The sequence below is a fragment of the Nelumbo nucifera genome, chromosome 1 (assembly GCF_055504915.1).
Source record: "Nelumbo nucifera cultivar China Antique chromosome 1, China Antique-T2T, whole genome shotgun sequence".
Classification (NCBI taxonomy): domain Eukaryota; kingdom Viridiplantae; phylum Streptophyta; class Magnoliopsida; order Proteales; family Nelumbonaceae; genus Nelumbo; species Nelumbo nucifera.
The window spans coordinates 81,862,560-81,934,648 of record NC_142649.1 but is presented as its reverse complement, the minus strand read 5'-3'; the positions used below and the strand labels follow the sequence as shown (position 1 = coordinate 81,934,648).

Here is a 72,089-nt window from a genome sequence, read left to right as displayed (position 1 = left end):
TAGATCTATTGATTTTTATAAGAAATATGAAAAAATAAAAATAAAGAAAAAAATAAAAAAAAATATTTATTTTTTTATTTGAATGTAAGCACTTAATATGTTAGAAACCTATGGGTGATCTGCCATATCCATGTAAGATTTGAAATTTTCTATGTAATATTTTTTTATAATTTTTAGAAATAAAAAATAAATATTAATTAATTATTTTTTATCATGATTTGTCCGTAATGACTGAATGTATTGTAGATCTATGGTTGATCTATCATATCCATAGATCATTTGACATTTTGGCATTTATTCTTTAAATATATGATTTTTTTATTTCTTTATAATTTTTAGAAATAAAAATAAATATTAATTAATTATTTTTTAATATGATTTGTCCGCAAACACTGAATATATTCTTAATATATGAACGATCGATCATATCCATAGATAATTTGACATTTATCATTCACATATGATTTTTTAATTGTTTTTATAATTTTTAGAATTAGAAATAAATAATATTTAATTATATTCTATTATGGTATAGCCCTGAAGACTGAATATATTCTTAATATATGGCTGATCTATCATATCCATAGATTATTTGACATTTATCATTGAAATATGATTTTTTTTATAATTTGTATAATTAAAGATAAATGATATTTATTATATTTTGTTATGATGTAGCCCTAAGGACTGAATATATTCTTAATATATGGTTGATCTATCATATCCATTGATCATTTGACATTTATCATTCAAATATGATTTTTTTGAATTTTCTTTTATAATTTTCAAAATTAAAAATAAATAATATTTATTTATATTTTGTTATGATATAGCCCTATGGACAGAATATATTCTTAATATATGGCCTATCTATCATATCCCTAGATTATTTGACATTTATCATTCAAATATATTTTTTTTGAATTTTTTTTGTAATTTTTAGAACTAAAAATAAATAATATTTAATTATATTTTGTTATGATATAGCCCTAAGGACTGAATATATTCTTAATATATGGCTGATCTATTAGTTTTAAAATTAAAAATGAATATTAGTTAATTTATCTTTTATTGTAATTTTTTCATAAACACTGAATATATTCTTAATATATGGCTAATTTATCATTTCCATAGATCATTTGGTTTTTTTATTTAAATTTGAATAATAATTTGAAAATGTGAATCATCAATAAATATAACATTTATATTGAAGAAATATGAATTTGAGTATGAAGTGTTTTCTAATTTATTTTTATGGTTTACGTGAATTATGAAGTGCTTTGTACCGAGTATTTAATATGGCACCTAAAAGGGAAGAATACGCAAATATTTGATGGAGATATGGTAGTAGAGAAAATAATAATACACTCCATACCAAATGTAATTTTTGTGGGCAGATTATGAAAGGCAATGGTGTAACCCGTTTTAAACATCACTTGGCCTAGAGAGTATTAAACGTTTCTGGTTGTTTAAAGTGCCCAATGGAAATTTCCAAAGCAATGAAAGAACATCTCAAAGAGCAGGAGATGTTGAAGAAAAACAAAAACAAAGATAGAAGAAAAAAATGATAGAAATAACATTGAAGCCTAAAAGGGATGATGAGGATGGGGAAAAAGATAATGATGATGATGAAAGGTTTGAATATGTTAATATTAATGATGATGATGTAGAGCAAAGGGCATTTAGTATGGATAGACATGCATCATGAACTTATCAATGTGAACAAGAACAATTAGAAAGATTCCATAGCATTAGGCCCCAACTTAGAGAATCACAACACCAAAAGGGGGTTCTTCACAATCACAATTATCTAAAAGCAAAAGTGCTATTTTTCGAGCAAATAGTTGAAAAAAGCATTTAACATATTTAAGCCCTCTAAGTCCAAAAAAATCCTCAAGAAGTGGCACTCCTAATATAGAAAAGAGTTGTTTCAAAGTTTTTTCTATACAATCATATCCCTGCAGAAAAAGGTGTACGGGGGCCTACACCTTATGAAATTATGGGGATGTTCTTAGATGAGGAAGTTGAAGAGTTTAAAACCATTTCAAAACATTCTTCAAAAAATCTTAAACATATGAACTCACTATTATGTGTGATGATTGGACATGACCAATTAGTGATTGACATAATGCACATTATTTGTTTAATTTGATGAATGCAGTGGTTGATGAAATTTGTGCAGAAAATGTTGTACAAGTTGTGACTGATAATGGAAGTGTTTATAAAGCAACTGGCATAATGTTAAAAAAATAAAAAAAAAAAAGCACTTGTATTGGACACCATGTGTAGCTGATTGCCTTGATTTAATGTTAGAAGACATTGCTAAAGTTTCTATGGTGTCCAAAGTGATTGAAGGGGAAAAACGATTACCAATTTCATTTATAATCACTCAATTATTCTCAACTTGATGAGGAGTTTCACAAATTATAGAGAGTAAATACATCAAAGGCCAACTCGCTTTGCCACTCATTATATTGCTTTTGAAGGTCTAAATTCTCAAAATATAGCATCGAGAGGCATAATTGACTCAAATGAATGGAAATCATTACCACAAACAAGAACAAAAAGGGGAGAAAAAGTTGAAAAAATTATCAATGACAACAACTTTTGAAAATTAGTTCAACAATGTGTTTTAATAACTGAGCCCTTTGTAAAAATGCTTCAAATTGTTGATGGTGAAAAAAGACCAAGAATGAGAATTGTACATGAGGCAATGCATAGAGTGAAGAAGATGATTGAAGATAAGTTTTCCAATTTAAATAAATACATCCTGGACATTATAAATAAGAGATTAAATGCACAATTCATTCACCATTTGCATAAATCATGTATTTTTTGATCTATTTAATTATATCATTAATTTCCAATATTTTATATTTGATGATTGGGTCAGAGAATAAACAAGCAATAGTGGGACTGGTAATGGTAATGAGTCTACTAATGATGATGGTGGTAATGGTGATGGTGATGGTGATGGTTATGAATATGATAGAGGTGGCAATAATAGAACAGGTGGTCACAATAAAAGTGATGTTACTAATAGTTTTGTCAAATATATACTACCTATAGATGATTCAATGCCACAGCCAAGAGCAATACCGTCCAAGTCGTAGAGACATGCATTTAACGGATAGTTCCAGTTATGATTCTTATGGTTATGGAAGATCAGATGAATGGAACCAACATTATGGAAGATTCATTGAAAGTAATGAGATGATGTCTGGATTAAGTAGGATAAGTTTGATTTCAACTTCTAATTATGGCTACAACTCTTCTTAGTATGATTATGAGTCATATAACACGGGTCATACAGCTACATTCCCTATAACTATAATGAGTTATTGGCTTTTCGGTGGTTTTGCTGAAGCATGTGGATCAAATTATTAGATTCAAACATTGTTATCAACAATGTTGTATTAGGGAGCAATTTGATAATTTCAGACAGATATATCATATTCTAATAAAATGAGTTGGGGCGAATATTGCGCTTTGGTTAAAGATCAACACAATGTAGATATAAGCAACTATGAGCCTGCAAGAAACTCCCTATGGTACTGAATTATTGGTTGTCATCACATGATTTTAGGTATGTAAGTAAATAATTTATCAAATAATTAATTTTATTATGATTTTGATATTTATTTATTAATTATATGTTATATAGGTTATTAATGGACATCATCATTCATGAAGGTATGTTTTACACTTCTATTACTAAATGTTTTTTCTTTAATTTTGACAATATTTTGTGTTGAATATTGTTATATGTGTTGAATTGAATTATCAAATATTGATGTGATTATAAATTTAATAAACATTGTTTAGATGTTCACATATGTTGAGTACTTGAGTATGATGCAGTTCTTTATAAATTCTATTAAAATGTATTAATTTAATGTAAATATCTTTTTAAAGTCTTATATTTAGTGTTATTGGTGTATTTTTATATTATATTGAAGTTTTTATAGTGTTTCTAAGCGTATCTTTGCGTATTTATGTGTATCTTAATTTTTCTTTGATACGCATGCGTATCTAAAGCGTATCTCGATACGTATCTTAAAATTGCCTTTCCGATACGCTAAGCGTATCCGATACTTTGAACCTTGAAGTGAAGATGTTTTTACCGCAAAAAAAAAGGAAAAAGAAGTCTATATCCGACTTCCGCATAACCAACTCCAGAGGTCTCTTCGACGAATCCCGAATCTCTCGAGATCACGATGAGCTAACAGATCCCGACTTTTTTGAGATTACGATGAGGACTCATCCTGACTCCGCCAGAGTCGGAATTGGGACGATAAGCCTTACCTACACACAGCTCCTTCGGAAGCGGAACGAACTCTATCTCCACAACCCGGAAATCCCGGAACTGATACGCAAAACCCGCGAGTGCTCAACTATATAAAGGCTTCAACCCCAATTTCACAAGGTACATGTGATTATTCTACTCCCTAGTTCTCTAGCTCTCTAGCTCTCAAAGCTTTTCAGCTCGCATCACAATTTATTGACTTAAGCATCGGAGCGACCTCGCCGGGTTAGCCACCCTGGGTTCTCTGATCTGCTATCTTGCAAATTCATGTAGCTCGCCGCTCAACTGCAAAACAGATTATCCTCCAGCAGGGAGTAGTCAGATCGTGCTACATCTATTGGCGTCGTCTATGGGAACTTGACCGAAAAGCCTTCTTTACATTCATCAACCTTCTGAATCAATGGCATCTTCCATTCACGCCGGACAAAGCAACGAGATGAACATCACCGGGGGACAACCCCAACTCCCTTCAGTGTGCATCGGCTAGTTCACCATCCCGCTTACCGCGGCTGGGGTTCCAATGCTGACCATGCCACCAAACACCACACAAGTGAACGCCCCACTTCCCCCAGTGGTAGGCACAACCTTTTATGAGCCCTCTGTGGTTCCCCCCCAGAGTTGGACTATCCCAGTTTGACGACCAGGTGCAGTGTGTGCGGGCCATCTAGGTCCAAATGCAGTAGGTTCAGCAATTCCAGCAGTACCAGCAGTAGTTCCCCCCACTGCCGCAAAGCCAGCAACCAATCCCACCTTGGCACCGAGGGGCCCAACAGAATCAGAACAGACCTCATGTGAACTAGAACATTTGATCTCCCCACTGAGGCGAAGAGACTTCCCAAGTCCCAGTTCCTCCCAAGAGTCATGTCTCACCCCGTGGGAGGGGAGACGATCAGGTTACTCCACCTGCTTCGCAAAGGAACCTCGGAAACAGGTCCGGGGATACTTATCCTAACAGGGCCAATCTTCCTCGGCATTCGCAACAAGGGGGGTCGCTTGTAGGTAACCAATTCGGGGTTCGGGGCGCGAACTCAAGGCAGGGCCACTCCATCCATGATAGCCAGCCCCAGAATCCACATGGAACCAGGAGCTACCTCTTTACAGAATGGTACCAGAGCATACCGAAATCAGCAGCACAAATGTCGAGCCGATAAAGAAGCAACAATGGAGGCGTCGCAAGGCACGCCGTACTTCAGCTCAGAACAACCAGCCAGTGAGACCGAACCAACAAGAAGGACAGGCTAAAGGTAAGGAGGAGGCGAGCTCGGTAGCTACAAAGGCCGCTCCTCCCCTACTTTCCGGGTCGTCTCCCTTGTCGCCTGAGCTCTTGGCAACCCCGATGCCCAAAGATTTCAAGATGCCTCCCCTGGACAAGTATGACAGGTCTTTTGATCCTAATGATCATCTGGACTCCTTGCAGTCCTAGATGCACCTTGCTGGGGCTGACGAGTCTTGCATGTGTGTGGCTTTCTCCACCACTTTTATGGGGGTAGTTCGGACCTGGTACAGGAACCTCGCGCCGGGATCGATCAAGAGTGGGGCGCAATTCGTAGAGTTGTTTACCTCGCACTTCATCACCAGCAAGAAGTGCCCAAGGTCGCAGGAAAGCCTTCTCAACGTGGTTCATAGAGAAGGAGAGTCGATTAGAAAATACATCAAGCGCTTCAACGACACCTGCCTGTAGATCCCCGACTTGGACCTGGCGGTAAGACTCACGGCAGCCAAGAAAGTAATAACTCACAGAGAGTTCAAATGGCATGTGGTGGCCAATAATCCAAAAGACATCACATAATTCCTCAAGTTAGATGACCAGTTCATCCGAACCGAAGAGGAAATGAACCAAAAGACTGACAACCCGACAGAAAAAAAATAAGAGACAGTGACAACACAAGTAATGAAGGACACAAAAAAAGAAAGAGCAAGTCCCCGAGCAAGGGAGGAAACAAGTCTGGAAGTCGAACTCCTTCGCGATTTTGCAAGTCAGGTCGGCGCTCCAGGACCCCACCTGTTGAAAGGACGAACTGCACACCTTTCAACACTAAGCAAGGAGAAATTGTAATGGCCATCAAGGACTCCTCCTTTGTCAAGTGGTCTCCTAGGTTGAGGGGAGATTCTGCAACAAGAAACTGGAATCTTCCACAGAGACCACGGGCACAATACGGAGAACTGCAAGAACCTCCGCGACGAGATCGAGGAGCTCATCCGCGCAGGTACTTGAAAAATTTTGTACAGCAAGAAGAAAGACGCCAGGAAGATCAGCAAGCAGACCGACAGGGGACCAGAGAAGGAAAGCCCCCGAGTCTAGCAGCAGGCAGAACGAGCAGCCGCCACAGCAGTCGCCCGAGGATAGATCGATCCACGGGGTAATCGATATGATTACTGGCGGGTCTCAGTACTTCAGGGTGTACTTCAGCAGTCGCCTAATACACCAGCCACATGGGTTCGGCCCAGCCTTTATTACAAGGCCCAGCCGAATTCACTGAAAATATCAATGAACCCCTGAGCCCATCACATGGACCCTATGGGCCCAACACTTACATTAAGAGGTCCCTGGGCCAAACCATCTTATAAAAACCCAGGGACTGTGGGCAGGTGCAAGATTATCCCATCAGGTATTATCCTAAATGGTCTTACACTTAACCTCTCAGCCCTTAATGATCTAGCACTGCCCGACAAGAGAGGACCTCTCCCTCGGCTGCAAGGAACTATGCCGCACTCTCTACTCACATGGATCCCGGGAATTAAAACCATTTGCAAACATTTTGAAACCATACATATATATATTTCATATATAAATTTTGCAAAACAAAATTCCAACGATTGAAATCAAATGCCGGCAGTTTGGTTTCCATCAGAGAGAGTGCATTCCCGATCATTACCTTTGTCCGACAAAGGGGCTGATCCTGTCACTATGATCACCCACTCAGATGAATTATCAGACTGTCCCAACATACCCAGGTTTTGATCCCCACCAAGGATCTCATTGATTGGCATATCAAAGACATCCTGATCCGACACCTAGTGAAGTATCATAATCGAGTCTAGGGGTCAGGTGTAACTTTCCAGTTTTGCCCATCTGTCTCCAAGGTCTAGGGCAATACTGGAAATTTGGTTCGGTTCAAAGATTCGAGTAATCCCATACTGCATGTGCCTTGGGTCTTACCCTGGTGGCCGAGACAGGCCATCCCAATATTGGCTGGCACACCGGTATCAGCCTTGGTAGGATAAATCTCCCCAAACTTATCCAATGGCTGTGAAAATTTAAAACTAACACGAGTCTCTATAAGTGTCCAATTTTAGGGTTTTACACAGAATTAAACCAAACATCATGAATCAAACATGCACTTTATTAATTTATACTAAATGTCAAAAGTACATCAAATCGGATTGAAGCTAAGGGCATACACAATTGTCTATCAAATACGACAAAGGGAATACAACAAACAATGACCTACCAGGACTTAGACCGGCCTGCATGGGCTTCTCCTCGGTCATGAATTCTACGAACTTCAACCCGAGCTCCGCCCGAGATCAGAGCGCCTCCCTCATCTTCAAGTCCAACCCGACACCGAGGTCCTGGCTGGCTGCCCTCCAATGGGTCGGGAAATGCCACCCCTCAGTGTTGCATACCACAAAATAGCGCATCTTCCTGGTCGGGACATTGTTCGGGTGGTCGTACAAGAGTTTGACGCCAGGACGGGGTGACAGGTGATAAGTTCGTCTGTGCTCGGGCAGAGCACAGGACGAGTTCGTTTTGATGGAAAGAATAGAAGAAAAGATATTGAGGTCGAGAGGAGGTTGTAATCGTGGAAAAGAGAAATGGTTCCAACTATGTTAAGTATGGAGTTCGGGTGCAACTGGTCTATGGTGATGTTGAATAATTTTATGACTTCGACTATCAAAGGGTGAAGTGGAAGACGAAGACCAGCTACGAGCTGTTCCTCGAAGATCATGATCTCGTCTTGACCATGCTCCCAAGGGAAATTACCTAAGGGGATACTGTAGACGAGGTCGTTTGGAAGTTTGTACTGGGCTACTAGGTATAGAAGCCTATCCGCCATCATTGTTGACGGGCCAGAGTTATCTGGCAGCCGACCTCGGTGTGTGGTGGAAGCTAGGTCACCAAAGGCCTCTCGCTCCCCGAAGTGAGTCCACCTCGGGGGGGACCGCGGACCGCATCGTGACCCGAAGTAACCTCCTCGGTAGGACGAAGATCTTTGGCCTGAGCTGAGGTACCCACCTCGGCTCCAGCGGATTCACCGCTCCCATCTAAAAGGCTATCGAAACTAAAGCTAGACATAATGGAAAGACGCGGAATCAAAAAAGAGAGCTAGGGAAGACTCACCAAAAGAAAAACCGGTGAAAGGAAGATGATCTCGGAAAGACATCGAATTGAAGGACTCGAGCGCATCCTCAGATTGTAGATTATCGGACTTGTGGCGAAGAAAATGAGTCCCTTGCCCCCTATTTATAGCCGGTGTGTCCGGAGATCAACGGTCGAGATCGTCACGACCCAACGGCTCCTAGGAAAACCGGTTGCACGGACCCCGAGGTTGAAATCGGTTTAGGGTGCGTTTTAACGTCAGCGGAGTTTATAAAACGGCGTGACGTCCGCGCGTACATCAGACGCGTCCTTGGTTATTCCTGGTTGAGTCAGGTGGCTGAACAGGTCCCACCAATGATTCGCCCGTCAAACCGCCTAGACCTCGTGCCAAATCCACCTGGACTCGTCATGAACTCCCTGCACCGGATCGAGATCCCTGGCTCGGGGAGTGGGGGGGCAATTTATGAAGGATGATTTGGTCCGACCTAGCGAATAGGAGACACATGGACACGACCTGACGTAGAGATTATAGCTCAGCCTAGCAAGCCTAGTTCGCAAGAATTGAGCTTGGGTATTCAATCACCTCGGCACAGGGTCACCTCGGCAGTCAATCCAGTTCGATACTAAAGAACCGAAGTACCAGCCCGAGACTAACAACCCAAATCGCCACGCAACCGACTCCCGCATAACCAACTCCAATGGTCTCTCCGATGAATCTCGAATCTCTCGAGATCACGATGAGCTAACAGATCCCGACTTTTTTGAGATTACGATGAGGACTCATCCCAACTAAGCCGGAGTCAGAATTGGGACGATAAGCCTTACCTACACACTGCTCATTCGGAAGCAGAACGAACTCTATCTCCACACCCCGGAGATCCCGGAACCGATCCACAAAACAACGAGGGCTCAACTATATAAAGGCATCAACCCCAATGACACAAGGTACGCGTGATTTTTCTACTCTCTATTTCTCTAGCTCTCTTGCTCTCAAAGCTTTTCAGCTCGCACTACAGTTTACTGACATTAGCATCGGAGCGACCTCGTCGGGTTAGCCACCCCGGGTTCTCTGATCCACTATCTTGCAGATTCATCTAGCTCGCTACTCGATTGGAAGGCAGATCATCCTCCAGCAGGGAGTAGTCAGATCGCGCTACATCATGAAGGTTTCTAAAAGGCCCTTGTACTGGCCATTGGAGGCAGCCATTATTCATCATTGGAAGTGAGGTTTTACCAGATGTTGGAAGAAATATCTCCCATCTACTTCTTTTGTCTCATTCTCCCCCTGTTTTTGAACATTGGAAGGATTCTCAGAGGCCCTCTTTGTTCATTGGTTGAAGGTTTTCCAATTTATCGACCATCATGCCCCTCCCCCACATCCAATTCCAATCATTTGTGGCACGTTGGAGATCGAAAACTCTTTTTGTTAGACATTCGGTATATTATAGTGGGATTTGCTCCTCCAATACCCTGTTCCATTGCTCTGAGTGTGGTAAGGAACTAGTTCTGAGTGAATTTTTTATGCATTAATGTGGGAGTTTTACTTTGCATTTGCCATTACCCATTGTGTTGTATCTCGAATTGGAGTTGGAATAGCTCCATTCGGTTAGGAATTCAAGCAATAGGCATCATGTTGCACTATTGTTTCTCTAATTCCTAACAAGAAATGTCAGGTGCCAAACTTGGGATAAGGTACTCCACTAAACATTTTAGGGAGATGATGAATAGTTTGTTTCTAAGTTTGGAGCACAAGCGAAGGCTCCAACAGACTCCCTTTGGACACTTCTTGGATTTGCCACACGTGCCTGCGGAGACAACCCTCCTAAGTTATCTACTAAAATTGTGGGACTCGAATAGCCATTGCTTTACACTTGGTGGAAGGATTATGAAATTCTGTGAGGCCGATGTTGCATTGGTAACAAGGCTCGATCTGTCAAGTAGTACAGTTGCCTTATCGAAGGCCATCCTAATAGGAGATTGTTCATGCATTCGTTTGGTTTTGATGAAAATCACTCCGCCTTTGTAGAGTTGGATCTAGTGTGGCATAGGCTGAAAAAAGATTGTTCTGTTGGATGGTGATGAGCACATTGAGGAGGTGGTGAATTTGTTATAGGTTCTTAAGATTTTGAACCCTACTAGTGAGGAATTGGACTCGATGGAAGTTCGGTCGGAGGGCTATGCAATTTGAATTAATAAGATTATTTTTATTTTCTATTAAGTCTTTTATATGGCTCAAGTACATATAAGTTGATGTATATAGAGTAATTAATATTTGGTGTTCATATGTAGTTTGTGGATTCAAAGGGCCATAGGTATTATTAGCGTAGCATACATGTTTTGAGTTATATATATAGGGATTCTCATAGTGGTGAGATTTGTTAATTAACTCCTAACTTGATTTTATAGGGATTTTGTAAATCCTGTGTTGAATCTATGGAATATCAAATTTTGTGTACAATGGTCAACTAGTAGGCCTCGAAAGAGAAAGCAGGACGAAGCACATCGTGATGAAGTTAAAAGGCTCCATGCAATGTTGACAAATAATGGTTTGGATTCGGATGTTATACCGTTGAGTGAAGGGCTAAGAGACTTGGCAACCTACGTGCCAGAAGATGATGATTATGGTGTAGACATGCCTATTGGAGTCACAAGCGGAGCCATGGGGGTAAAGCAATCTCCTAAAAGAACTAGCATTGTAGCCCCATCTTGTGAGATCGTTAATGTGTCTCCCTCCATTGCCTATACCTACAAACGTAGGTTTTTTTGGCCAAAGAAAGAGCGAAAGCAAAGCAGCACAGTGGTGTCGCCTTACCTACCTCTTGGGTAGCAAGGGCGAGTAGCAAAAGATTTTGCCATCGCTACAGGGTCCAAAAGAGCAATGAAGGGGAAGGTTAAGTGGTAACTATTGGTGTTGTCTATTGGGTTGAGTTGCTTAATATTTTAGTGACTAATGGAGTATTTGTTGCAATCTATAGATGCACGGTCTTTGTGAATTTCTTTTAAGATGAAAAACTTGCTCTCAATGGAAAACTTGACAGTTGTGAAATGATTATTGAAAAACTCCAATATAAGGCAAGTGCACATGATTGTATACTGGAATATGTCCATTTAATTGTTTTTTTTAACTCGATTTTGTCTATACCATTTTTTTCTTGTATAAAGAGGTTGATGAATGATTATTCTCAAGATAGTGAACAATTAGTATGGAGCGATGGTGTGGTGTTTTTTACCCCAGATTGCCTACTGCCCCTTTTCAACCTGGAAGCACGGGTCTACGATGAGGTATTGGTTTGGTTTAGGGGGTATTGCGTGCCGTAAAAAGTTAATTGTTAATCCAGTTTATGAGATGGGCTTGCCCATAAAAATCCCATAACTTTACTTGTTCTGATTTGACGTGATTGGTTGTGTAGGTCATAGATGCATATGGGTTCTTACTGATGGAAAGGCCCGCCAACACCATCAAGATATGTTACGTGTCTTCAATGACACCAGTAAGGGTTGTTGCTTGCAATGTGGATAAAATCCACACAATATGGAGATGCATTTTGGGATATAATCTCAATGTTGTGTGTTTGTAATGCAGTTGTATTTCTCGGATGCCCACCACGATGTTCTATATCAATGGCTGAAACCCAAAGAAATATTGATGTGCGATAAGGTTTTCATACCATTGTCAGATGGCTCACATTTGTAGTTGCTAGTGGTGGATATGTTGCACCAAAAAAATCAAAACTTATAGTTCCATAAACAGCAATTACCAACAAGCTTATGCAAGAACCATGGTATGTATCATCAAGTTGATTTTTACACCACTAATTGGGTATAAGATAATGTCGATTTGCTGATGTGTTTGTTTGATTTCACATTATCTGGCAGGAAGCAAGTTTGAGTGAGAAATTAGCACCTTTTGTTGTTGGTAACACCGGTTGGCTGTTTGAATTTGTGGGGTCAGTTCCTAAACAAGTTGGGTACGTGTTATATGGTGAACACTTAGGTGTTGGGTACTTGTATGATGGTTATTACGAATGAGAAAAAAAGTTATTTATGTTTTGTGCAGTGCTATTGAGTGTGGTGTGTTTGTGATGAAGTACATGGAATGCATGCCCGGAATGCAAATTTTGATATCGATCCAGTGAATACATATGAATTATGTATGTTAACACACACATAAGTGTATCCCGTTACTACAAAAGTATTGTTTCCCATTGCCAGGCTTCCCTGTTAGTTTGGGGCATCTCCACCTCTTACGGGGACGTCCAGGGGACCTCACCCCATTCCAACTCTGTTGCATGGCTGAGAGCAAGAAGCAACTTATTGCACATAAGAAAACATGGCCAATGAATGACCCTAATGTTCCACAACTTTGGTGTTAGTTCCAAGAGCTCCATTTCGTGATCACTAATAATGTCTTATTCCTTGAAAGTTTTAATTATTTCGTTCCACAATAGGGCAAACTTCTTCCCTTCCACTTGGTTCAATTCAATCTTCACAAATGACCGGCCCAGCCCACACTGCAGTTTCAATAGGTGAATGGCATCTTGCAACCTGCCCAGCCCACACTGCAGTTTCAATAGGTGAATGGCATCTTGCAACCTGCCCAGCAATGTCCCCCTTGCATTCAGAAGTTGCTCCTTTGGCATGAGATTAAACTATATTGCACTTGCAAAGAATTGGAACCTCAGCCTCAATTGCTCCATGTTCTGAATCTCACCCAGGTGGGAGAATAACCCAACTGTTGCCCCAACAATGTAGGTAAAAATTGAGTACCAGATCTGATCTACAAATCCATAAGGTAAATCAAAACCACTGGAATCCATAAAAAGAATATTGCTAACCAAAGAATTCATGCCAACTGTAAGATACATTCTTGAAATTTAAAACAGCTCTCGTGGAAGCAACCGTGGGCTTTATCTGGAGGAAATAAGTGAAGGTGAACTTGGAAGCAAGCACAGCAACCCAAAACAAAGTATACCTTATATTCTCCACGAGACCTTCCCTAAGGCCACGGCCTACGAAGGTCCTACTATGAAAAAGTTTGTTAACACAAAAACGAATAGGGGGAGTCTTTTAACACAATCGTAAAACAACTAAACCAATGTAATGACCACTTATGACAAATTATTTCCACAAAACCGGCGTGAGGAGAATAATAACAAAATGAAAAAAAAACAAGTCATCCAATTGTAGCCATCCCTTTAATAACTAGCTAATGGGCTAATTTCAAGGATTCGATCTACCTTGGGCAAACATTGAATGCTCTCTCCACATTTGCAAGGTGTTCCATAACATCGCCATGACTATTTGTCGACGTTACCTCATCCAACCAACATCGAGGAATTGCCCAACTCAAAAAATTTTCAACCGTCCTGCTCTTGCAAGTGCAACACATGTCAATCGCAATGTACACATGCCTTACATCAATACTAACAAATAATATCTTTCGTTGCACTGAAAATATTACCTCAGATTTTAATCGACTATTATAAAACAACTTATACGGGTTATTCTGAGTTGGTGAAATTCGAAGTATGCATTTCCGTTTGCACTAACAATACTTAGTGTCATACTGCAAACTACTTGGGGATTGATTCCTGACACTCCATTGGCTACTCGTACCTCAAATGTTTAATAACCCACGGTAAAGATATCAATATCTTAATCAGCATTATTAAACAATTAATTAGCGCTCAACTAAATAACATTAAACAATTCATTTATAGAGGTCCTTACCGAACTTAACCAAGCAAACAAACAATGAAACATAGTAAGTAAAATTCCTGTGATTGAGCAGCGTCAACAAACAGGGATTTCAATCTCCTGTACGCCATAGATTATTGAGATTGGATGAGAGGGTTGAATGGTCGATCATCGATATTGACTAAGAACAACGCGTAAGAGTGCAGTGAGCTGGAGAAGGCTTCGCACGGGTGGTGAACGGAATGCTATAGCATTGGGAAGGCTTCTGTGAACCGAAGTTGGGGACAAAACTTGCAGAGCCTCTGATAATCCTTCCAATGGGTAGATACCACAGATCAGTGAGCCAGAAAACACAGTGGGCATCCAACGACCGAAACATGTGGATGAAGGAAACCGATGAATAGATGGGGGCCTCCAACGATGGTTGAACATAGGGGGCCTCTAGGAACCCTTACAACAGCTACTAAGCCTAGCTTTGAGCTTCCTTTCAATAGTGAATGGCATGGTGCCTCCGATGGCCGGTGAACGATAAACCGAGCTTCGAGCTTCCTTGCAATGGTGAACAAAGAGTGTCATTGACGGTCGGTGAATCCTTCCAACAATCAAAGCTTTGGGAGAAGGGAGTGAACTTCATTTTCTCCTTTTTTTTTGCAACTTTGAGAATCCTTCAAACGATCAAAACTTTGAGAGAAGGGAGCAAACTTTGTTTTCTTCTTCTTTTCATCGTCCAAGGGTATAATAGTAAAAGCATTTTATCTTTTTTGCTAACATCTGGGTGGAGTTAAAAAGAATTTCAAAATTGTTAGATGGGGGCAACGAGAGTTTCGAGTTTCATACAGCCTATTTGAGATTTCAATTTCTAAGGTGGAGTTGACTGAAGAAACCCCTTGAATTTAATAGTTTGGCCTCCACAAACGTCCACGCAAGGCCCACTAACCCTACTATGTGTAGAGTATGGATGGCAATTTTCCCTTTCCTCGTGAGATATTTGGACTCGTTGATCAGTAATTGGGTAAAGGATGGAGATTGCCTTGACGGGGAAGGGACAGTGATGGGATTAATAATGATCCCCAACCATGAATGGATTGTGGATGGGGAGTGAAGTTCCCACCAGCACATCTTGCTTTCACAATGCTATATAACAAACTAGTTGGGCTTGTGCAATGCATGGGATGAGACACCCCTCCTTGTCCCTTGTCCTCATAAGTCAAGCACTCTTCTCCATCCCCCGACCCTAGTGGTGGGGCGGGTTCGAGGCGAGGCACCCATTTCCCGTCGGGGATGGGGAATCCCCAAATTTTCCCATCATGAGGCAACCATCTAAAAGAATCTAATTTATGAATATTTTACAAATAGGATTATGGGAATTTTGGGGTATTTTAGGAATTGGATTATGATAATTTGAGGGTGTTTTATAAATGAAATTATGGGATCCTAGGATTATAAGAATATAAAGAAAAATAGAGATGTTTCAAAAATCAATATTAAATCTACGGATATTTTACTAATTTGCCATCAGGTTCGGGGAATTATATGCAAACTCTATCCTTAATTTGAGGCAAAAATATTTTCCCTATCCCCACCCCGTCTTTGTTTAAGATTTGAGAAAACTTGCCCCGTTCGGGACGAGATAGGGTATGGCCCCAATTTTACAAGGGACATTGCCATCCCTACAATTCTAATAATTTTACATAACTAATTAACTAACAATAAATTAAACAACAATAGATTATAATATTTTATGATAATTTCCAAAAAAATGTTGAAATTTCAATTGATTAGTAGTAATGTATAGTAAATTAGTTATTTACAATAATAATAAATTAATGTAAATTATTTACTTTTTAAGTCTAAATTATTTACTATTAATCAAAGTAAATATAGTTATAGTAAATTAATGTAAGTATGATAAATTACATTATTTTTAATTAGTGTAAGTATGTTAACTATAATTATTGATTTTATAGAAATTAATAATTCATTCTAATTAGTGATATCTTTTATCAATAAACTATTATTGTAAAAATTTAATGAGAATTTATTAAATTACAATGATTAATGTAAACTACACTAAATTTTGAACATTTATTCATAGCCAAAACTTATTAAATAATGGATGGTTTTATTAATTTTTGGTAGAATATTAAATTATTTAATATTTTTTAAATAATAGGTTCTTTCTAAAATAAGTGTTTCATATTTTTTGGTATAATATTTTCCAAAGATTTTTAATAACTTTCATAACTAATGGATTATTCAACAATATATTATTATTTAAGAATATATTATTTAAGGACAATGGAAGATGCCATTGATATATAGGAAACATCAGATTTCCCTTGTTCCCCTCTCTTTGCTTGAAATCAAGTCTATATATATATATATATTGTTTGATTTGGAAAACCTAATCTTAAAAAAAAATGACCTTGTTTTTATGGGAAAGTGGAGATAATAAAGATGAATTAAAGATAGAAGTGAAGGAAAGAATAAAACATATATTTGGCTAATTAAGGAGAGAAATTAGGTTGTTATAGAAATTGAGAGACATGAAAGGGGGGGGGGAGGAAAGGACCTAATGGGAAAGGAGATGAATGAAGACAGAGGGTGCTAAGATGGCAAATTGGGAGTGGTAGGAAGGGAGCAGGAGAGAGAGTAAAGGATAATGATAATGAAGGGTTGGGTAATGGAGCAAGGATAAGCAAAGTGACGTGGACTATCTTGCTATATTTATAGATACAGATAACATTAATAATTTGAATATCCTTATTAGTAAAGATTGGGGATGGGATTGGGTTAGGGGTGGATTAATAAAGATCCACCAGCACATCATGCTTTAATTATTTATCCCTTTTCAAATGGTTCTAATAAGGATGTTCGGGAGTTGTTAGATTTTATGTCTCATTCTCGTTGTTAATTAATAGTAATACTTATTTATTATCATAGTTATTTTTGTTTAACATAATAAATATATAAAATTAGAGATGTGCATAAATTTTTATATTTTCTATATTTTTTTAGTTTTTATTAAATAATTATGACAACATGTGTTGGCCTATTTGACTTGAAAAAAGTGCAATCTCATTCTGGGTCAACTTTAAATTTTTTATTCCATTTATATAAAATTCTAGAAATGGTTATTGTTTATCACACTTGTTTTTGTTTGATATGACTACTTGATAATATCTTAAAGTTGTCAAATTTTTCTATAAATTTTATGTTTTTATTTTGAACCATTACAGTGCATGTCAAGTAGGTTATGCTGAATTTAAGCTTAACCCAAGCCAAACCTATGCATTGGACCTAACACTTCAAACTAATGTCAAGCTTGGTCTGTCTAATTTTGGCCCAACTTGCTTTGAAATTGTGTGCACTTGGGTTTGTTAGTTAGCCCCTTGATAAAATTTAACATAAATGTATGTGTATAATTATACATGTGTGTGAATGTACGAATATGTGTTGTATATGCATTTATGATTGTATGTATATAATTAGGCCTGACTTTGGCTACTTAAAGGCTAGGCTTAGGCCCAACTTGAAAAATAAAAAAGCTCAAACTTTTTTAGCCTGGGTCTAACGTAGGTTGAATATGAAAATCAAAGCTAACTTGTCTAAAATTATGAGTTAGGTCAATTCTATCTCGAGTTAAGTTTAGTTAATTTGCCTCCATATTGACCATTGACCATCGGTTAGATTCATAAACTTTTTTCTTTTTAAGTTAGTTTACTTTTTTATCCTATTTTGGTTATTAATGAAGACAACTCTTATCTATCACACTTTTTTTTCTTTAATACGATGAATATATAATATTAGAGGTGCACCCAAATGTTTTTTTTTTATTTTACAAAATTTAGATGTTTTTAAAAAAATGTGCCTTTGTCTTTTTAAAATTTTTATTATTTATTTATGATATCATGGGTTGATCCATATGACATAAAAGGTTGAACCATTGACCTACCACTTGAATAGGAAAATAGTTTTATTTTTTGGGTCACTTTCAAATATTGCATTTCATTTCCATCAAATAAAAATGCATTTATTCAGTATGCTTGTTGTTTGTTTTATATGATAAATAGATAAAATTAGAGAGGTGCCTTTATAATTTTTTTAGTATTTATATTTATTTTTAAATTTTTATTATTTAACTATGAGGACAATGGTTGACCTAATTGACGCTTATGGTTGAACTATTTACTTGCCACATAGACAAAATGGTGGTTTATTTAATCATTTTTCAGGTTGGTTTTGAACATAGGTTTTGCATTATTAAAAATATTGCATATAGATTAATTTGTAGAGTTTTTTGGTGATAAATAAAAGTACTTCAAATAAAGTTTTTAAGGGTATGTAATGAGAGTTAATATCTCAAAGAGAGGGAATTTAATGAAGTGAAAAGTAACAATACTTTAAATTATATTTTTGCCCATACAATTAAATAGGGACTAAATTCATAGATTGGGGTGCTTTAGTCAATAGAAGTCCACAAAGCTCATTTATTTAATGTGCATTAAATATAGGATTCAATGAAAATAAATGGGAGTTGATGCTTAAATATAGGACATAATGTTGAGGAATATGATGAGCTTAATAAAAATAGTAGTTTTATTTTTTATATTTTTGCCCTTACAATATAGGGATACAAAGTTTAAAAAGTAAGGGCTTTTTAGTAAAAAATCCATAATCTATACCTCATCCCTCATAATATAGGGATACTTAAATTGTCTTTGTTTTTTAACCCAAGAAAGCCATTTTTTAACGTAAACAATTAAAATGGCCACTTTGGACCTCAAACTAACCCGAAAATTAAGGCCACTATTAAGAAAAAACAAATGACACTAGAAATGTCATTGACAGATCCGTTAAATGATGAATAAAATAATATAAAATGCTAATGCGACACTATTTAAGTAAAAAAATGGAAATTACAAGTAGGTCCCGCTTAAAACTCCAAGCCATTGAATCATACACTCACCAATAAAAAAAGGTTGGAAAATTTATAGATGGGTCTCGATCTATTCAATCATAACATGGACTCGATCTTCCCTAGTCTTCCCTTTAGCCTACAAGGAACCCGCCTTTGTTGAGGACCAAGGATGGATGATGACTTTTATCCGTGGTGGGGATTGAGGTCAGGGACAACTAATATAATCCCTGCCTCATTTCCATTCCTAATGCTGAGTCATAAGTAATACAACTTTGATCCCACACCTCCTATTTGAAAAGAAAGCAAAGGTCTACCTAGGAACCAGATTGGTAAATTCAACACATATATGTAGGACTTTTGGCTTTAATAACCCTTGAATTTTACAAAATACACACACATACTTTAAACCCTAAACCACTTTTACCCTCAAACTATGATGGAAATGCCACTTTAAGACAAAAATAGATGGCATTAGAGATGCTATCAATGGATTCGCTAGATAATGAATAAAATAGTAAAAATGTATTTATGTGGCAGTCTCTAAGTTTGAAAATACCACTTTAGATGTTAAAAAATCCGTGAGTTAAAAATAAATTTGATTGACTTTAAGATAATTACTTCAAGAATTTTATCAAATTAGTCACTAAATTACCAATAGTAAATAATTGACAATAGTTGAGAGTTAATTATTACTTAAACACTGGCTTAATTAGTGTAACTAACAGTAATTTGACAATAATTTAATTAAGGGTAATTTACTAAATTGACCTTTTGTCAATAATATTGTGTGGAACCATTTTACTTAATCAACCTAGTGTAGTTAAGAATATTTTATGTTGTCCTATGAAAAATGCTAACTTGTCCACATATATTGCGTGCAAAATGTTCAAGGGCATGGGCCTATGGTATTTTATTTTGAAAATATACCTATCACTTTATATCGAGTTTTTAAAATCAATTAATGTTTGATTTCTATATCTACAATACAAATACAATGTTTAGTTTCATCAAAATGAAGAATAGAGAATAGATCATCATATTATTAATTTGCAACAATACGTCTTCCTTCCTCAAATAGAGGAAAAAAAACTAATTGAAAATAGTTGTTGTCCATGTATTACTTTGGGCAATAATGTCATCTTCATTAATATTATATGTAGATTAATTTGTCCAAATAAACACTAAGGTTAAATTTGTCATTTTACACCTCAATCAAATAAAAAGTCAAGTAAATTAGTTGCAAACTATAGGGGGTGTTTTAGCGAATAACCCTTTAACTTACTTAAGTTAGTTAACTTAGTAACTTAAATTTCTTAATTAAACCAATTTACTTAATTTATTTAATTACTTTATTTACTTATTTTAATTCACTTAACCAACACTAACTTAATTTACTTTTTTTACCTTAACTAGCTTCAATTATCTAATTGCTCTATTTACTTAGCTTAATTTGCATAGTTGACTTAGTTAATTAGTTGGCTTAATTTACTTATTTAGTTTAATTAGTTTAGTTTATTTGATTACACTATTTATTTAGCTTAATTTATTTAAGAGAGAATGACCAATCAGCCCATATCAGAATTTTATAGCCCCAAAGTACAGGGGGAATGCATCCTGGCCGTGAATTGATGCCAAATTCACGGGCAGGATGTGGTTTATAGGGGGGGAGAGGACTAGTAGTAGGGGGGCTGAAATTCAGAATTCTGCATCATGTGTATCCGTGCTTGTTCGTTTACTTAATCAATTAGCCAATTCACTTAATTGGATTGATTTACATTTCTAGATCGATTAATTTTGTTTATTTGATTTACTTAACTAACTTAGTTTCCTTAATTAATTTAATTTATTTATCCAATTGCTTGATTTACTTATTTAGTTCAATTAGCTTAAATGCCATTAACTACTATATTTACTTATCAATTAGTTGTTTTGTTTAATTGCGTGGGTTTCAAATCTTTTTTTGATCCATACAACAACCGTTTACCTTTCCTACAAATTGAGCCAAAGAAAGGCAACAACTGCTGGTTCTAATATGCCTTTCGTGCCCTTAGGACCTCTAAAGTCAACATTGCAAACAATAAATTAGGATAAATGTTGCCCATACAAATATTTGAGCTTATCCAAACTCCAAGCCATTTGTTGGGTTATCACCATAAGAGAATTCAATGAGATTCTTCAACAGTCTAACCTCTTTTAGATAGAAGTGACCTATTTCATTCACATTGATGGAATAGAAGTGACCTATAGTGATTCCAATCCAAACATCTGGCAACTCCAACAACACCCACACCTCCATCTACAAGCTCCCACCTCAGGCAACCAATACCACATTAGACCGACGGAGCTCGTGTTGGTTGCCCATGGCTCACTTTGGGCTAATGTAGCTCACCTAGGGCGAGCTGGGCTCACCTCATGCAGCTTGGCTTCTGTTCTAGCTAAACTTTCGTGCCACTAAGGATAAAAGGCACCTCGGCTTATAGACCGAGTAGTAGGCATAAAAAAGCACACTTTGCCAAGATGAGTTACACTATAAGAAATACATTAGAGCTTCACCACATGTATGCGGAGTGATCATCTGGCAGCATCATTATCACGTTTGGTAGCATCATTATCATGCATGCCCATCAAATCAGTTGGCTTGGGCTCCGTGCACAAAAAACGTAGCGTGGGAACCACTTAAATGCGTCTCACTACTCGTAGAGGCGTTCATGCCCCAACAACCAAGTGTCCTATCCCACACTACGGCACGTTTTGTTTGGCATGAGCATTTTCAATTTGTATAAAGGTTAATTGAGCATTCATTAGACACTTTTTTTGATTCATTTATTATAGCCTTTTTACTATGACAACTCGGCCCCTATTGACTTGCTCATCGAAGTTAAAAGCCAGGGATATCACACTAGACCCCTCTAACTTTCTTCTCTTGTGGGTACCCTATCGATCTTTGAGCTATCTTCGAGCTTCTTATGTTATCATTACATCTGACATGCCTATTTACATTTATTGGTCGAAGAGAGAACAAAAGTGTAAGTTGAAATGCAATAATACAATGATTGTGTCAAGATGTGGCATCATCTACAATCATACTTATCACAAAGGAAACCAATGGCTCGTTTGTTTCCTCTTAACTCTTATTTCTTAATATGATTTTTTTAGCTTTAAGAGAAAAATGATTGTTCGTTTCCCCTTATTTCTTGTTTTTTAAAGTGCAATCATACAATTTATTGTTTTCCAATGATACCCCCAAAAAGACAAACAAAAACTCTTGTATATGGGGTCAAAATGGATATTTGATAATTTTCATAATTCATAATTCATAACAACATTCTCTGCATTCAGAGTTACGAGGAAAGAAAAAATTCACCAATACCAATATACCTTTTAATGTAATTGTTGCACTTTCAGATGTTAGACTTCAGAGCAAACAAACATGCCTCAATTGGTTGACTAATTGGCCAATGAAGGACATGCTAGGTTTTTGCATGGCTCTACGTCAAATGAATGACAACTTAATTTTCTTTTAGTGGATTCCTTAGTTCTTTCTTTTACTTTATTAGTCGTGTTTGTTAACCTCCCTCCTGTTATTAAAAAAAAGCTGATACAAATTTCGCATTACCTCAGGATACAAAGATGTTAGAAAATCCATGATGCATGCAAATTCAAATTATAGCACATATATGCACTAGTCAATCATTTGTACCACAAACAAAAAGGAACCATAAAGTTTTGATAACTTTACTTCCACAAGGTAGATGGGTATCACTTATCTGTAAGTGGTACTCAACGAAAAACAAATTACCATGGGATCTATAATTACCAAAAAAATATAAACAGGAAATTATTCCATTAACTTGAACAATTTTCTCATTAACCAACATTCTCCATCAATTTTTCAAAAAGGACCTAAATGTTAACAATAGAAACAAGCTCTTATTGGTTGGTATTACTAGGGGGTGCAAGTTGGGCGGGTTAGGCTGGGTTTGATCTCAACCAACACCCAACCCTAAGAATTAGCATAAAGCTCGAGCCTAGCCTGAACCCAAGGTCAAGCACAAACTATTTATCCCAAACCTAGCCCACACTGAAATTTAATGCACTCGGATTGGTCTCGAATTTGGCCAGGCTTGGATTGATCAATTAATCTACACTAAAAATTGATGTACATGTGTGTCCGTATGTATACATATATGTATAATTTATTAAGAAAATATGTATATATGTATGTATGTATATATATGTATATGCACATACACATCAATATAATCGGGTCAAGCTAAAATTGGATAAGATTGGATTAAATTCCAAAAATTTAAAACCCTAAGTTTTGGGGTTAGGCCCAGCCCGTGTTAATTGCGGGCTAAAACGGTCCGGGCTCGATTTTGTTTTTTAAAGGTTCTTGTGAGCCTTTGGGACAGTTGCCTTTACTCCGTGAGCTCTCTCCAAAACTTTTCTGGCGTAACGACGGTTGCAAATTGTGCAGCGCGTTTCGTTTTAACGACCAACGGCAAGTCGCAACGTTGCCAAACGTGAAAAAATTGATTTCTTAAAAAAAAGAGGAGGAAAGAGAATGCTTCCTTCTTTTGGCGGTGGATGATAAGATGGGTCATGGGTGACGTGCTTTTAATATCTACCGTCAAAAGGAGCCAAAGTGAACTCGCCCAATCTGCACAACTTCACATTCTATTGTTGATTTGTTTCTCCAATCGCCCAGGCAACGCTGGAAGCTGAAGCCTGAAGGTTTCGAACTTCTGCTCTTCTACTTCGCCAAGTTCCCTCCTTTTTGGTTTTCCTTCTCGTCGTTGCTTCGGGCTCAAATCAGTTCCAGATGGAGATCGACGGTTTCGTATACGAAACCCTAGGCTCTCTATCAGCCTCAACCGTCCCATCAACCGACTTCTCCGGTCCCGACTCTCCCGAGCCCTACTCTGTATTCCGAACCCAGATAACTTCTTCCTCATTGAACTGCCATTCTCCTGAAACTGCTGCGCCTGACTACTTCTCTCTTGACGTCGAAGACGTCGACGCCGACGTTGTCGATGGGTCGAGGCAACCGACCGCCGCGACTCCTCCTGTTGCCACTCCTACCTCGTCTCGACCAGTGGATAGGACGTTGGAGGTCGGCTGGTTCCGAGCCAACAAGCGGTTCAGGAGCCCCATGATTCAGCTCCACAAAGGTAACGACATGTCCCCTTATATCAGATTCGTCTAAAAAGCTTATTAGAAATAGACAGTAGAAGTTTTAGCGTTGCTTGTAGTATTATTTTTGTTCTAGTTTATTTGCATTAATTATATACATAAACAAATGGTCCATGAACTATGGGAAACCATATTGCTATGTATGACACTGAACCTTAATGTGGAGAGAGTTGGGGGGTGGGGGGGGGAGTATGCCACATGCGAAATCTCTTCCATGTAGAGTTGGAACTTTTCTACATTTCATGGCATTAATGTGAATCCTGAGAATAAGATAATTCAAATTTCACATAAAAATGGAGAGAGATGGAAGGATACAATGGAGGTTCTGTCAACCAGAAACGACTCATGTAATTTACGATTCTACTTATTAATGTACCATTGTATGTGCTCATTGACCAGCTTGCATCAATGAGACAGTACTATGCACCCAATTGGTGTGGGAGCATGGGCGCCCTGGAACTACTATTTGTCTCATTTGATTTCCAGCTGAGGGAGTGGTTGGATGGTCAAAGGAACTTGCTTATCTGAAAGGAAGCCTATAGTTTTGAATAAATGCTAATTTACAGTAAAAAAGGCCATTACCCAATGCTGGTCTCAACTGGGTGCCTGGGTCTTGGGAGGGGTAGGCTGGATAGAGTTCTAACCCTTGGCATTTTTTTGGGCACAAAGTGTTTCGCTCTCGGATTCAAATCTGCATTTTCACACTTACCAGCTTGAGATTTTAACACAACACCAAGTAATGGCCCCTAAGTTTTGAATTTACAGCGTCTGTTGTTATTGGAGGTAAAGACAAGATACTATGCCAATGTTTTTGCCACCAATGTCTGCCCTAGTATAGGGTACTACTGCTTTTTTCAGTTCAACAGGAAGTTAGAAATCCATGACATATTGGCTCAGAACTAAGCATTTTTCTTTAGCATTTGTTTCTTGGTTGTTCATGTTTCTTTTTTACATTGTAAATTTACGAGGTGTATTATTGGCAGAGATACTTGATTTTTGTAGCTTTCTGTCACCAACCCCAGAGGAGCAAGCATCACGAAATACTGCTGTAGAGTGTGTTTTTGACGTCATTAAATATATATGGCCCCACTGTAAGGTATGCAGTATGAAATCTATCTTCAGAATCATCAATTAGAGTAAGGGAAGTTCATATCTAGGTACATGTAATTGTCGTTCTCGTTATTAACCATCATTATTGTTCATGCATTACTTTTTTCCATCTTCTGATTCATTAAACATTCTACATTTAGATTCACATAACCAATGCCATCAGCCCATCACATCTGTCAGATGTCAGTCAACTTCAATTGGTTTTCATTTTTTCTGTTGGCTTTTCCCAAGCTTTTTTGGGATTTTTTTTTGGTCTTGTACCAAGTCACCCTTTCAGTGGCACCATTGTTGTCACTTAAGTTCTAGTTACATAAAAGTTTTTCTAGCCACATAGACAAATTTTCTTTTGACTTTCAATGATATATATTTTGTAGGTTGAAGTGTTTGGGTCATTTAAGACAGGCCTCTATCTTCCAACTAGTGATATCGATGTAAGTATTTTTCTCTTTTTTATTAATGATGTATTTTCTCTCTCTTTTTTTTTTGCTTTTTTATCAATCTCTTTTTGTGGTTGTAATATGTTGGGACTTGGGGGTACTAACAATACAAGGAGTAGTAAAACAATTGACAATAGAAAAAACGGAATAAATACACAAACAGAGCACACATAGCACACACAAGGATTTATGTGGTTCAGCTTATAGCCTATGTCCACAGGCATTAGAGGAAAATAAATCCACCATCAGCAATAGAGATTTACAGTTATAATGTTTACAACCTCTCACCAATCCTTTACTCCCAATTAGGGGTGAGCATAATTTGGTTAAAACCGAACAAAAAATTTCGGTTTTGGTTTTTAGAATTGGAAAATCAGTTAACCAAATTAACCGAACTTTGGTATATAATATGTAATAAATAATAAATAATAAATAATATATATTATATGCTATAATATATATAATATTACATTATTAAAATTCAGTTTTAACTGAAATAACTGAAAACCGAACCGAAAATTTTGGTTTCGGTTTCGGAATTTTTGGTTTATTTGGTTCGTTTTTAACCAAACAAACCAAATGCTCACCCCTACTCCCAATATACCCACTGCTCTAGGTCCCCTGTCTCTTTCACACACTGTCTTGTTTTCTTTCTTGGACTCCAAGATACAAGATAACTTTTTATGCAAGATACATGGCTATTAATATGAGAAAAGACCTAATTGGAATGGTCCCTACAAGTTGTTAACTAACTGATCTTGCTCTTCATGTGAGATCACTACTATGAGTCTAGCGAGTCCTAGCTGCGAGATCAGCCTGCGATAACAGGGCCAGGCTACTACTAGTCTGGAGTCCTGCAAGATCCAGATGAGCTGTTAGATCCATCTTTCTACTAGGTCCACCTGTCTGCGAGATCCAATATGCTGCCACACTGGATACTAGTGATCTCTACTTGTCTCTGTGAGTCCATACTGTGGGGGGCTCTGCTCCCACACCCCAGGGGGTGGTAGTGGTGGGCTACAGGCTTGGCCAAGCCCTTCGATTCCACCATAGACCACTACGAAAATTTTCCTTAAACTTTTTCTCCACTTTGTTTGGGTCGGGTCATGGAGTGCGATCACACTTAGAATTCAAGACACCGACACAACATAATATTTAAGATTATTATTGAACCAACTGAGTGTACCTAAATGACTTATATTTTGATCACAAATGATGCTGGAGTGATAGATAAACCTGTTATAGAAATTTAGAGTGAGGTTTTGGTCAATTTAAGGGAAGAAATAGGGACTGCCACCAAGGCAAGATATAATTTAGATGGCTGAAATAGCCACATCAAGCACTTTCCAAAATATTTCCCACAGCAAGTTGCTGTAAGTGAACTGTTCCTAAAAATGCAAGATTAGAGTTCAAGTAAAGGGGAAAAAATTAATTGTGAAACTAGATTTAAGGGACTACTACAAGAATGGCAAAGAGATGTCACCATAATCCATGAAAGCATCAAAATAAGGGCTGCGAAGGTATCATTGAATGGTTGATAAAAAGGTGTCATTGAGTGGGTCATCCATCAGGAAGGAAGAAGTTTTTCAGAGTATGGACAGTAGGGGTTTGTCATTGTCTAGGGTTACAGATGAGCCCCTTTTTCAGAGTAGGAAGGAGGTAATATTTCAGTACTTCTATTCCTATTGGTACATCTTACAGATTATCCTCTTTTTTGGGTTAGTGCTACCTTTGGTACCATGTGTACCTTAAAAGCTTGTATTATCTCATTCTTTTTTCTTTCATTGGTTACTACACACTTTTGATTGTCATAAGTAACAAAAAGGGTTTTATCTAAATATCTAATTTAATGCAAGTATTGTTCAGGTTGTGATTTTGGAGTCCAAGGTCAAAACTCCACAAATTGGTTTAAAAGCTCTTTCTAGGGCCTTATCCCAGAGAGGTATTGCTAAACAAATACAGGTAAGTTATTTCTGATCACTAGTGGCATATTTAACATTGAAGACTATAATCTAATGTGATATTTCTCCATTTTTCAGGTGATAGCAAAGGCTCGTGTACCAATTATTAAGTTTGTGGAAAGGAAAAGTGGCATTTCATTTGATATTAGGTTCAAATTCTCTCCATTTTAAAGTTTTTGCAGATATGTTTTTTTAATTGATGTCATATCTTGCATGTCTTGATGTTGATGTGTTTTATTTTTACTATCTTCAACACCTCCGACCATTCTTTCTTTTGAATCTTACCATCTTACCATGCAGCTAAAGAAAACATGTTTGTCTTTGTACCTATTGAAGGCTTGGGATTTTTTTTTTTTTTTTTGATGGGTAGCAGAACTGAATTTTATTAATTAACTGAAGTGTAAGTGCGTCAAGACAGAAAGACCCAATTGGCCCCAGTACAATTATTAATCTCTTGATACCCTTGTTTTGCTAGTTCATCTGCCAACCCATTGGCAGCCCTTGGGCTTGGAGTCCATTTCACTTGTGCTTGCAGGTCCTCTATTAATATTTTTAGCTCTCTGAAGACATATCTATAGCTCCAAGCTACCTTCTGCTCATCCTTTAACCACACAATGACTTTTCTTGAAGGCTTGGCAGATTAGTGATCTAATTTCTCAAAAGTAGGTGCATCGTCACCCTTAAATATTGATTCATGATCCAAGGGCAAGTGCAAGTGCTCCCCTTCACTGTGGATTGCAAAATTTGACTGTGTGCATCCACGAGTCTAAATGCACATTCTGGTTATGCATCAAACTTTGTTGTACAATCAGAAGTGGTGATCTTCAAGCAACTAAAGTAACAATCTTGGGTGAGTGCCCTTTTGAATCTTGGTATTTGAAGTAGTGAATGAAAATTGTCGTTAAGGGTGCAAGCCAGGTGTGCTTGGCTTGGTTTTAACTCAACCCAGGTCCAGCCCTAAGAATTGGAACGCCCAAGCTCGAGGTCAGCCTGAACTATCCAACTTGAGCCTCACCCGCACTAAAATTTGATGCACCCAAGTTGGGCTCAGGTTGGTCAATCAGCCCAAACTAAAAATTGATATACACCTATGCATGCATGCATTAATGCATATATGTAAGTTTTATTAAAAAATGCATATATTCTTGTGTGCATGCAAATATGTGTCTATATATGCATATTGATGAAGATCAAAAGTCACTGTATGGGCTCGGAGGCAGCCCAAAGGTTGGTAGAATACCTGCAAGAGAAGGAAGTCAGAGGGCATAGGGTGATATCTCGGGCTTGTTACTTCAATGAGCAAGTTAGTAAGGGCCGAGTTGTAGTTAGCAGTAATTAATGAAGCCAAAAAGTGTATAATGAATGCTCAACTAACCTTTATATAGATTGAGGGCACTTGTGCCAAACAAAACATGTTGGAGAGGTGCTGGACACCTTGCTATGGGCCAGGATGGTGGTGAAGACATAACACCTGGACGAGTTGTGGGACACATTCAGGTGGTTCATTGCCATGTTGTTTGCGCATGGAGGAAGCCTGAGGCCCACTAATTGACAAGATGGGCGGATGTGGCGATGGCACTGCCAGGTGGTCGTTCCCGCGTACACATGGTGAGGCTTGGGTGTATTTCTTCTAGTGCAGCTCACATTGGTGAAGTGTGCTTTCTTATGCATACAATTGGACTTGTAAGCCGAGCTACCCTTTTACCCTTAGTGACACGATAGTTTAACCAAAGCAGAGGCTGGGTTACTTGGGGTGAGCCACGTTAGTTTGAGATGAACCTTGGGTGCCCGAGATGAGTAGGGGTGTCAACGATATTCGAAAAACTGATTTTGAATTCGAGATTCGATATAATCGAATTGAATTTGGATAATTCGAATATTGTAATCGGTTGAATTCAGATATCCTATTCATACCGATTAGCTAATCGGATTCAAATTTGGATATGACCTATTCAATTCGATAAATATTTGAGTTCGACTGATTATTTAATTCTTATATATAATATATAAAATATTCAAATATTTTATATAATTTATATAATAATTAATTATATAAATAATTTATATATTTATGTACTTTATATAAATAAAATATTTATTTTATATATTTTTTGATTACCAAAAATAATTAATTGGTTGAATTCGAATCGAATCAAACATTCAAATATTTAATCGAATTCAAATTCGAATTTATTAAAATTAATTTTGAAAGGTAAGGTGAATTTATTAAAATTAATTTTGAAAGGTAAGGTAAATTTATTAAAATTTGAATATGAATTTTCAATGTCCGTTAGATATCGAATTGAATTCAGATATTGGGTTTTCTAATCGGATTCAAATTCGATCCATTTACACCCCTAGAGATGAGCTCTGTTGGTTCGAGGTGGCACCGGTTGATTGAGGTGAGCACTTGTAGCAGGAGGTAGCTGCCATGTGTTTGGAGTTTACTAGAGGCTACTTCTACCCCCATCACATATATACATGGATATAATCAGGTTGGGCTACCTAAGGGCTAGACCTGAAGCCAACCTTAAAAGTTGAAAAACCCGAACTTTTGGGCCTAAGCCCAATCCGAGGACCGAAAATCCAAGCCTATCCTGTGTAAAGTTGTGTGCTAAGTTGGTCTGGGCTCGGGTTGGGCCTGTCCAAGTTGCACCCCTAACTGTTGTGCATTAGTTTGGTATTATGTAAGTGGCATTGTACAAATGATTTTAAGTCTCGATATATTTCTTTTCCTAATATTTTTTCTTATATTTATAGAATTTTAGTAAATAAGTTTATGTAACTCTTGGACACAATGCCTAACAGACAAGGTTGAATCCATGGCTAATTTTGTCATGCAATGTTTCTTTTCATTGGTTCTACCATGTCTATATATCTCTAGGTGTGTGTGTGTGTGTTAAAATTTGAACATTAAAATTTAAATTATTTAGTTCTTCAATGAACAATTTAATTGTTAGTAGTACTACAACAAATCAATTAATCAGTAAAAGTTATTTGAATTCTTCTTCCAATATATTGTATTTTCATTATAAGATTCCCATAATTGATGCTTATTGCCATGAGGGTTCATTCGGTTACAAAGACAAGTTGTGAAAATGTGGAATATTTGCCAGATTAAAAAAAAAGGACTCTGATTGGAGAATATCAATATGGCCAACAATTTCTAAGTTTGTTGGATGTGCCCATAAAAAATGAAAATGTTGGGGACCAAAGCGGAAAAAAGATGGGGGGCAATATTTTATTCTAGTAATCTAGTTTGCATCATTCCTCGGTTTTCTGTGAGCTTACACTTTCTGGTTAATTGGTACCAAACCAAACGAGGTGGCTCATCAGTCTTTGCCATGGCAAGCATGTATAAGGGTACCACCTAGATTGCCCGTTCCTTTTCTTTGGGCTTGGTTATGTTAGGTGTGGGTGGGTCAAACCCTTCTAGTTGAACAAGTGTCTGGATGCCGATGACCATGTCTTATCCCTCTACTCCATCTAATGTTATTTATTGAATCCTCTTCAATGGATAAAGTGGTAAGACGATGTTGTCTTGCAATCCATAAGCCTCCCAAGCAGTGCTTTAAAAGCCTTGCCTAGGTGCATAGGTGAGGCGCATTATAAGGAATGTGCCTCATCTGAAGGCTCTAAACCAAGGTGCAGCCCCTTTCAAAAGGCATGCCCTTGGTGTGCCTTGCGCCTCATCCCTGGTGTGATACTTTTTTAAATGTATCTTTGTTATTTTAGTAGATTCTTATGTCTTTTACACCAACTAGCTCATTGTAGTGGAGACTTGGGATCAAATCACACTGTCACCAGGGTTGGGGAGGGTTGTAGGTATGGGCCATGGGGGATGGGCTACCTCCCGTTAAGTAGCACCATGAATCCAAAAACAGGGCCTTTCAAATACATGAAACCTTGGTTCTTTCACATGGATCTCAAACATCAAAATTTTCAATAAAGAAGCAACACAAATGCAACCAATGTATGATCCCGCATTGATTTGTTACAGAAGTTATATAATATAAGGTTGAGTGGGGAAGGGAGGACAGGAGAATGTGAACCTTGGTGGGGGGTCTGGGCATTGGAAATGTTAAGTTGAAGAACTTGGCCTTGTTGAGTTAATGTCTTTGAAGATTTCCTAAAGAAAATGAGAGGCTGTGGACTAGAGTTATTTCCAGTATCCATGGGCTTTCAAACAACGGTTGGGATGCAGGCTGCTTACATAGAGCTACTCTGGCTGCTCCTTGGAAGGATATCCATGACAATCTTCCTGTGTTCGTCAATCACATAAGATATGATTTGGCTTTGGGTCAGAAAATTAGATTTTGGGAGGATATGTGGGTAGGGGAAGGCCCCCTTTTGGTGGTTTTTCCTTCTCTCTTTGAGCTTTCTAGTTTCAAAGGCAAACCTATTTGTGATTTTATCAGTTCTTCCTCATCCCTTTCATACCTGAGTTGGAATCTTGGCTTCACTAGAAATCTGAGAGAATCTAAAATTTCCAATGTCTCAGCTTTGCTTCTTCTGTTGAGTTCAGTATGTTTGGGGGAGGGTGGTTCAGATTCTAGAGTGTGGACCCTTTGTCAGTCGGGCTCTTTTTCCTGTAAGTCCTTTTTGAATTCTCTTATCTCCACCACCCCCTCTCCTTATTTCCCTGTTAAGGAGATATGGTCTCAGCCCACCCCTCCAAAAGTCAGTGCTTTTTGTTGGGAAGTGTTTCATGGCTCCATTAACACCTGTGATTTGCTTCAGAGGAAAAGAACAAATTGGTGTTTGTCCCCAAGTTGGTGCTCTTTATGTAAGTTGTATGATGAGACTGCCTTTCATCTTTTGATGGTAGTTGCATGGGCAATCCTGGACCGTCGGGTATTGGCGGGGTAATTAGGGAAGAAAATGGAAACATTCTAGCTTTGTACTCAGGTCCTATTCAGCATGGAGATGTGGTGAGATCAGAATTATTGGCAGCAGTCTATGGAGTAGAGAAAGCTAAAGAAATGGGGATTACTAAGCTGATTATTGAAGGTGATTCAAAAGTAGTTGTGGGCTGGTTGAAAAAAGGGGAAGGAATCATATGGAAGTAAAGGAATGAACTCAGGATATTCAAGCAGATTTCTAAAGATATGATGGTCCAAATAAGGTGGATAAGGAGGGGTCTGCAAAAAGTTTGGCTGATGGTCTGGCAAGGCAAGGAACTCAAAGACAATCTATGTTCTGGCAATTCTGTAAATAGTGAATAGTTTCTGGGTGGGCTTTGTTTTTGTGCCCACAACTCTTTGTTGTATCTCTATTTTTTAATCTAATGAATCAATTTTGTGTTGCTGATAAAAAAAAAAGAAAAAGAATGTGAGCCTTGGAGAAGTCAGGCAAGTTTACTGTTGAATCATTTTATAGCAGCTTAGCAAGGGGTGGAATCTTTGATTTTCCAAGTTCAAGAATTTGGAACAAGAGTGTTCCATCCAAATTGTCATATTTTGTTTGGACTGCAGTTTTGAACAAAACTTTAACTAGAGACAACTTGATTAGAAGGGGAGTAAAAGTGAATGCTGGTTTGGGCTGTGTTCTGTTCAGCAGAAATGTGGAAATAGCTGATCACATATTGCTACATTGCAATTTTCTTATAGGATATGGACAAACCTTCTGAATTTGTTTGGGGTGAAGTTGTGCTTCCTGGAAGATATTAAGTGTTTTCTAGGAGCATGGGATTTAAAAGGTTTGAGTAAGGGTGGTAAAATGGCATGGAGTGTCAGGCAACAGTATGGTGGGTAGTGTGTGTGTGGGGGGGGGGGGGAGAGAAATGCTTGAATATTTAAAGGAAAACAAGGTGCAGTCGTGGATGGCAGACCATAAATTATTTAAAGGAACAAATGCTTTTTTAGTTTGGGGAAATCTTTTTGTAAATTCATAGCATTGAGGGTTTTGTTGTATGGGCTTATTATATGATCATGTATTCTTTGTAAAGAACCTCACTGTATAGGGGTAATCTTCTGTATACTTTGAGTTTTTGGAAAGGATTACTTTACCTTGCAGTTCAAAAAAAGAAAAAAAGAAAAAAAGAAAACTGTGGCTAAAATCACAAACCAACCCTTTATGTATACAGGGCAAAAATTCTACTCCAGACCACCACATCTACTTGTTTGGGCTTTGCCTCTGGGGGCCTTTATGAATGCAAAGGGCCTTATCTCCTAGGATTAGTAATAGAAGATGTTTAACACTACACTAACTACACAAAGTAATGCTACTAGGAGATGAATAAACAGCTGAAAGTTTCAAATGCTTGAATTGTTGAGTGCTTGAAGCACTTTTGTATGATTCACATACATTTTCTTTCACTTCCACATTTTCACTTTGAAGCTTGAATATGTTTTATATGCTATACGTATATATTTTAATTTGAGCCGATATTCTTTTAAAAACATTTAATTCCTTTTAATGTTTAGGTTTTATTTTTTTTTAAATGTTCTATTTTTTATTTTTAAATTTGTGCCCTGCTTTGAAAAGGCATATACTTCACCTTTCACTTTGCATCTCAAGCGCTAGGAGTCCCTTGCACTTTTCTACCACCCTAGGCTTTTAAAACCCTGCAATCAAGAAAATAGAAACTTCTACTTTTGTTGAATCAACAATACCAATGGGTCCACTAAATAGAAACTTCTGCAGTCAAGAGAGTAGAAACTTGTTGCTGATAAAAAATAAGAGAGTAGAAACTTATGCTATTACCTTTGCAACAAGCAATAGTCCCTAATTGCATCATAGTCTCCATATATTGTGGAAATTGTATTGAAATTTGAAACTAAAAACATCCATGTGGCGAGAGCTGGGTGGACCGTCTGAAAGGTCAAGTTGACCAGGCGTTTATGGAAACTGAAAAGTTGGGCAATAGATTAAAGGAGAACTCTTGGCCATTTAAGGGAGATTTTTTGAAAAAATGCGAATGGGATCCAACGACCCAAAAGAAATCCTATGCTGAGATGCTGCAATCGAAAAATGGGCCACCTTGCACTCAATTTACAAAGACAAATGAAAAGTCGGTCTCGGGTCTACATAACCCGATCTAGAAGTTTAATTTGGGCCAAGATTTTCAAGTTGGGTCACGTGACCCTTTTAAAAGTCATGTGCATAGGTCCCTTGCGCCGATGGGGGATGATGATTGTGGTCTATCATCGTCCCCAAGTGCGCCTATCCGCTCGACTCGTTCCCAAACAGGAATGGTGATCAGAAACCCCCCTCCTCTTCCTCCGGCTGCGAGAAAGACTTCGGCGATTGGGTTGAAGCTGCAATGGAGGCCGGTGACTGAAGATAACTCCACGACGCCTGAGAAGCCGAACCCTTGCTACAATAGGGTCTTGCAAGGAGACTCTTAAGATGACTCAGATTGAGAGGCGCTAAGAGATGTGGAAGAAGACGATGGTGATCTGATGTCAAGTATTGGTAGCATCAACTCGACAAAGACCTGCAAATTTTTAGGCTTTGAAGCTTTCGAAACTGAACTGCTCTTCTCTAAAGATGCTGGTACAGAGATTATGGAGATATGGGATTCGGGGGTTGGTAACCTTACTGCAGAAAGTGGAAGGCCTACAGGAGATTTACAGAGAGAGAAGAAAATAGATACAAATCAAGAACAAAGACAGGACGACAGTTTTGTGGAGACGGGTATCCATTGCAAATCGACTTTGGAACCACTTAAGGAACAACTCCCCCAAGCTGCACAGGTGGACACTACCTGAACCCGAACCATCTGGGTTTGTCTTTGGAGTAATTGGTGAAAACTAGATTCAAGATCAGGGAGTCTCTTCTCCCCTCCTCTCAATCCAGTTCTTTCTTTGCCCCCACTTTACTATCAAAACTCATTTGATTTTGATCCTTGTAGTAACCTTCAACCTTTGGATTTTGCAGTTCCAGCTGTTGAAACGTCACCGGTGGTGGATAATAACCCATGTGCAATAGAAAAAGGAGGGGGAGGTGGAAAAGACAATGTGGAGAAATTGTTTATCGTGATGGATTTGGAAAAGGATGATGGGGGAAATGAAGTTATTGTAGGTATCCAAGAGAAGGAAAAGGAAGACTGTCGTTTAGATGAGGGAGAAGAAGGCTGTAGAGAGATACTCAAAGTAAAAGGAGAGGAACAAAAAGAAGCCAAAAGGAAGTTCACCAAAGGAAAGGTCTATCTTAGAAAGGGGGTAGAAGATGATAAAAAAAGAAAGAGAAGAATGAATGAGGTGGAAAGGCTAGCCTATGGTGTGTCCTATGAGAAGACTGTAAATAGGAAAAGGGAGAAGAAAAGAGGAGAATAAAAGAGGAGAATAGGATTTGGGATTGAGTTAGGGTCAAGGAAAAAAGGGTGGAATGAAAGTGCTTTGGTGGAATGTAAGAGGTTTAGGAAGTGCAAAGAAAAGGAGAATCATCAGGAATGTGATAAGAGAAAGGAGAGACTGGTTATAGTCATGTTATAGGGTCAAGGAAAAAAGGGTGGAATGAAAGTGCTTTGGTGGAATGTAAGAGGTTTAGGAAGTGCAAAGAAAAGGAGAATCATCAGGAATGTGATAAGAGAAAGGAGAGACTGGTTATAGTCATGTTATAGGAGACAAAGCTTTCAGACTTGGACAGAAGGTGGATAAGAAGTATATGGAGTTGCAGGGGTTTAAGTTGGTCTTTTGCCTTGCCGTGGGGTGCCTCGGGTGGAATCCTTACAATGTGGAATAATGAGGAAGTTGACTGTCAGGAGGAACTAATAGGACAATACTCAATATCAATAAAAGCCAAGAGGATGAGTGATGGAAGGGAGTGGGTGTTGACTAATGTGTATGGGCCGAATTCATATAGAGAGAGGAACTCATTCTGGGAAGAGCTAGCTACAGTCAGAGGCATATGGGAGGATCCGTGGTGTTTGGGTGGGGATTTCAATGTAATAAGATATACAAATGAGACAAACAACCCCAACCAACCCTTAACATCTAGCATGAAACACTTCAATTCCTTGATTGAGTCCCTAGAACTAAAAGAGCCTACCTTGTTACAAGCCCCTTTCACCTGGTCAAATCTCCAAGAAAATCAAGTGTGCTCAAAACTGGATAGATTGCTGTTCTCCATTGATTGGGAAGAGTTGTGGGGCACTTTGACACTAAAAGCCCTACCTAGAGTGACTTTTGATCATTGCCCTTTAAGCCTTTACCAAGAAAATCTTATTGGTGGTCCCACACCTTTTAGATTTGAAAACATGTGGCTAGAAGTTCTAAACTTTTTGCAAAAGGTAAAAGGATAGTGGTCAGAAGATGGGATAAGGGCTAGAAATAAAGTGGTGAGATTCTCTAAGAAATTGAAAAGATTGAAGGAAAAGGTCAAGGAGTGGAACAAAGAAGAATTTGGAAAAGTTAAGGTCATAAAGGAGGAATTAGCTAGGAAAATAGAGGAAGTGGACCAAAAGGAGGCCTGAAAAGAGTGTTGGGTGGAGGATAGAATAGAAAGATGGAACTTAAAAGTGCAATTGGAAGTGATTCTAAGAAAACAAGAGATTTCTTGGAGGCAAAAATCTAGATGTAAATGGCTTCTGGAAGGGGATGGAAATACCAGTTTTTTCCACTCTCTAGCAAACGGGAGAAGACAGAAGAACCAAATTTCCAATGTAGAGGTGGATGGAAGAGTGATAACTGCAAAAGAGGAAATTGAAAGCTGCTTTGTGGATCACTTTAAGTCAATCCTAGCATCCTCTGATGAAAACATGGCAGAATTGGGAGATTTACAGTGGGACAGAGTGCCAAAATCCGAAGTTAACCTCCTAGAAAGAGCCTTCACTATTGAGGAGATACATGTAGCAATATTCTTGATGGATAGATCTAAACCACTGGGGCTGGATGGATTTTCAATGGCTTTCTATTAGAATTGTTGGGAAATTTTGAAAGATGAATTAATGGATGTATTTGTGGAGTTCTATCAAGAAGGAAAATTATCGCCTGGAGCAAATGCAACTTTTATTGCTTTAGTGCCAAAAAAGGAGGCCAAAACCCCCAAGGATTACAGACTGATAAGTCTAGTGGGTAGCTTGTATAAAATCGTTGTTAAAGTCCTGGCTGGTAGGTTGAAGACTGTACTGCCCTATATTATCTCTTAGAACCAAGGAGCTTTTGTAGAGGGGAGACAAATTGTGGATCAAATTTTAGTGGCAAATGAGTGTGTAGCAGCTAAGAGAAAACAAGGTGGTAAAGGTTTGATTTGTAAATTGGACCTTGAAAAAGCTTATGATATGGTGGATTGGTCCTTCCTGTTGGATTTAATGGAAAAGATGGGGTTGGGTGAAAGATGGAGGATGTGGATTAAAGAATGTATTAGCTCAACACATTTTTCTATTATGATGAATGGGGTGGCAAAGGATTTCTTCCAGGCTAAAAGAGGACTAAGACGGTGATCCCTTATCTCCATTCTTATTCACCTTTGTGGCTGAGGTTTTGAGTAGACAGATCACCAAGGCTGATCAAGAAAACCGGTTTAAAGGTTGGAGGATGGGTGGATCAGAAGTGGTGGTGTCTCATTTGCAATTTGCTGATGACATAATTATTTTCTGTAAAAGCTGTAATGAAGCCAGTTTAAGGAATCTGAAAAGATTGGTGGATGAATTTCAGCAGGCCTCCAAATTGAAAGTCAATTGGAGAAAAAGTTGTGTAGCCGGAATCAACATTGAAGGGGGTAACATCCAAGCCATGGCAAATTTGCTAGGTTGTGAAGTGAAAAATTGGCCTCTAGAATACTTAGGTATGCCCTTGGGTGGGAATCTGAAAGGTGAAAGCTTCTAAAAACCGGTGGTAGAGAGGTTCATGAAGAAGTTGGCAATGTGGAAGATAAATTTTATTTCCTTGGGGGGAAGAATCACCTTGATAAAATCAACCCTTGCAAACCTTCCCACTTATTTCCTTTCCACCTTTAAGATACCGGTGAAAATAGCTAGGAAATTGGAGATGATTATGAGGGACGTTTTGTGGGAACCAGGTGAAGAAAAGAAAGATCATTTAGTGAAATGGGAGCAAGTTTGTTACCCTAAGGACCAGGGTGGATTAGGCATAGGGAACCTAATAAAGAGAAACAAGGCCCTTCTAGGGAAATGGCTGTGGAGATTCCCTTGTGAGGAAGAAAGGTTGTGGCACAGGGTCATTAAAAGCTTACATGGTGAAATAGATAATGGCTGGGATGCAAAATTAGCCCCCAATGCAGCTCCATCCTCTCCCTAGAAGGCAATCTTTGAGGTATATCCAACTTTTCTTCAATTTTTCAGGTTTGATGTTGGTTGTGGCAACAAAGTTTTATTCTGGGTAGACCTTTGGGTTGGGGATGTGCCTCTTATGTTCAGTTTCCCAGACCTCTACTCTTTATCAAACTATAAAAACAAACCTATTGCTAGGTTTGGTGTGCTTTCAGAATCAGGGATCTCTTGGGTTTTTGGTTTTAGAAGAGGATTGAGGGAAAATGAGTGTGAGTCTCTAGTGCTATTGATTTCAACACTTGCGAGGGTCTACTTGGACCAATCTATAGCTGATTGTAGAGTGTGGTCCCCAACTTCTGATGGTTTATTTTTCTGTGCATCTTTCTTTGGTTTGCTCACTCGTATTAATCATATGGGGGTGAACTTCCCAGTGAGAAATTTGGACTAAACCGATCCCTCCAAAAGTACAAGCTTTCTGTTGGGAAGTGTTCCTAGGGAAGGTAAACACGTGATGTGCTATAGAAAAGGAGGCCAAACAAATTGCCTCTCTCTCATGTGTGTGTCCTTTGTTTGGGATGTGGTGAAACTCTAACCCACTTACTATTATCCAGCTCTTTTGCTTCTGGTATTTTGGAATGTTGTTTGTTCTCTCTTTGGATGCAAATGGGCTCCTCCACAGGATGTGGTAAGTCTATTCAGCCCCTCTTTCCTGTGTCAACAGAAGAAAAGGGGAAAATGCATATGGAAGGCAGTGAGAGCAGCTACAGTATGGACTATATGAGAGGAAAGAAACCTAAGAATCTTTTCAGGAAAAAAGCAAAACTATGGAGGAAGTTATTGAACCCATAAAAATCAGAACTGCACATTGGGTGAAGACCATGGAGATATTCAGAAACTACTCCACGAATGAGATACTAAGAAATTGGGCTGAAATAGCACAAACAGATGTACCCAAAGTTTTTGTAAGCATGGAATGGAAGCCACCAGCATGGAACAAACTAAAACTGAATTTTGATGGGAGTTCTCTTGGCAACCCTGGAAGGGCAGGCATTGGGTGTCTGTTTAGGAATTATCTGGGTGTGGTGGTGGCACTCTACTCTGGACCAATAGGTTATGGTGACTCAATACAGGCTGAATCTCTAGCCCTACTTCAATGTCTAAAGATGGCTGAGCAAACAGTAACAACAGACTTAGAAATTGAAGGAGACTCTCTATTGGTCATCTCTTGGGCCAAAAACATCACATCAGCGCCTTGGAAGCTCAAGTTTATTTTCAGAGAAATTGACACACTTCCAAGGAAGTTCAACTCTCAATTTGGTTGGATTAAAAGGGATGCAAATGGGATGGCGGATACCCTAGCAAAACAAGGGGCAAATAGATATTCATTGTATTGGGCAGAATTGTAACTTATTGCTGGAGATTGCAATTTATTCCTATGCAATCTTTAGCTATTGTATCTTAATTTCTCTGCTATTAATGAAAGATTTTTACTGGTAAAAAAAGCTATTTTATATATTATTGTAAACTATTAGGAAGCTGCATTTCCGTTAATTTATGCTTTAGCATTTGTCTTTGGCAGCTTTGATGTAGAAAATGGACCAAAAGCAGCAGAGTTTATTAAGGTATTGGGTTCTGTTCCTTTCTTGCCAAAACTTTATTTATTTGTCATTTAGCATCATTAGTCATTACTTGTTTAAACGTTTAATAGGTAGCAATTATACATTCTATTTGGTAATATGAGAGCAAATTATTAGATACAATACATCCTAGTAATAACTAGGCTAATGTTTTTGATATTACTTCTAAGAAAGTGAAGTTTAACACTTCATTTGAAACATTGGAGATGCGAGATTTTTCTCCAATCTCTGCATCAATGAAATCATTATTTACTTTTGCTGCTAAAAATATATGAAATTGTTGACTTCGCGGCTTGCTTCAGCAATCCTTACCAATACTTGTATATTACTGGCCCAATTTCTTTGTATACTGGCAGCATTGTTTTGAAAATGGTAATCGTATTGTAAATCATAGATAAGGTTGAATAAATCAAATCATGAATCATATCATAAACCATATGATAATTTCTGTTTTGTAGTAATCTATCAAAATTAAAAATTATATGCTAAAATCCTAAATATATATTGACTTTTTACAAAAACAAGTAACAGAATTTGTTTGATAGAACTGTGAAGAATCAAAGTCCATGTACAATAAGGAACTGCACATTGGGAATTTACAAAAAGATTTAAACAGATATTGCCTTTCCAATTCTCACAAAAACAAGTTGTCAAAGTTAAAAAAATGTATTGCATGGTCTTCCTTTAAACAACTTATGCATGGCTGCCCATGAAAAAAAACATCCCTATGATTTTCTTAACTACCATAGCTTCCTCACTACTATTGCTTTCAAATATATGAGCATTCCTCTTTCACCAAATAGTCCAACAGATTGGCTTGTACCATCTTCTAAAAAAAGCCCCTATCTGCCAGGAACTCTTTTGTTGTTTCTGGAAAGAAAGTTTGTACCCCAAATAAGGCTAACACCTTTGTCCACACCTTAGCAGCAAAACTGCAATGAAGGAAGAGGTGGTCAACTGTCTTTATACAGCTATCACAGAAAATACAGTTTGGTTATTCACCACTGCCCCTTGCTCCAATAAATTATCTATGTTTATGGCATCTATTTTGCACGGCCACCAGCAGAAGTGATACTTTTCATGGGATCACAGAGTACCATATCATTGACCATGGAAATGTGCTATTGCCCTTCTGTAACGGACCCCTATAAAATGACCTTACTGAGAAGTGTACAGTAATATGTTTTTGTGAGGTGGATTTCTCAGCCACCTAAATAGGGATGCTTGGCATCTCTGTAAAATTTTTATTTCTTTATATTGGTAAATCATAGTTTTTCATAAAAAATCAGTCATGCCTGGAAAACAATGTCCAAATTTGTGAGCAGAAAAAAAAATGCTGCATTTTGGACAAGATTACCCCTACAGGAAATAAAAGAAAAAGTTAGAGAGGTTTATGAGATTATTTACAGTCTCTGTATTTGAGTTTTCCTCATTTTCATTCCTTACCATCGAAGTTGTTCTCAATTTAGACTACAATATAGACTACAACATATGCCTTGTAATCCAATTTGTGGACCTAACATATTTTACAGATCATCCTATGGACACATCAGAAGTTTTAGATTACCTTCATGCATTGCATTTGAGACTTGGCGGGTAATTCCTTTTGCCTTTTGCTGTGTGATTGATTGGTAGGACACAAGGATGCAAGACAAACTCTTGTTCAACTGTTCCGTCCCTCGTGCAAAAGTCATTCCAGTGGTTGAAAAAAGGGAGTTCACACTTTATGGTCTGAAAAATCAATCAATCACTTGATCTTTTTATTCATTGTAAGAAATCTCCTTGATATGAATCAATGGCGGTGGACCCAAGCCTCCTGTGAAGGTTGGACCTACCACGATCAAGGTGTGGCCCATAGGTCATCAAGAAAGGGCCTTTCACTGGTAGGAGTTGGTACCATCAGTTCATTACAAATCTACAATAATAATACACCAAACCATACCACAATACTATATATTACAATAGAAATACCATGTTTCATAGGAACAGTCCCGAGGATTCTATATGCCTCATTAACATTGATGACTTTTGCTCCATAGAGACAGTATGTAAAAATAAATGTGGAGTGGTGGCATGGGGTAGAGTGAGAAGAGAGAGAGAAATCATGGAATTTGAAAAGAGAAAGATGAGTACTCTTGCAGCAATGGAGAAGAGCTGGATGCCAAGGGAATGTTGACTGCACCAAAAATTTCACTTCTCAAAGTATTTAACCAATATCATGCGTATTTCATAATCAACTTTGTCTCTGGTCATATTTATGGCCATTGTCAACCTTCACAAAGTGCTGTCTCCTCACCCACCAAGAAGAAAGCGAAAGGTGGTCTTGGATCTTCACAACCCACATTGATGGAGGGCCGATATCTACTAAAGAAAAGAAGATTCTGGTGTGGGCTCCACCATATTTTTCAAGGTGCCAAGGCAAGGCTAGGCAATAGGGGGATGCCTAGTTGTCGAGACGATTTATTATTATTATTATTATTAAATAGAAACCATGAATCCTTGGGTAATTTCCTAGGTTCCATAGCAATCAGCAATCATCTTTTTTTATTGTTAATCATCTTTCACACTAGTAATTATCCACATCCTTTGTAAAAAGAAAGTATAAACTTCACATCAATGTGACAATATATGTTGACAGAACTCATGAATTTTCCTCATGCTAGTTGCTACTCATGTGTTGTAGGCCTTCCTGGTTCGTAGGAGAATTATTTGAGGCAATCTGGTTTGGTCTTGGATGGATGATTGTGTATACTAATAATTTGCACAATTTCCCTTTTGGGTTGACTTTGGGTTTCATCTGAATTCTATTTGTTTTATGCCTTGTTGTAATCAATGTTATTATGTTATTGATACAATATGTCGTGCTTTCTTGAATTGCCGCTTCTTTATATATTTATCCTTCTGATATGTATATGTTAACTATGTGCTAAGTAGGATCTCCCCCCCCCCCCCTCTCTCTCTCTGTTGAAGTGCTGTCAAGTGCAACACATTCTCTTTTGCTGAATTAAAACTCTTCTCTCTGTAGATGTTTATCCTTTGTCCAACATCTTTTTTTATCACAGCACTCTGGTTTTGTCAGATATTTTTATGTACCTCAGAAGTTGACTGCTCTTTGTTTTCATCCTCCAGGATGCTGTAACTAAGTTACCCCCTTTACGACCATTGTGTTTGATACTGAAGGTCTTTCTACAGCAGAGAGAACTGAATGAGGTATGGGCTTGTGCTGTATGATTAGAAACTTAAGTCATTTTGTAAAAAGAATATATTTTTTTGATCAATAACTGGAATTCATTAGATTAAAAGAATTTAGTTACAGCGCTCCAAAGAGAGGTAAACAGGCTTAACTCTCTCCAGGAAGAACAAAAAAGAAAAAGTTACAGAACAGCCCAAAACATTTGATCCCTTCCCACCCCCTGCTTTGCCAAAGCATCGGCAAATGCATTTGCTGTTTTCTTGACCCACTGAAACTTGATTTCCAGTCCTCTAGTTAGCCACTTAATCTCCCTCCTCTCATTAGCATATTTCCAAAGTCCACTACTTTCTTGTAACCAACTTAAGACCAGCTTTGAGTCCCCTTCAATGACTAACTTTTGTATATTCAGTTCCTTAGACTTCCTTATACCCTCCAGTACTGCATAGACCTCAGCTTTGAAAGAGTCTCCAAACCCAATGGAACCTGAATACAAAGCGAGCACCTTCCCATCCTCATCTCTGAAAACCCCTCCTACACCTGATGGACCTGGATTTTTCTCACTACTTCCATCAACGTTTAGCTTTATAGGTCCACTTCCTGGTGGTGACCACACATGACAAACTAAAGAGCGACCAGGAGCAGAATTTGCCACCTCCAGCCAGCTATTCAGCAACATGTCCGTAGAAATATAAACAAACAGGTCCAAGGATTTCAGCCTATGTACCACCCTCACTGTTACTACAATAAGGCATTCTTTACTTCTTTCAACTTCAGAGAAAATTTTGGTGTTCCTTTCCTCCTAAAGAGTCCAACAAACAGCAGCCCTCACACACCTCTACATTATCCTTCCTCTACATTCAAAGTTTGTTTGGCTAAACAAACTTTGAATGTTTGACGGTGGGGTCCACTTGCAACCAAATGATTGTAAAAAGAATATTTTATACCAACTATCTGATTATTTGCTTTTAATTTACAGGTATATTCAGGTGGAATTGGTTCTTATGCACTTCTTGCGATGCTAATGGCACATTTGCAGGTAAGGGCATCTATCTTGCGTGATTGTATGGTTGCCATTATCGTTATCCCTTCACAAGTAGGACATACCACTGGTATTACTGGTTCAACATGGAATGCATAATGTACTTTTAACAGTAGATGGTGATCTTGTTGATTATATTCAGTTTTAGGTGGTTTAAGATCTTATTAGATTAGATTGTTGCGATGCTAATAGCACTCTTCTTGCTTCCTAAATTTTAGGTATCATTGTTAAATATCCTTTTAAATTATCTATACATTTAGATTTTGTGATCAAAATCTGATGTGTTTTGAGAAGGTCATGTCGATTTTGCTTAGTTGGTATTGGGGTTTTTAGCCCTTAATAACATGCATTAAGGAATGGGTTTTTTAGTCCTTACTACCTTCTCTTGTTCATTTGTTTCATTGTTTGATTATTTTTTAGGACATTGTTTGTAGTCAGAGATTCTAGAGGTAGAAAAGTAGAATCCAGTATATGAATATTTGGTGGGTCAACCAAATTAGTTGTACTTGGATATCCTATTTCAATTAAAATCAAGTTTTCATCTGTTGGAAAGAATATTGTTTTGAAGATTTTCTTTCTTTTCTGTTGGTTCTCATTTCATTGTTTTTGAACGCTAACTGGATCAAATGTTTGTATTGATGATAAGAAGGAAGTAAGATATTGTACTCATGCTCCCCCAAACAAGGGATACACCATATAACCTAAGAAAACCTCTAACAAGGGATAAAAGCATGTCTTCTTATAACATTGTTACCCTTGATGTGGTGATGCCTCCTGACCAAATCTTATGCCAAAAAATTGGTTGATTAAGGGAAATTACCTGAATGATATTTTCATGCTGTCAAGGATTTAGCCCCCATGATGAAAAGTTATGTGGGGGCCGGTGTCCTATATGATGCATCCCTACAATGATATTTGAATTCACCCTGAGCCTCAACGTTTTCTAATACCAAGGGGAATGTACTAATGTAAAATACCAATAGAAAAGGTGAATGCCAACCTAAGACCCATAGGTAAAGGCTTAAAGCCATAATCTTCATCCTTTCCACCGTCCTTGATCCAGCTAGTCCTGAGAGTATAATGATGATCTTGGCTGGGTTTACCAAGGAACAGCTGTTGAAATTTAGTTTGACTATTCCTTAAGCAGGGGGATTCATTTGTGCTGCAGACCACTCTAAGTCTTGAGGAGCTTGCCATTTCCGAGCATCCTTTGAATCTACTTCCTTTCACTATTTGCTGGGAAATTTGGATAGTGTAAAAGTCACATCTTTTGAACATGAAGTATGGAGGAAGTTGTAATTTCCAAAATTGTCAATCTCCTGTTCTTATAGGCTTCCCCTACTGGTGGATTTCAAAAGATTTTTGCTCATCTCTCAAAGGAGTTTGAATGAAAATGGATGATATATGAGGATGATTTTGGTGTATATTTGTGTATGGCTCATATAGAAGTACAGTGTGTTATATTGGCAGATCTTATAGTTGGCTTTTGAGTTTTGACTGTATTTACATGATCATGACAATGTTGGAATGATTTGGGCTTGCCCTACAGTAACTGGTAATAATTTGTTAAAAGAAAAAAAGATAAAAGGTTGATGTAGGTAGAAAAACTGATAAAAAAAGGTTGATGTAGGTAGAAAAGGTAAATAGTGTGAGTATGCTAATCTACTGTTATTTTCCATATGCCAAAATGATATTGCTGGTGAAATAAACAATATTGCATTTATATTGCTACTAGGGCCTTGTGTATTTTAGCTGAACTCCACAAGAGAAAAGTAGTTGAACTCCAATCTATCAAGACTCATTTAGACTTCAGTGCTATTCTCTAGTTCATTATGGTGTACTTTTAGAATGTCATGGCATTTTTCTTCACTTATGCTCTGCAAAAGTTTTATTTTTTTTGTGTATTAAACTTTTCTTTCTTTTTTTTTTCTGATTTGTTGCTTTGGTTTTCTCATTCATTGAGAGCAACAGGGTTTTCAGGATGGCAGAGCTTCTGTAGAACACAACTTGGGAGTCCTTTTGGTATGTTGTGACTTAGAAGCCAAATTTTATGTTGTTATTTTTGTTAGTTTTCTTCTATTGTGAAACTTTTCCCGGAAGATCACTGAAATGAATAGTGGTTCAATTTTTGTTGTACTTGGGGAGATCTTTAGGTCTTTTATCATTCTCATTCTTCTTGAATGGTGTTTGTAACTTAACAGAAAATAAAGGAAGGAAAAGAAGAACTCTGTGAGATCTATTTGCAGCTTGAATAGTTGAGTTAGGTGATTTGTTAACTGCTGAAATGGGAGCTGAAAGTATAACACTGAGTAGATTTAAAATTTAAAATTCTGCAATTCAGCTTTTCAGTAATGAGGCTTAAATAATTGTTTTGATTATGAAGCGCCTGTATTAGGATGATTGTTCTACTCCTAAGATTTTTAAGAAATACTGACAATACCCCAGGTTTTTCATCCCCTATTACATCAGTTATCAAATGCCCCCTTAAGACTGGCAGAACTTGGGGTAGATGGACATTGTTGGGCTCTATGATCCTGCAAAGAAAATTGTGGATTGAGTGATAGGTTATTACTGATTTCCCAAAACCTATTAAGAAAGATAGTGCATGTCTCTATATAATATACTGGAAGACATTTGAAATGGTGAAGCATCACAGCTATGCTAAATTGTGGTGGAAAATGGGCAAGAGTTCCCACATCCTTTTGGACGAGGGCAGTTAAAGAAGTTGGTCCAAGAAAAATGAATTTGATTAGTCACTTGCTTTAAGTGGGTTTATAAGAAATTTCAAAAGAAAATTTTGAAGGATAAATCCATGAAATTCCAAATGAAGAGAAGATTTTTATATGAGGAGACCTAAATGGGTATGTGGGGAAAAGAAGTGCAAGATATTATATGGTGCACAGTGGATTTGGGTTGGGTAAAGGAATGAAACATGAGATACAATTTTAGAATTTGTCATAGCTTATGACATGGTAACAGTAAACACATTTTTTTAAAAGAAGGAACACTTATAACATTTAAAAGTGGATTAAACAAAAATCGAATAGATTTTTTCCTTACTAGAATATAAGAAATGATACGTAACAGCGTAATGATTGTAAAGTTATTCTAGGGAAAGCTTGACCACACAACATAGATCAGTGGTGGTGGATATTAGAAAATGGAAGAGAAATAGGGAAGAAAAATGTGTCCAAAAATTAGGTGGGGAAACCTAAAAGGAGAAATATTAGCACAATTTAGAAACAGGTTGACAGTAAAAACCAAATGGAATTTAGATGGAAAGACTAATGGTATGTTGCTTAAAATGGCTAATTACATTATAAAAGTTCCAAGGACGTTTTATGAGAATTTAAAGGGAAATGACATATTGCTGGAAAAACTTGGTGGCGGGGAATGCAGAGGTTTAAAATATAATTAGATTAAAATGAGCATGTTATAATGATTGGCAAAAGACTAAAAATGAAGGGAAAGGCATTAGGAGTTTAGGACCAGATTGTATTCTAGTGAAAGTGTGGAAAGTTAAGGGAGAGAGAGGTTATTATGGCTAAATAAACTATTTAATAAGAAAGGAGTTCCAAATAGGTATGTATATCTAATTAAGGATATTTATGAGGTTCAACAACTAATGTTAAAGCTTAGAACACCTGTAGGAGAGACAACAGATTTTATAATTATGATAGGTCTTTATCAAGGATTAGCACTTGGCATTATTTATTTGTACTTATCATAGATGAATTGACTAAACATATTCAGGAGGAGGTTCATGGTGCTTGCTGTTTGCTAATGACATTGTTTTAATTGATGAAACTAATGATTGATTAAATGCAAAATTAAATTTACAAATACCTTAAAATAAGAGGTTTTAAAATAAATAGGATTGAAATATAATATATGTTATTTAAACTTAATAGTAATAGGAGTGCAAATCAGGGTACACCTATGATTGGAGGCCAAGAGATAACTCAATGTGACCTTTTCCGTTACCTTTGTTTGATAACTAACAACAAGGGAGATTAAGGATAATGCCACCCTTAGAATTAGAGTGGGATGGGCAAAATTTTGGGTGTATCCGAGGTCTTATGTGTTAGGTGAATGCCACCTAAATTAAAAGGAAGAAGGCCATTACCCAATGCTGGTCACAACTATCTAGGGTCTTGGGTGGGGTAGACTGGATATGGTCCTAACATTTGGCATTTTTTTTACACTGGCCACTCTCATAGTCGAACTTGCATTCTCACACTTGTTAGCCTGAGATTTTACCATTACAGCAAGTAATGGCTACCTCCACTTGGGTTAAAAGGAAAATTCTATAAAACAGTTGTAAGGCCAATGTTGCTATGTGGATTAGAGGGTTGGGCAGTCAAAAAACATGTCCAAAAAATGAGCATGGAAGAAATGCTTATGATGAGATGGATGAGTGGAAAAGCTAGGAAGGCCAAGGTCAGAAATGGAATAATTTGAAGGAACCTTGGAATAGCTTCAATAGGTAATAAAATGAAAGGAAGTAGACTGAGATGGCTTGGCCATGTGCATAGAAGATCACCTACAACACTTGTAAGAAGAAACAATCTGTTACAAGTTGAAGGGGCTAGAAGGGCTAGGGGGCAAACCATAAAGAAGTTCAAAGTAGTAAGAAATGATTTAAGTGCTCATCTTCTAAGAATGGATATGGCATTAAACAAAACAGAATGGCGAAACAGGATTCATGTAGCTGACCCCATATAGTTGGGGATAAGGCTTAGATGATGACGGTAATGATGACATTTGAGATGGTAACTGTAAATTGTATTATTAAGGAAAACGAGGTTTTGACATACAAAAAAATGGATTATCTCCCCCTTACAAAAGACTGTATTGGGCATAGAGATGTTGCTATACAACTTGTCCATCAGCAGTTGAATTTAGTAATGGTTTAGCTAGTTAAGTTTGGGTAATTACCTATGTCATGCCTCAAAGTAAGCTAAGATGGTTCACTTCATAAATTTATCATGTCATTGGCAAATTGAGAGTTGGTGGACATCTTTTGTTTATAATGATTGGGCTCATACAGTCATACTAAAGCTATATGAAACCCATTTGGGCTTTGAAAAACATGAGATGATTTTGCAGCAGTCCTGTGAAAATGTGTCATGTTGCTTATTTTATAGAGCATGCTGAGGAGAGAAAATTGAGGACTTCAGCATTTAATATATGATTGACTTGTTTTGAGGACATTGCAATGCTGAATTTAAGTGTCCATATGGATTCAATAATCAGAGATTGTCTATTATCCTAGTCATCTCCTCAACTTGTAATATGACCATCTATAAGTGGTGCCTCTTATGTTATCTGTCCAACTTTGATGGTACCCTATTTGCTTCTATGTCATCTTTTGGTAGTAGTAGCATTCAGGGAAGATGCTATTTTGGTGATTATTCTGAGGCCATTGTGAGGGGTGCTGCTATTGCAGCAGAGATTTTAGCTCCCACTTGTGGGCTAAAGCTGTTCCCTTCTTAGCTTTGAGTGCGTTGTACTGGAGGGCAACTCCCACATTGTAATTGGATATCAGTTGTACTTCATGTGTGCTTTGGAAACTAGGAAATGTTTTTTTTTTCCGATAAACGAAACTGGGAAATGTTATTAAGCAGGTAATTGTACTCCTTGGTTTGTTTTTGTTTTGTGCTTTGTTATGTTGGCTCTGTTTGTTTGCAGTACAAATGTGAACCAGTCAGCCATATACAAATTTTGCTCCTGGATCAGTTTTGCACGTTTTTGTATGATTTGCACTTGTGTCTGATACAAAATTTGTACTGTCCTATTTGCACTCATTGGTAGTGCAAATTTTGCATCCCTAAAACTGATGCAAAATTTGCACCACTTTCCATTAGCCTCAATTCTCTCTCATGTAAAGTGAGGACACATCATCTTGCTTCTTACCACACTCCCAAATAAATAAACATTTGCACTGGTGTAAATGCAATTTGCACTGCAAACAAACTGAGCTTTTTGTGCTAGCCCACTATATACTTTCTTCTTCCTCTTTCTGATATAGTACTCTTTTTTGTTATTGATTAAAAATTGAATTTATAAGGACAAAGGACAGACCATGTCTTCACCAATAAGTGGAAGGACACAGAACTTAATAATTGAGGCTTCAAAGAGATCTCTAACATATTTTCCCTTAATGCATAGGTCAACTTTTTTGATTTTTATGGACATAAATTGAACACTTGTGATGTTGGCATATCTTGCAAAGCGGGAGGCACCTTTTTCTTGAAGAGCAACAAAGGGTAAATTTTTGTTGTTAAGTACATTTTTAAAATGATGATTTTTTATTGCCTTTCATAGTTTTTTTTAATTGTTTTAATTTTTTATCAATGCTTAGAGGAACAAAGGGTGCATTCTTGTATTTTTTGTTTTGATATGTATATCTTTCTTAGGTTCTTCAATACAAATCGACCATTTCTTCTGTCCATTGAGGATCCACAGGTAACCTTGTGTTTTGGTATTTATTTATATTTCCAGTGTGGAGTTACTATTGAGGGTTTTTCTTATCAAGTTTGGTTACAACTTATGCTGTACTAGGCACCAGACAATGATATTGGAAAGAACTCCTTCAACTATTCTCAGGTCCAGTCCTCTATGAATTTTCTTTTCTAATACATCATTAATTGTTACTTTTTTAGCACTGACATGTATTTGGAAGTAAAATTTGTTATGGGTTGTTCTTTGGGCTCTGTTCTTCATAGAGCCTTCCTATTTATTTTTTCTCTTAATGTTAGCTTATGCTTATTTGTTCTTATTGTGGCATAACTCATCAGACAACTAACATTTCAAAGTAATGTAAACCTTCCACTCCTTTTGAAAGGGAGGGAAAGCTGATGGTGGATAAAAAAGCTATGTTGCCCATGTTTTATAGAATCTTAAACTTCTTATGAAATAGTCATCTACTCATCCCTCCTTTTAAAATGAGTGAAAGTGAACTCCAAAGTACCTATTCTCTTGATTTTGGCTGGGCTAAGGTCTTTTGTTTAGGTAGACTTCAATGCATCTGGACAATATTGGAGACTAGTCATTAGGCTCATATATGTATATGGATGGAGCAGAAATGGTAGGGACAGTAATCTTTGCTCTGAGTAGGTTTCCTTCATCCAACCCCTGGAAAGGTATAGCCCAAAACTCCTTTCCCTTTCTTAGTTTCATTGTTGGGGATGAGAAGCAAATTAAATTCAGGACTGACCCTCTGGTGGGTAGGGGTGCAACTTGGGCAGGCTCGGGTTGTGGTTTGTCAAAATTTGGATGGGCCTGGCCCAGAAAACCCGGGCCCAGTGCAGTGCAAAATCTAAAAATCGGGTACACAATTTGCAACCCGTACTGGTGGGACCCTAAGCTACTTTGTGCGTCTTACCTCAACTTGTTTTTGGCTTTCCCTTGATAAACATATTTTGGTTTCTTCCACCCTCTCTGGAGATGATCAGGGATATCCTTTAATTTTAGCTTCCATAGAGTCATTACAGAGTCTCAAATGATGGAGCTCTCTCTTCTGCCATTTCTTTCTGATGTATTTCTTTCTCCCTCCTCTCCTGACAAATGGATCTGGTCCCTTGCATCTAATGGGAGTTGGGATCTCCTGGCAACAAAACATGTTCCAACAACCTACCGACATGATTTGACACTGCACATCTCACCATGAGATTGGGATCTGGTCCCTTGCATCTAAAGTGAGACCTGCCATGCATGAGATGTGTGGTGTCAGATCATGTTGGTAGGGTGTTGGTACATATTTTGATGGCAGAAGATCTGGACTTACCTAATGATACCTTCTCCACAAAATCCTACTTCAATTGACTTAATTCTGGCTTCACTCTCCCTCTTCCTGGTCAGAAGGCTATAGCTTTCTTTGTTCCCACCAAAAGTCTCCATTTGGGATGCTGCTTGTGGACACATCAACACTTGTGATAATGTCCTAAGTAAGAGAAAGGCTCGGCTCTGCATTTTGCTTCATATGTGCATAACATGCATGAAGGTGAATCCATTGACCTCATAAATTGTATGGTGGCACATATGGCAAGTTGGCAACCTGGACAGCAATCTCTTGGAGATTCTGCAAACTTCCCCCTATGACCCCCACCTCAGACCTACTCTTAATCCCAGGCCAGCAACTGAATTCGTTCTTTAGTTCGATGGCAGTTTCAGAAGCCCCTTCAGATCTGCCAATGGCTGCTTGGTATAGGGGGAGTTATATATTGAAGTCTGATGGGAACATGCATAAGGATTTTAGTGCGCCAATAGTAGTAACATCAGAAGCAGAGCTGCTAGTAGGCTTAAGGATTGTCAAGTCTGTCAATAGATTGGATTTGGTCCAATCCTATCTAGATCCAATATTGATCTGATCCAAGATATTTTAATCCAATCAAAGGATGGGCATTAAATCAAGTGGCTATAATTCAATCAATCCATTGGATTGGGATGGTTTGAACAAATTCAAATCTAAATAGAAATATACCCAATGCTTTTATAATTAGTATACCCAAATACCCAATCCTATCTAGTCCAATATTGATCTGATCAAAGATATTTTAATCCAATCAAAGGGTGGGCATTAAATTAAGTGACTATAATCCAATCAATCCATGCAAATATTCAAAAAAAAAAAATCCAATCAATCCATTGGATTGGGATGGTTTGTACAAATTCAAATCTAAATAGAAATATACACAATGTTTTTATAATTAGTATAGAATAGATGTGGAAAAAGATGAGCCTCCTTATTGTACTTGGAAAATATTAATTGTTAATTTTTGCAGCTCTATTGAAAAGTCATCAGCACTTGCTGATCTCTAAACTATTTTTCTACTGACTTTGAACAACGAAGAAGTGTTTTTTTGGTTGTTGCAATAAAGCCTGTTTAGTGTAATACTCCACCATTAATTGTTAAAGATATTGAATTTTCTCAAGTTATAGTTCGTTCAATATTGCTTGGGAAAATGAAAACAGTTTCAGTGAGAGCAAGAAAAAAGAAAGAACTTCCTATTATCTGCCCTGTTTGACAATCAGAAAATTTTCGGGGTCTTATAGTTGTTTGAACTCTCAAACTGCTGGTATAATTGCATTGCATATTTGCATCTGACAATTATATATATTTTATCTGCTTGGACCATATAGCTTCTCTTGGCATCAAGGTTCAAAGTACCGATACTGGCCAATATGCTGGTAGGGCGTATCGGCCAGTATCGGCCCCTTTTTTTTAGTTCTACTTATTTTTTTTTTCTGATTTTGGTTCAGAGGGGCCGGTTTAAGTCCCGGCTACCCTCTGAACCCGGCCCTGACCCGATATAACCCCTGTAGGGGCGTATTGGGAAGGGCCCAATACGATACGTATCGGCCGATACGTAACGATTTTTTGAACCTTGCTTGGCATTGATCAATTCACATTTGACTGGAGTTGCTCTCTCTCTATTCAATTGATGGACCAGGATCTATGTTGAGATTCTGCTCGAGAAATTTTTGCCTCCTCTATCAAGACTTTAAACTAAGAAGCCATTTTCTTGTATTTGTTGCTGCAGATCAGGTCAGCTTTTGCAATGGCTTTTTCTATATTGACTAATGCAAAGACAATCTTGAACCTGGGTCCCAACAGGAGCATTCTTGGAACTATAATAAGATCTGACCCTGTACTTCTAGAGCGAAGAGGGGGTTGTAATGGAGAGGTGACTTTTAATAGTTTGCTCCCAGGGGCTGGGGAACCATTACAGCCACAATTTATGAATGAACAGGAAATCTTATGTAATTGGCAATTGGATGACGAAGACCCTCTACCTAGGGGCAATGGCATTTTTGGAGAAGACAGTGGTTCATATTCCTCTCGGGAAAGGAAAGCTCTCAAAGAGAGGCTCAGATCCCAGGTAAAGGAAAATGGGGAAGTGGTGAATTTCAGGCATGAAGAAAATGGGAGTAGAAAAGACAAAACACCAAAGAAGAAACGCTGGAGAAATCACCCAGATGGAAGTAATGGCTATGGTGCTAGCAGTACCAGTAGAAGATACATCGGAGGATCCCCATGGGGTCGAAGCTGTTAGAATATTGCATGGCTCCGAATCTTCTACTGACCAGCGAGGAAAGGATCCTTCCAAGTGTCGGTTATCAAATATCGGCTAAATGCTAGAAAGTTGATATTCATCCTACACAGATGGAAATATTTATGAAATCAACTGTATTTTTGACCAAGCAAACATCGAGTGTGAAATTATTATTTTGTTTCAATTACTTGCCAGCAATTTTTTTTATTTTATTATTTTTTTTTTTGTTTAACGTTCTGATTCTTCTTTGCAAATTTTGAATAGGAAGTCCCTCTCTCTCTCTCTCTGTATATATATATATATATATTTATACGTGCATATGCAAGCATGTGCCATGTGGTTAGTTTTTATAGTTTAGTACCTTTTTATGTAAGAGAGCTCCACTCTCATCTCAACTTCTCAAGCTTTGGCTTTGAACCCTCATCTCTATGTGAATTTCAATGGACATGTTGGGTTAATCGGAATGAAAAATTCACATAAACAAATAAGGGTTCAAACCCAAAGCTTGGGATGAGAGTGGAGCTCTCTTAATTCGTGTGTTCACTTTGTAGTGGTTACAGAACCAGCAAATATCCCTTTTTCTGAACATGCCAATTTATCATGATCTGTTCTCAAGCAGAAAACATGGTTTGATAATGCAAGTCTGACGCGGCCTATTTTTGGGTGCATTTCGGATTTCACACACCAAGAAAGCCTTATTATCCTCTTTTTTTTGTTGCATTCGACCTTGCGATCACATCTTACACTTTGAACGACAAGCAAGGTGAGTAACGCAGAATTAATACTCAGACCCCGTTTGGTTGTGGGAATAGGGATCTAGAATTGGAATTCGATTTCAAGTGTTTGGTTGACAATCAGAATCCCATTCCCATTCCTGGAATAACATTTCCCATTTGAGGGAATGGCCATTTTCTGTAACCAGATTCTCAGAATGAACCATTCCGATTCCGATTCTGATTTGGACGGCAGACCAAATAGACCCTCTAAGGGACCACAACCATGAACCACCACGAAGTATAGAACTTGCTTTATGTGGTTTGGAACACAACCATCTTTGATGCTATCAAAAAATTGCAATTTCTTTTACAACATTGATGGCTTCTTCCTAGCCAGTATACATCGTTTCTGTTATTTGAACGACTAACTAGTAATATTTTCCTCCACAAGAAAAAAAGGAAAAACACTGCATGGTTCTTAAAAATTTACTTTCAAAATCACGAAGTCGATTTGGACATGAAACAGTGATGGTAAGAGAGATTCATTCCTTTTTGTTATAGGATTTAAGATCTGGACAATAATCAAAGAGAAGCCATTGAGTAAATCTCCAATATACATCCATTTACCTTGCGTAGATTGCATATCAAGATAACTAGTGGAATGTCTCAACGTTATTAGAAAACACTGGGTAAACAGAATAGAACATGTACGTGACATTGCAAGCGGATTGACCATAAATCCCAGCTTAGCCTGACCATCCTCTCTGATAGCCCACAGATGGCTGTACATTCAACCTGTCAAGCACGCTGTTGAAATCCACAGGCTGGCCACTCTCTTCCAACCTATGGATCACACTTGCAACATGTTCCCTCACATAACCCATGCTCACAGCTTTCTCAATCAGCTCAGCATAGACATGATTACGCATCATGTGTGATGGGCTCCGAGGGCGGGGCATAATGTTACTACTACCAGCAGGTACCTGAGGATTATGGAGAGAGACAGGACCAGGTGTATAGCTACCTTGGGTGTAATGTGGTGGAAGGGTATGAGGGGCCCTTCCCCCTTCACCATCGTATATCATGCTCCTTTGTCCTTGAGGTTGTGTTGGCTGTGCTCCTGCACCTGGGTAGGCACCAGTACCACTACTAAGATGTGCTCCAAAAGTGCTCTGGCTGGTCTGAGGTTGTGGTTGCTGCTGCATATTATGCTGTAAGGGAGGCTGCTGCTGTACTGTTGTTCTACCAGCAGCATTATAACCATATACCATGGATTCTGCACGGCTCACTCCTGGCTGAGGGATTCCCGAGAATGGAACCTGCATTGGCATGCTGCCCAGAAAGGGCTCAGGAGAGGGGTTTGCAGGTTGAGTTGGGAGATAGGGAGGGTACACTGGTGTTGTCTGGGGTCTGACCTCGGCCTGCAGAGATGGCTGTTGTGGTTGTTGTCGGGGGAACTGCTGAGGCCACTGCTGTTGATATGAGGGGAACGGCGGTATTTGCTGGGCTTGGCTCATCTGAGGTTGGACTGGCTGTTGTGGCTGCCTAGGAACCTCTTGCATTTGGGGTCTCTGGTACTGGGAATCTACTGGTAGGTATTGGTCCTGAGTGTGACTTTGAGTCTGGGGAGGAGGATTAGGCAACTGGTTCTGTGGGGAATAATAGGCATTTGGTTGGGTCTGAACATGAACGTTTTGAGGTGGGGCTTGAGAAGGTGGAGCCATAGGCTGTGGTGGTTCCACAGGTCTGGTTGGGGGTGAGAGTGACGGGGCTACTTGCTGAGGTAAAGCAAGAGCTAGCTGGTTCTGCACTTCTGGTACAGGCACATTATCAGTTTTCTTGGGACCAGAAGCAGATGGTGCACCTCCATCTTCCTTGTGTTGTAAATGGCCATTGGTCGAGGATTCTTTGTGCGCAAGCTGAAGCTTGGCCAGTTCTTTCTGAGTTTCTGCAAGTTCTTGCTTGTCTCTCAGGATCTGCACTGATCTGTGCACCTGCAATGCATTAATCAAATGTGAGAGTTCCAATTTGAACAGATTGCTACAGGAGCAAGTTAAAGAATTTGTACACAGAAGAAATTCCAAATTTGGACATCTTCCGAATTTTCATCATAATCTGGCAAAAATTAGGTTTCTCCCCATTGGCCCGACAAATCAGAGATCTTGCTAAGCAACCACAAAATGCTCAAAGTCCTTGGCAATTTGCTTCCCAGTGGCTGAGTTCACCCAATTTGTTCTTGCTTCATTCTGCTAAAAGGGATAATATATAATATATTTGTATAACATTTTGGGTTTTACATGGTAAATAAATAAACTTCCCCATCTTGATAGGAGTCTTCTGCACGTATCTTTTGTCCTTCGCTTGCTATTAATATAGATTTTTTGTTGATAATCTCAAATATGATAAAATGTCATAAATGTAAAATTGGTCTACAAGCTGATAGGGAAGGTTGGCTCATGTACAGAAGAATGCATGGTAATCAACAACAAAGACTTGAATAGAATGGTCAAACACTTTCCTCATTTCAGACAGACAGATATTCTTCAAAACCTAAATCTGCAACTAAGATTATCCAACAAATTAATCTTCAGAAGAAAATTAGTGATTTTGATATGCATATCTGTACATATGTAATAATTAATTCCATGTAGGCATGGTCAAATAGAAAGATAATAATTTCCTTCTACTGACAATCCAAAAGGTAAGTATTTAAATATTTATTGTATATAAGACAACATCTTAAGAGTGCAATCATGTGATGTAAACTTACTTCTTGAACATGTTTCTCAAGAGATTTAAGCTTTGAATTTGCTTCGTTGTTATCACGTTCTAAATCAGATCTCATTTCTCCTACTGACTTCTCAAGATTGTAGCAATACAATTCCAACTGTTGCAGACGTCCACTAATTCCTTCAAGAAAACGGAGTAGATTATCAGCATACTTCTTCATGGTCCTTTCTACAGTTGCAATCACTTCTTGGTTGAAAGATTCTTCCTGCTGATTATAGACATGTAACAATGTTGATCTCCCCATTCTGCCTTCACGGAAGTCCTGGTCAAAGTAAAATGAAGAAATTAAATTTGGGGTTTACAGATAATGGAAGAGAGCAACATTTTGAGAAACTATAATCCTTCACAAACACATAGTGAAACAAATACTTGATTTATCATCTTTATTCAAAAGTCAGGTTACAAATTTAGAAATAAGATGCTATTCAACCTTGTTCCAAACAACATCAAGGAAGAAATGACATGGTAAACCTCCTCACAGACTCAAAAAATGATTGTTGCCTGTTTCTCAGAATTTTCTTCTATCACTCTAATACACACACACAAAGGACAAAAAGAGGAAAAACCAGAAATCCAGGAAAATAAACAATCTCAATTCCATGGATTTTCTTTTACCATATACGCTAACTATAAAAAAGAATACAAATGGTCCCCAATAATTCATCCATTTTACAATTACATCCAACAAGGTAAAAATCCCCTTAAACATTAAATATACATGGAACTAACCTGATCTGATACTTGTGAGATGCAGTAACATCATAAAAATGAAAAGAAAAACCCTCAAGACACCTAACCAAATCAACATCCATTTTACTTGAAAACCTTCGCCAATGACAGATCGAGTGTATAATTTTTTATCAATGACCAAGTGTTTGTAATTGATTCTTTTCTTTTTAATTGGTGGTGCCCACTAACTTGAAAAATCCTTAACAATAGTTAAAACTTAGATATTGTAAGTCCATGAATGAATGTTGTTAACAGCAGTTTGAAGGAAGCATAAGACCATTCCACAACCCTTGTTTTGAATATCAGCTTACGGGGACTCAGACCAAACCACTAAATGCAGAACAAAGTTGCCCGATAATAATTCCAACTCATCAGCTGGTAGAAGAAAGAGAAACAGAGTTGACAATTGGCAGCAAGCAGATTTAATATGCCTCCCTTATTGTTTTTTTTATCAGTAACAATAAAACTTTATTAATGATGTGAATATTTATGAAGCTTTAGATACAATAGGGGAGGTAAAAAGTCTTAACTCCCCATCAACAGAATACAATGACAGAAAGTTAAAAATTAGCCCAAAAGATAGCCTCCCTATTAACCCCCTGCTTGGCCAGCCCATCTGCAAATGAGTTGGCAGACCTCTTCACCCAGCTATAGTGTATCTTAATGTCTCTGCCCAACCAACAGAATTTTTTCTTTTCATTGTTATAGCTCCACAAGCCACTGTCCTCTTCCTTCAGCCAGCTAATCACCACCTTCGAGTCACCTTCCAAGACCAGACGTCTGATATTTAGTTCCCTTGCTCTTTGAATTCCTTCCAGAGCTGCAAGGATCTCAGCCCTAAGAGAGTCTCCTTCCCCATTGGGGCCTGAGAACAAGGCAATAACAACCCCCCCTTCATTCCTGAACACTCCCCCAATCCCAGAATGCCCTGGATTCCTCAAACTACTGCCATCAAAGTTCAGTTTTATAAATCCTAAGGGAGGAGGGGACCATGAGGGACTAGGAGTCCTCTTACACAAAGCAGAAATAGCTATCTCTTTCCAATTTCTTAATAAGTCAGCCACGGGAAAGTCTGAGAACAGCTCCAAAGATTTTAGCCAATGGACAGCCCTTAAAAGTATTAGATTTAATAGGTTTGCCAGGGTTCTGTCCTTGTCTGAGAAAATTCATGAGTTTCTTTCTTCCCATAGGGACCAACATACAGCTGTCCTAATGCTCCACATAATCTTCCCTCTCTTCTTAGGCCATCTGAAAAACGTAGGAGAGAACAGCCTCTGGACACTCTCGGGGGGATTCCAAGAACACTCAAAGAGGGAAAGAGCCCACTCCCATACAGTTTTAGTGACCTTACAAGAAACCATAAGGTGATAACCAGTTTCCCCATCAGTCTCCCTTATTGTTTTTGTCCTTGTCTTTTCTTTGAACCCCACCATATACACAGTATGGACTCTAACAACGGTTATTCTCTATCTCTAATTTTTTGTTCTTCTTCTGACACTCTTGCCTAATTTTTTGTTATTCTCTTTCTGAGGAAAAATTAAAAAAAAAAAAAAAAAAAAAAGAGAAAGCCATAAAAATAAACCATCTCTGAAAATTAGAGAAGCTGCTGGATGATGCTCACATGGAAAGTTATGCTTCAATGTCAAACAGTAAATTGCACTCTGGACTCTGGAGTCAATTCCATGTATTATCTTGAAAAGGTAAGGAATCATATTTGTAGTTAATGAAGATGATATTAGGGACATACATTAGGGGCTGTTGCTTGGTGTAATGGAAATCCCAGAATGGCAAGCATGAGGACGTTGGTTCAAATCTGAGAGATGCCAAAGGTTAGGTATTTATCCAGTCCATCCCTCCCAAGGCCCCAGATAGCTGGGACTAACATTGGGTAATGGCCTTTTTTTTTACATAAGAGATATACATTGGCACCTAGATCTATTGAATGTGGATGTACAAAAGGAAAAAAATAGCATTGCATCATATTTTCCTATTTATAAACACGTTATCAAAATCAAATGAAGATGTATGGGAGACTTTCCTGAAGCTTTTTTGATCAATCAGTTACATCTCCAGAGTAACCCAGCTTTCCTTGAGACTTCATTATCAGTGTGGATCTTATTTTCAAAGATCTAAGGCTTTCTTTAAATCCATGGATTTTCTTTTACCATATGGGCAACCAAAGCAGTAAAGCATACAAATATTCACCATTTATACAATCATCTTAAATAATATATCTGACATGGCAAGCATATTCCAAAATGTCTTGCACAACAAAATGATCATTTCCTTCCATTCAGAAGGTGCATGCTTCATGGTTCCCCCAAAAGAAGGATTTACTAGGACGAAATTAGCATACTGCAATTTTGGAATTGTGCACAAAATCCAGAAAATAAAAAGATGGGGATGCTAAAATGTATTTTGTTCCCTCAATGCTTAAAGATGAAAATATTTTGAGTTTTGAATAAATTATAGTACGAAATTCAAATAATCCTATTAGTTTGTCTTCGTGCCCATGGTTTCAAATGTCGCGACATTTCACTAATGTCGCCCGACATATGTCGATGTTGAGGCTCACCGACATGAAAATGGATGGTAATATAAAAATTACATTATTTCGGTCGACATTTCCTATATTTCAGGAGTGCCGACCAAATCGGTCCAAATAACCAAAAAAAAAGACAGTTTTTCCTATTATGTCGATAGGATGTCGACTAATGTACATTAATGATATAATATATTCGTATATTATATTAATATAATACAGTACATTAATATAAATTATTCCATTAATAATTTATATTTAATATTTCAAATAAAATATTTATAAAAAATAATTAACTAAAAATAAAAACAAAAGAATAAATTAATTACTTTGTAATATAAAACATAAAATATTTTTCAAGTAATAAAATATTAACTAGTTAGTATTTTCAAAATATTTATTAAATTTTGTAATAAATCATATTCTAAATTTAATATAAAAAATCAGAATAAATTCATTAAATTTTATACTAAATCATAATTTATTATAAATTTAGTAAGAAAAATCATAATAAATTCATTATGTTTTATAAGAAATCAGAATTTATCATAATCTTAATACTACAAAAAGGAGAATCAGTTTATTAAATTTATAATAAAACATAATGCATTATAACTTTAATATTTAAAAAATCAGAATAAATGTATTTCTATTTACTAGTGTGAAATAAATATATTAGAATTTATAATAAATCAGAATTAAAAATAAGAAAAGGAAATATTGGATAACCTTGTAAAAACATCAAAATGCATAATAAATCAGTAAATCGTCATTTACTAATCTGTTATTAGTTTCTTAGCTTTATATAACGGTTGGAATAAGATAATAGTCTAGAAATATGTATTAATGCTTCTTTTTATCATTTTACAAAATATCATTGCATATTTCCACATATTTCATAATACTTCCACAATGTCTCTAATTTTTACAATATTTCCCCTCAACATTTCCGACATATATCTTATATTTTGGTAAGCGACATTTCCATTGACATCAGCATTTTAAACCTTGTTCGTGCCAAAGGGGGATAAAGGTTTCTTGTGGTCATCCTATATCATCATGCGAATTTGCAAATCCAAAGTTTGTTACTTGGCTTGAGAATGAAAAGCTTGATGTCCTGGCCAAGCCATCTCAGTAATTGAGACCTAGTAATCCTTTTAGCTGTGACTAGAAATACTATTAGAGGAACATCTTTGTCTTGCAAAATATATAAGGCTGGCATCAAGCTGTGCTGCCTCGGTTCAGAAGTTTGCAAATCTAGAGTTTTCTACTTGGCTTGAGAATGAAAAAGTTGACATCCTGGCCGAGCCATCTCAGTAATTGAGACCTAGTAATCCTTTCGGCAATGTCTAGCAATACTATTAGACGAATATCTTTGTCCTTGCAAAATATAGGGGTTTTAGGAGGGGGCTGCAATTCAGATTTCTGAGGAGGATTGCAGTCCAAACTCCAAAAATCCCAATATATATAAAAGGCTGGTATCAAGCTGTGCTGCCTCAGTTCAGAAGTGGCAACCATATTTCAATGAAAATTTTCCTCTTTCATAATAAAAAACTTGATCATCGAATTTCAATCTAACTCGAACCTGTGGATGGTGGGGTGGAGGCAGAAAAATTGCTTCAGCCATCCAATTAGGAGAGTCACCTGGCATTCTGGCAATGAACTTAAAGTTGCACTCGAGTTCGGGAGCCATAATAACCAATCCTCCACCAACTTCAAAGTTAAAACTACAACAATTCACTCTTTAAACCATGAACCCCCAACAGGATGAACCCTCAACAGGCTAGTTTGCAATTCAAAATTTACCAATTCTCATGGTGAGCTTGTTTATTTTTGTTATCAGCTTCCCACTGGTTGACCTAATCTTACGGATAAAAGCACAGAGCCAACATCTCGCTAAGGACCAAGCTTGATAACTTTTCTGATAGGTAGGACCAAGCTTAATCGGACTATATCATTCAAAAAAACATGCATAAAACAACGAATTTATAGATTAAAAAGTGTTTCGAGCTTCCCAGTTTCAAAAGATTCCGTAATTATTTGATACTGTTCTGTAATTAAGATCATTAAAAGGTAAACACAAAAAAAAAAAAAAAAACTGCAAATGCAACGAGAGAATGCGAGAACAAACCTTCCCAGGGTTGCCACCCATCGGCGGATCTGCACGGCTGCCGCCAGAGGCGTCTTGATTCCCAAAATCGTCGTAAGAGCAGAGAATGTCGTCGGAACCAAAATCAAATGCCTTCCCGGACGAGCCGTTTCTACCAGATGATCCAGAAGCCATGACGATCGAAAAAAGTCGGTTCTTGGATCAGGAAAAAATATATATTTATAATTACGATTTAAAGAAACCAAAAGGGAAACAGAAACGAAACCTATTAGGAATCAGGATCGGCTGAAGAAAAATAGAAGATAATTAGGGATTAGAGAGATAGTTGGGAAGTTGCAGGGAAAGTCTAAACAGAGAAAGCAAAAGGAAAATGCTCTTATTTCGCTTGCTTGTCGGCTCCGTTACCAGGGCGATGGATTCCATTTTATATCTGCAAATGTTGATTGTTGACAATTCTTGGTATTAAATAAAAATTTAAATTAATATATATTTGGGGTTTTTATTTTTATTTTCTTGTCTGTTCAATCAATGGTCTGCAAAGGATAAGATTGGTAAGCGGCATCCAAAACCGTGCACCGCGTCGCAGACTTGTAGGTCAGTGATATCACGTGATGCCAACTATTTTTTCTTCAAAGTCCCTGGTTGACTCCAAGCCGTTTGATCGACCGACCAAAGCAATCACCACAGTTGGATTCAACTTTTGATACGCGAGTTTTACACCTAGGAAATACCCAACCTCTTTTTTTGGTTATTGGGGCTACAAAGGGGGATTAGGATAACCCATCCCGCCGTCCTTTGTACGGGTGATTGTGTTGTGCCGATACTACCGTTTTTGAAAATTTCCGAACCGAATCAATCGATTAATCAGTTAGCCGGTTTCATTTTTTGAACCGTTCGGTTTTTTTATATTTATAATATATATTTTATAAGTAAATGTGTATATATATATATATATATAATATTATATGTAAATAATAAATAATATATTATAATTACAAAATAGATTATTATGAATATAATATATGAAAAAATCTATGATATAGAAAGAGTTTTGACCGATCAAAACCCACCGATGAATTTTGATAAATCACACCATGTTCCTAACCACGTTTAAGATTCTGTGTTATTGGTCAGTTGTTTTTCAGTTATCATATCTTTTCCATATCGTAGTCTAACTCTATTTATATGTATAATGCATATATATAATATACCAGTCATGGTGACTGCTTAACTGCCAGTTTTTTTTTGGTTAATTAAAATCAAATCAGTCATTCATTTTTCAAAGATATCGAACTGATCAATTCCATTAATCAGATTTTTCAGTTCAGATCAGTTTTTTTTTTTTTAGATTTTATGAACACCCCTATGCACAATCCCTCCAACCTTGGTGTGAGCAGGATTTGATATCTAAAGCTTGAAACTCCTAATAAGCAAAAATTGTATAATCCACAAGACTCTATAATCATGCATAAAAAACATCTCCCCATAAATAACAACATATAAATATAAAAAATATTCTTGATGTGCAGCTGAAAACCTATAATATCTTGTCGATGATAAGTGTGGGTAGGAGATCTGAGCGCATCCCACATTGGGATTATTGTGATGATATATTCTGCAAATTAAAACTTGGCACATACTCTGGAAGCATAGGCATCTAGTTGCAAATTAAGAACATCTTAGAGTCTTCTGATTAATTTAATATTATGCAGTTAAATTCGATGGGTAGAGATTTTTTCATAATTGTATAATTGAATGATATATTCTCAACTCTCAAGATGTAAGATGTGATGTATACACAATTTTTGCCTTCAACAGATATCCCATCTCTTGATCTCAGTCTCGGTTAATAATGTATTTGGATCTCATACTAGTATTAATGATTGGAATGATGGAATTCCATTAGATCTTCACCGTTAAGCAATTGTGAAAGATTAGTATCTAGAATGGTAACTTCCTGGAAAGTCCTCATATTGCAATCTATTTCTAGATGCAATCACGCCTATTAAATACCCAACCAAGCCTCAACAGACCCACCACGAAATTGGATTCATCAATGGCTTAGGAAAGATCATTGAACCTACTTCTACCTTTATGAAAAGATTTCTTGAGAATGGGACTATCTTTTGCTTGAAGCTTTATGATGTGGCAACTAGTATCAAGATACCTTAGTAACAAAATTCAGTTAGCTGACCCCAAAAATACCATTTGAGATGAGCAAGATAGTTTCTTTGGGGATGGCAATTTTTCTCATCCCCACTGCATGCCAGTCTCCCTGACCCAATGGGATAAGGGATGGAGATTGCCTTGGTATAGGCAAGGGATTAAGACAAAGATGGGGTGTGAAGTCCTCACCCCATCCTTACTTTATATTATTAAGTATGCATGTATGTTGCACATGGCAATTTCAGATAACATTAATAATTTTAACATCTTTATTAGAATCATTTAAAAAGGATAAGTAATCAAAGCATGTGTTGGTCTATTTGACTTGAAAAAAAAAGCAATATCATTTTTTGGTAGCTTTAATTTTTTTATTCTATTTATATAGTTAATTAAAAATTATTCTTTTTATCACATTTATTTTTGTTTGATACAATAAGTTTATAATATCTTAGATGTGCCAAAATTTTCTATAATTTCTCTCTCTCTCTCTTTATCTCTATCTATCTATCTATCTATTTATCTATATCAATATATATATATATAGTGTTTCTATCCATTTTTCAAATTTTTATTATTTAACTATGGATTCATTGGTTAACCCATTTACCCAAATGATTAGACTATTATGGTGCAAGTCAAGTAGGTTGGGATGAATTTAAGCTTAACTAAGGCCTAATCCTATGCATTGGACCTAAGGCTTCAGACCAAAGTAAAGCATGATCTATTCAACTGAGCCTAACCTTCAACTTGCATTGAAATTTGATCCACTTGGGTTAGACTTGGGCTTGGGTCTGTCAATTAGTCCCATGAAAAAAATACTATAAAATGTATGTATATAATTGTATATATATGCATGCATGCAAATATGTGCTATACATGTATTTATGATTATATGTATATAATAGGACATAACTTTAGCTACCTAAGGGCTAGGCTTAAGTCCAACCCAAAAAATAAAAAATCCTAAACTTTTGAGCCTATACCTAAGCCCAAGTTGAGGACAAAAAATCAAAGCTAGCCTGTCTAGATTATGAGTTGGCTCAATTCGAACTCAAGTTAAGCCCACTTAATATGCCTCCTTATAAACCATTGGTCATCAATTAGATGCAAAAACAGTTTCCTTTTTAGTTTAGATTTTCATTTATTTCTATCATTAATAAAAATAACTTTTATCTTTCACACTTATTTTTGTTTAATATGATAAATACATAACATTTGAGATACACCCAAATGTTTTTTACAAAATTTCTTTGCTTTTAATAATTTTTGTATCTCTATCTTTTTAAATTTTTATTATTTATTTATGATATCATGGATTGATCCATTGGACCTAAAAGCTTGAACCATTAACCCACCGCTTGAATAGGAAATGGTTTCATTTTTTGGTTAACTTTTAATCTTGTATTTCATTTCTTTCAAGTAAAAATACTTTTATTTAGAATGCTTATTGTTTTTTGATATGATAAGTAGATAATATTGTACCTAATTTTTTTCATAAAAATTTTATAATTCTTGTAATATTTATAGTTATTTTTAAGTTTTTATTATTTAACTACGAGAACATTGGTTGATCCATTTGGTGTAGACGGTTGGAATTTTTACTTTCCACTCAGACAAAAGGGTGATTTATTTAATTATTTTTCATGTTGGTTTTGAACATAGGTTTTATATTATTACAAATATTGGATATATATTTAATTTATATAATTTATTGGTGAGAAACTACATTCAAATAAAGTATCTAAGGAGAGAGAATGGTGTTAATACCTTAATGAGATGGAATTTAATGAAGTGAAAAGTAATATTACTTTAAATTACATTTTAATGAAAGGAAATGTTAGTTAATACCTTAAATATGAGACTTAATGAGGAATATAATGAATTTAATAAAACTAGTAGTTAAAATTATGTTTTTTGCCCTTATAATATAGGGATATCAAGTTCAAAAAATATGAGTATTTTAGTCAAACAAATTTCAGAATCTAACCTCATTCGTACTTTCAATAGTAGTATATATCATGGTTTTAAAAAATGACTTGGAAATGGAACTGTTTTGGCCACCAGTTTTCGGGTTGATGGTTCGACTGTCCGATTTGAATGGACGACCCATTTTGAGTCTTTTGACAACAAAAATTATAAAATAAAAAATAACCAAAAATCATTGAATGGGTTAACGGGTCGACGGTTTGACCACCCAAAGCAACGGATCGTTGACCAATTCAACGGTTTTTGGCCAAGCACTGGGTTTGGGGTAAAACAAAACCGGTTGCCTGGACAATTACTGGGCCGAACGGTCCAACCATCCGGGTTAATAGCGGTTAAAAAACCATGATATATATTATATTATATTATATTAATATATTTAAATATTATTTATATTATAAAATTATCCCTATTTTTAAATAAATCTATCTTCCAAAAAAACTTTTAATTAAAAGATTTTGCAGATTTGGCTCCTCGATGAGGAACTGCTATTGCTAGGCATTAGGGATGAAGAGTAACTTTTATCCTATGGTCCCCACTTCAAACCACTCCATCACCATTCTTAAGCATCCTATTTTTTCTTTTTCTTTTGTTACAAGCATTAGATGGTATTCATCAACACTGAACAAAAAGTTTCTCTAAAATACCTTGATCCTCTACTTGTAATTAACAGATGCTCTAACCCATTTTAGGTAGCCATCCTCACCAAAGCTCTATACAATTTAATAGAAATTGAGAAATACAACTATGTTATTAAAGTTGAATGTTTAAAAGTCAAAGTGGGAATTACTTAAGAAGTAGGGGGTATTGGGAAGTGAAGATCAAAAGTGTATGAACTGTACTGTGACTGGGTTCCTCGAACTCAGCTATAGTTTCTGACGGAAAAAACAGTAGTTAGAGCCTTAGAGGGTCAGATAGGCCTCAAGCCAAGCTGTCCGAGGTGGAATGTTGTAGCGTTTACCTTTATATAGGGCTCATACCTTGACCAGAATATCGAGGTGATGAGAGAAATCCAGTAGAACTTAGTAGGACACGTGACGTCTATGTGGTTAGGGTGACATGTTTGCGATACTTAAGGGAGCGCTTATGGTACTTTGATTTCCGAGAAAGGATGAGACTAGAAAGGCTGGGATGAAAAAGATTAGGATGGGAAGAGAAAATATTTTTTCTTAGATTTGCATCCCATGTTTGTTTCCTGAGAAACAATGTGCTAAATAACTAGTTTCCTACGCTTGTTTATTGAGAAAATCGGCCACAAATCAGTGGCCATATGAACATTGTTACTTTTGAGCAAGTGAGCAAAAACGATACATACCTCAAACCCAAAAATCACAAAAATGATACACATCTCAACCCAAAACGTACCATATTGAAAAAAAATGACCACAAAACTGAAAAAAAATACAGAGCTTATGGTAGATCTATAACAATTGTTCATCATTTTGGATCTGAAAATGGTTAGATATCTTACCTTTGCGTGAGTGAGCAAGGAGATTTGGACACTACAAGTTGAAAAAGCACAAAAAAAGAGTTAGATCTACAAGATAGAATGGTAGATCTGTAGAAAAAAAAATCAAGGTTACATGCTGGAAAGAATGGATTTTGGCCAGAGAGCAGCCATCTCTTCTTGCCGACAAGAGGAGATCGATGGCTACAAAATTAGTATAAAAAATACTCGTCGGTCGTCAGCAGTCATGTTCATGGTCGTACCTTGTCCGAAGGTCAATGATAATGGCACCAGTGAGAAGATTGTTGTTGACGCATGTTCACGGTGAGGATTGTCTAGAAAGAGAGTAGGAGTAAGAGCCCGATCTTTTTTCTCCAAAGTTTCCTTTCGCACCGGGGTTGCACCAAATCAACGCGACCCCGTTTCATCCATTTTATGAACTTGGGTCCCACATGTTTCCCTTCCCATCCCTTCGAACAAACATTGGAAAACAGGAATCTTATGGGAATATTCTTATTTTCCGTTCCCCATTGCAGCAACCAAACATACCATAAGGCCCACTTCCTTGTGAAATGGGGAAGTGGGGTAGTCGTGCCGCTAGGTGGCAATCCGTGGTTATGCATAAGGCAGGCTGGTCCTACGTCTTTGATGTTGGAGTTGAGCTAGGTTGGAAGTATGTCCTTCATGTTGGAGGTAAGAGTGTCAATGGACCGGTTTTGGATTGGACCTGGCCCATCCGTAGCAAATTTATATTGGATTGGGTTGGATTAAGCCAATATCTAGTCCGTTGATATAAGATAAGAATATGTATCAATGAACCGGGTTTTAGTTGAAACCAATCTAAATCAAAATGAATTTGAACAGATTGGATGGTCCAAACATTGAATTGGACCAATCCATTGATCCAAAATATTCATTGGATTGGATTGGACCTGACCCATTTATAATGGACTCACATTAGACTGAATCAGATTGGACCAAATCCAGTCCAATTGACACCCGTAGTCGGAGGTAGCCCAGGTCGGATGCATGTCATTGGCAAGCAGCCCAGTTTGAGCCCATTCTAGGTCGGCTACTATTAGGATACTCCAGATCAAGCTGCCACTAGTGATTTCCAAGCCTCTGAGGTGTTGTCAAGTGTTATGCTGCCATACGTCGCGATGCAGTGGTGAGGGGATCTGCTCCTCACAAATGGGCGCCTCACAGGCACATCCACTGTGCATTGGGAACATCTCCCGTGAATATAATTAATAAATACAGGAGATGTTCCTCATGCATGATAGGATGTGCTTGTGAGGCGCCTCGAGTGTGAGAAATAGATTTGGTCTCGATGCAGTGCAATCAAGTGTCCTTCACATTGCCACGTGTCACAGAGTTATTGGACACCAATTTGACCCCATCAAGAAACAATGACTCTCTTTAGGTAAAACTTCTAAGCATCAAATATTTATTATCAGGAGAGTCTTATATGAGGAAAATCCCAGCAAATATCTTTCTCAGTGGATAAGAGATTGAGATGTCTTTAGAACTCCTCCCACTTTTCTTAACAGAAGTATGAAAATTAAGGATCTGATTAATCAAAACCTTGGGTGTTGGGATGTTGGGGTGGTCTCTTAGACCTCTCCTATGAAGATGTTAATAACGTTCTAGGAACCAACATATTTTTCGTCAAACTTCTGAATAAAAATTTGTTCAACAAGGGTCATTTTTGAAACTTTAAAAACAACGATTGGTATTTAAAAGAATGGAAGTCTATTAATAGCTAGGGTTGTCAATGGATCAGGTATACCCAATGGACCTGAACCGATCAGACCGATTATAAGTTTGTAATGGTTCTGGTTCCATGATTTTGTTCCAATAATTGGGAACTGATTCAACTCAGAACTGATTATTTTGTTAAATATATAATATTTTCTTAATTTTCTTATAATTTTTATCATATTTTATGCTTTAAATGGTGTATTTGATAGATAATAAACAAAATAATATTAGTTAAAATATTTAAGTTATTAACATATAAATAATTTAGTATTTTTTATCATTTTTATTAGAGTTATATTATCAAATTTTAAATTTTAAGTTATTATTTAAAAAAATAAATATAGCTTTTAGTACAATTGGATTTATCAGGCATAGACCCGACTATTAATCGGGATGGTTCTTGGTCTATGATTTTGTCCCAATTAATAATTAGTTCTACCCTATTAATATCTCCTTGAACTCTACTTGAACCCTCTTTGTTTTAAACTTTTCCTTTGGATGTTGGTCAGGGGTTTTGTCTTTACAAGTTCTAAGTCGGTGAGTTGGTTGTTTTGGTATTGTTTCTAATTCTAGTTGTAATGTTTTGTGATTGTGAAGTTGAAAATGTTCTTTCATTTGTTTTGTTTATGTCCTTTTACAAGAGATGTTCTTTTTCTGGTCCTTGGAATTAAGGTTGCGTTTGGAAACAATGCAAATGAGTGTTAATGCAAATATGTAGAGTGTAAAACGGTTCATATAAATTGCAAAATTGGGTTAGTTTTACATTGACAAATTTACCTTCTTACCAAATAGA

At 37.2% G+C, this 72,089-nt stretch overlaps 2 protein-coding genes across 2 annotated transcripts; one reads left to right on the top strand and one right to left on the bottom strand.

Annotated features, from left to right (window-relative positions):
* Window positions 1–23,661: 23,661 nt before the first annotated feature.
* On the top strand, window positions 23,662–55,342 carry LOC104587135 (Nucleotidyltransferase family protein). Its single transcript, XM_010244608.3, has 13 exons — window positions 23,662–24,419; window positions 25,425–25,537; window positions 25,926–25,982; window positions 27,855–27,950; window positions 28,028–28,098; window positions 40,705–40,747; window positions 43,892–43,972; window positions 44,932–44,991; window positions 46,966–47,016; window positions 51,166–51,263; window positions 51,414–51,462; window positions 51,559–51,603; window positions 54,540–55,342. Exons 1-13 carry the CDS (start codon window positions 24,071–24,073, stop codon window positions 55,050–55,052), a joined length of 1,626 nt encoding a protein of 541 aa, XP_010242910.1. The 5' UTR covers window positions 23,662–24,070; the 3' UTR covers window positions 55,053–55,342.
* A 952-nt stretch (window positions 55,343–56,294) lies between these two features.
* On the bottom strand, window positions 56,295–64,384 carry LOC104587136 (formin-like protein (DUF1421)). Its single transcript, XM_010244609.3, has 3 exons — window positions 63,961–64,384; window positions 58,539–58,820; window positions 56,295–57,762 (listed from the first exon to the last, which is right to left on the bottom strand). The coding sequence occupies exons 1-3, from the start codon at window positions 64,111–64,113 to the stop codon at window positions 56,515–56,517; spliced, it is 1,683 nt and encodes a 560-aa protein (XP_010242911.1). The 5' UTR covers window positions 64,114–64,384; the 3' UTR covers window positions 56,295–56,514.
* Between the last annotated feature and the right edge of the window lie 7,705 nt (window positions 64,385–72,089).

Bases quoted from the DNA above. Each gene is read 5' to 3' on its own strand.
- LOC104587136 (XM_010244609.3), bottom strand. From the start codon at position 64,113: ATGGCTTCTGGATCATCTGGTAGAAACGGCTCGTCCGGGAAGGCATTT. The intron at 58,821-63,960 runs GTTTGTTCTCGC...TACTTTGACCAG, and splicing joins TGGGTGGCAACCCTGGGAAG to GACTTCCGTGAAGGCAGAAT. The intron at 57,763-58,538 runs GTAAGTTTACAT...AATGCATTGCAG, and splicing joins TTGAGAAACATGTTCAAGAA to GTGCACAGATCAGTGCAGAT.
- LOC104587135 (XM_010244608.3), top strand. From the start codon at position 24,071: ATGGAGATCGACGGTTTCGTATACGAAACCCTAGGCTCTCTATCAGCC. The intron at 27,951-28,027 runs GTAAGTTATTTC...TCCATTTTTCAG, and splicing joins GTATTGCTAAACAAATACAG to GTGATAGCAAAGGCTCGTGT. The intron at 40,748-43,891 runs GTATTGGGTTCT...TTCATCCTCCAG, and splicing joins AAGCAGCAGAGTTTATTAAG to GATGCTGTAACTAAGTTACC.